Raw genomic sequence first — 72,089 nt, forward strand, 5'->3', positions numbered from 1 at the left:
TCTCTTTTAACATGTGAAATAAGGAAATATGAAGTAATTCTCGTGGACGAAAACAAGTCGAAACTCAAGGAAGAACATGAGACAACAAAAGATGGAATTTAGGTGAATACCTACACTAGGTGCCACAAGAGTTATGTTCAGTGCTGCAAACACAATGAAAATAATAACGCTATTCACTAGCACTATTCACTTGAATAATAGCGTTGAGTAGCGAAATAATGATGTTGAGTGTCATTTTTTGTGAGAGAATCAACGCTAAATGATGTTGATATGACATTGAGCGGTGGCGTCGTTGAGATGCCAAAATATGTTATTTAAACATTCTTCTTGTGCGGTTTTGCAAAATTCTCTTCCCCCCACACTTTATTCTTCAGCTAGAACCATTGAGAAAGGCTCTTGGAGGCTATTTGAGGTGCTATGAAACTCTTCCTTCTCCTCGTTAGGCTTCAATATTCATCAATGGTGATTTTGACCCTTTTGGGGTTGAGGAGGAAGATGAGTCACAAATTGAAGGTGTTGATGTAAATGGGAGGTGCAATTGGAGCATGGAACAACTACGAAAAACCTAGGGAGAGAGCTGCATCTTCACTATGGTTTCCAATTCCTTCCATAATTCTCTAATTTTGTAGAACCCTAAGTTCTCCATTATGGAAGGTTATCCTATTTAATGGGATTAAATGTGATAAATTGAATTCTTAGGTAAATTTGTGTTGTTAATATATACATGCATTTCCAATTCAAGTTAGTATTTGATTTCCATGCTTAATGCTTGTCTTAGCTTGATCATCTATAACTTGAATTGTGATTTTTTGTCGAGACAAAATTAGAATGTCTAGCAACCCAAGTTTTGAAGCTTATCAAATAACACTCATGAAATATTTCATATAATGTTTAAGTAAAGAAAATATTTTTCAAATATATCATCCAATAGACAATACATGTATCTAACATTGTTAGACAAACAACGTTTGAATGTCTAAAAGGTCGACTCATCACAAAAAGCGTATTACTGAGAGAAGCATCTCTTTGTGACTCAAACAACATTTTTATCTAAGCAGAAGTCTTATGAAATATATTTTCTAAGAAAGATGCCAAAATATATTTTGAGAAACATATGTAAACAACTAATCAATATAATATCTAAAATACTACTTAGATTGATGTTAAATGATGGGAAACCTCTAACAAGAAGTATCCTAACATCTACATTTTAAAAGTTGTTTAAAACAATAACGTCTAAAGAAGAAATAACTTATAACGTATGAAGCTAAACTTATGTATAACATTTCTAGACCAAGCTATCTAAATAAATTAGAAAACAATAAACTATGTATGGTAACACTAATCTTTTGTTTTATCTAAAAGAAAGTTTCTTTTTTTGAAATCATCTAATAGACTATTTAAGCAAAACAAGTTAGTGTCTCATGAATATAAAAGTCTATCTCTTGTATAAAACTAAGGATAAAATAATTCTTTATTCAATACAAGTGTTATATCAAGCAAAGCTTCTAAAGATAACATCGTCTGATGAATGACAATTAAACATTATAGCCTTTGAAAATCCATCTTAGGTTTACACCATGCTATAAGTTTTACCATCAAACGATGCTTTAATTAAGTGATGTTGGCATACACAAGAATGCTCTGAACACATAATGTACTCTACAATCACCAACGAGTAAAATATTTAATATTATACGAAAAAGTGTTTCTATACTTGCAACCCTTCTGATTTAGCATGTTGTCGAGATCTCGAAATTATCCTTTAAATGCGTAGACGCTTGACTTGGTAAATGTGTATGAATGATAGTAATTTTTGATGTGTTATTCAGAATATATACTGTAGCGTTTTGTAAGAACTTCTTTTGAAGAATATGATCATTTAGCTTGGAAGATTCTTGATTTAGAAAATAAAGCGCAATTGCAGGTTTTTCTAAGAGGATCATTTAGACAAGAGAAGAGATAATTGCACAAGTGATTTTATACAGGATCGCTTCAATTGAGCTACGTTCAGTCTCCTTCGCAGAGGCTTCCACTATAATCTTCACATGATTACAAATGAGTATTAGCACCACTCTTGGTACTTAACAACTTTAGCCAAGATTTCCTTTGAGTATTCGCACAACTCCTAGTACTCAGTGTTAAGAGAAAATCGTTTATGCACCCAACGCTATCATATTTTGAAGTTTAATAAAATAACATTAAAACGTGATAATAATCTAAAATCAACTTAGGGTGAAAAACCTAAAACCAAAATCCTTAAACACAAAAAACCTACAAAAAGACTTCAAACTAGAATCCACAACATAGAAAAGTTTAGGAAAACACTTAGGATTTTAGGTAATAGAAAAACATCTAGGCCAAAACACCCAGATGCATTACTAAACGCTATTGTGCCTAAATCGTCTAAGAGAGTTGAAGTAAAATGCTTAATGCTCATCGTACCTGAAAAAGGTATTCAACATAACTCTTGGAAGAAAACAGTTGAGACAATGTCTTTCACAAAACACTTTAAAAGACTTTAAATACGAAGACATAAAAAAGAAAGTTTTAACAAGTTAAGCGCTATCTGTCTAAAAAGAGACAAAACCAAAAGAAGCGTTTACTTGACTAAACGATATCATAAGCTTAAACAATGCTTCGTCCAACGATGAAGTCTCTATACAATACTTCATATCTTTAGAAAAAGGCTTAATTTCAAAAAGCTACCTAATGGTGGGAAATCAAAAGGCACTTTGTTGCTCTGAGCAAGCATTAAATGACATTAAATGATCAATGTTCAAAAACAACAAAGGTGATAAGAAAAGACATATCTGCTGCATGAACAATTATTCTATTCCTTACAGATAAGTTATTCTACACACATCCATAGAGCTACAAATCAAATATCAAAAGTGAACGTTAGAGACAAAGGAGATATTTAAAGAATGTTCTTCTCTTGAAGCCATACCTAAAAGGAACATACAACCTACTTCAAGCAAAGTATTGAAAAAGCATGTCTGCTCTGACAAGTTGACTTACCTAACGGTGGTTGTACGAAGAAAAAAAAGAGAAACACACGAGTATCAAGGCTAAAAGTTTAGTCTAACGAAAAATATTAATGAAGTCTTTAAGTAGAAGGTTTTTCGAAAAGAAAATCAAGAGGATAACTTAAAAGGATAGTCAAGTGAGGAGCTTACAACGAAACATTCATCTTACAAGCATTCAAGAGAAAAGAAAGCAAATAGCTCAAGAAAAAGAATACATCTAGGTTGAAGAGAAGAGAAGAGAATAGAAAAAGAGAAAAGAAATTCTCTCATACTTCGTTGTTGTATTGCTTATTATTGTAAGAGAAAAGAGAGAAACACCTACGAGTATTTAGACTACTTTATATTGTAATCAAATCCTCTTTGTGAGAGATATAGTCTGAACTACTTGTAAGAAATCGTTGATTACAATTCTGAAGAGAATTAAAATACTTACAACTGAATTTAGTTTGAGTTGAAGAATCTTAGCAAGGTTGCTAAGTACCAGGAGTGGTTTGAATACTCAAAGGAAATCTCGGCTAGGGTTGTTGAGTACCAGAAGTGGTGGTAATACTCAAAGGAAACTCGACTAGGAGATAGTGGCCATGTTCCATGCTCTTAATGGAGATGATTTCCCTTAGATATTAGCCATGTGTCACTATAGGAATGGAGAGGATTCTCCCATGTTAGTAGCCACATGTCCTTCTCATAATGGAGAGGATTTTTGCCTTGATTTCCAAGTTAGCCAAGTTGAGATTTTTAGGTTTTGATTTTATAAGTTTGGAGACACCTTAAGGCCATAAATAGAGATGTCTCCCTCATGTAAATTAACGTTGAGATTAGTATTATTTTGCTGCCAATTTATTGTGTCATTTTAGTTATCTCCAAAGTCATGACTAGAGCATCCCATGTGGTCTCCTCTAACTACCTTCCTTGAGAGTTGACCAACCCTCTCTTAAGAGCACGGAACATCACCAATCCCCACCCTTCTAACATCGAAACCAAGAGCATCCCCACCTTACAATCCTATTACTTCTATACATTCATTTTCACAGTCTCATCTTCATGATTTGCATCATTATATCTTGAGGAGGAAACTATCAATATGTCTCCATCTTTGATAGGGGTTAGGGACTCATAAAAAAGTTTATGTTTTTTTTTTTACTTTCATAACATTTAAAATCCAAATTGAACAAAGGTTATCACCTTGGTTCATTTATACCACCGATAATAAAATTTACAATGAAATAAATATTTTTTAACTTGTTTCAATTTGAGGTGTTATGTATCAAAGAAGGATTTTGATCAAGTTAGAGAAAAGTTGTGAACAAAGAAACCAAACATATTGGGCTAAAGAAGATTGAGTTGAAAATGTTCAAAGGTACCCAAATTCTAAAGGAACTAAATACCCTAAACTTGTAGAGCTTAATCTTATTCCTGTTCAAATTAATCTGTGTTAAGTTTCACTTTTCTCTTCGCTAATTTTTCTTTACTTTATCAAAATCTATTATTTAATAGCAATATGCTAAATTGAAATAAACTCATGAATGTACATAATCATTATATTTTTTTTATTGATGATAAACTTTTTTACATCAGTTATGATAATATATGACTTAAATTAATGTGTTTGTGTTTATGTCTGACATACAATAGTGTTTAACATAAATTTGTATTGTATTACTACAAGTTGAACGTAAATTTATATTATATATTTTTCATGTAACATAAATCTACTTACGTCGTTAGACGTAATATTAATATACAAAGTTCAAAATAATTGATGTAAAATGCACGTGTGGTAATTTGTAAAAACCATTATTCTCAAACCATCATTATATTATTTGATTTAATATAGAAGTTGTTGCCATACTTCTTTAAATGCCGTTCCTTTATTGACCATCTTCATATAACGTTGGTAAACCTTGACAAAAAAAAGTATTAATGCAGTAAAGAATTTCATATATTATGAATGGTGAACATATTCCATTTTGTGATAAAAGAATTGGTGAAAGAACACATAGGCAATCTTAGTAATTCAAGAATTTTGTTGTCAATAAATATCTTTCTTTGATTAAAATCAAGACTGTGGAGACTAAAAGGTATTTTCTCTTAGTCCCCCAATTCAACACATTTTTGTCATTTGGGTTACGGATAAAAGTATCTAACGGAAAGACATCGCTTTATGGTCATCTATTTTTATCTTTTCAGCAAAAGGAAACATCTTGACTGCGTGGCTTAAACACGTGTCAACAACCCATTGATAGACATGAATAATGCCCGTAAAAGTAGTTGAAGTGAAAATGAGTCATTGATTGCCTAATGATGTTGGTGAGTTGGTAACTCAATATGCCTTCATGAAATGGAAAGCAAAGACGTAACTTTTGTGTACTTCTTTTCTCGTATTAAAGGATTAGATGGGTTATGTCTTCCGTGTTTCAATATTTCATACAGGCTTACTCTCTTTGATGTCAATTAAGTTACCATTTTTTTAAAGTGTTTTGAATATGTTCAAAGTTATTTAAAATTGCGTCAAATTTGTCACTTCCGTTAACTAGTAGTAAACGGAGTTAATGCATTGATAATGTGGCAGTAATTATTGGCAACGTGTGAATAGATTGTTGTGTGCATGGTGACGTGTATCTTAGTAATAGCAGGGACGATGTTGTAATAAAGATTGGGTAGGGCACTGATTTAGGGCACAGAAAAAACCAAAAAGGGTCTTCTCCATTACGGCACAAGTACAGTGGTAGATCTTGTTCTTCAAATTTGTCTTCTTCTACTCTGTTTTATCTTCTCAACATATTTCTCAGACCATTAAGGAAAATGAAGCATAAAATATGATGATTATCAACATCAGAATGTTTTTCCCTTACAGAATCACATATATGATTATGTCACAGGGGCACACTTGGGCCCTCATGTCTGGATCTGAGTAAAACATTTAGAAATTTATTAATCTTTTCCAAAACCCAACCCTCACTTTCCACTGCCACAAACTAGAAGACTGTCAATACAGGAAGAAAAATCATGTACTCTGATTATTCTATGCTTTTTTCTCACAAGGTCAGGTTTTCACAGTTTCAACAATATTTTCCTCTTCTGCAACACATCCACTGTGAGAATTCAGACACTTTCAATGTTAAACAACAGAAAACCTCCGATGCAGAAAAATATAGGTCGCATTCAATGAGGTTGGAACAGTTAAAAAGATGTCAGGAGCAAGAGGAGGAAGTTGGAAGAAAAGTGACAACCAAAAGGTTCATGCTCAAGGAACAAAGTTATTGGCTAATCATGTCACACCTACAATTTTACTTGCTCCACACCCTAGCTCTGATTCACATTTCTAAGACTTCACATTCCCAAAAGCCCAAACATCCTCAAAACACAAAACATAAACCCCAAAACAAGGTTTCAAAATGACCACTTGAACTGCATCTAGAGGACTTCGAAAGAAAAAAAACAAACGGAAATGTAATTCTAACGACCCAAATCATTAACCGACAATGAAAGCACCGACCCACAAGCATAACATCACACAAGCACCAACCACAGACCCCCACAACGGGATCTGAACAGAAAGTATTGAAATTGAGAAGAATTCACAGAAAGTTCTGTTTTGTTTAAGATAAAATTTCCAATTTTCGAACTCCCAATTCGCGCAGAATAGAAATGAATGCTTACCATGTGGCAGCCCTTCCCCACCCAAAAATTAGGGTTTCAGATTGGGGAACAGTGGCACGAGGTGATGACGGTGGTGAGGTCGCACTTGGGTTCGCGATCCTACAGGGAGAGGTTCGCTCTGCGGCAGTGGCGGCATGACAATTTAGGGTTTTGCTTGGTGTGGTGATTTCTGGTATGCAGGTTTGGTGATGGTGAAAATTGGTGGCGAAGCTCGCGGGTTTGATGGAGGTGCGAGATGGTGGTCGCGGCAGCTTGCGTGCCTCGTGATGGATGGTGCCTTGCGACGGCTTTGTAGGGCTAGTGGTGGTCTAATGAAGATGTTTCATGGTGGCGGCAGCGCATGATGTTAGCAGCGTTGTAGCTGTTGACGGCGGCGATTGTGGATGGTTCGACAGCTAAGGTTTGGTGCTTGATGGAAGTTAGGATTTCTGAAGATGGTGATGACGTGGCAGCCAAATTTATACTGTAAAATCCGATCTGTAAAATCCACCTCAACCTCTCATTGACACGTTACCAATTTGTACTGCCATATCATCAATTCATTAACACCGTTAGTGTTTTTTAACGGAAGGGATAATGTTAACACAAAATTTACTAAGTCAGAACCAAGTAGACACTTTTTTATAACCAAGGACCAAATTGACAAAATCGAGCACAACTGGAGACAAAAGAGGGTATTAAGGCTTTCATATACTTAAATACATTAAATTTAAATTACTCTTATTTTAATTTTTTAAATGTTTTTAGCATCTAATATAATTTAAATTTATTAACTTTCAATTTTTTTAATTGAACATTTCGGTTTCTATTATAACTTTCTTTAAATATTAAATATATCATATTGAAGTTAACTACACTTTCTATATACTTTTTATTTTTGTATTTAAATAACAAAATGTAAAACATTGATGCATTAGATCTACCTGATACAAGTATCTAATTTAGTCAAATAGACATAACTTTGTGTGTCTAAATAGATGCAAGTGCAGTTGTTGTATGTTTTGTTTGATAAATGTAAGTGTTTTGTTTATAAACTCTTCGTCTGATAAGATTTTGTTTGGATAGATACAACTTGATTTGTTAATTTACACCTACCATCATCCACTTTCTTCTTGCTTTTGCAACTTTCACGGGTCTTCCATGCCTTCTAGAGTTCCTTACATCTCCTTGAGTTGATCAAGATCCTACCATCCTCCTAAGATCCACATCAATTATAAATGATTACTTATGCTTGTAGGTAATATTCATTTCTTCATTCCTTCAAGAAGATCTTACAGCATGATGTTAACATCAAGATCCTTTGAAGAGCATCTTCAATACTCCACACAAACAACTTTTACCAAAATTGTCAAAAATGCACTTGTAGAGTCAGCAAGTCAATTGTATAGTAAGTAGTTAGTATAGGTACTAATGAGTGGATAAACAAGGGTTTATGTATGAGATGTTAATGACGACATCAAGGATCAATGGTCAAGGATAAAAGACTAAAGATCAAGGAGTGAGAATTAAGTAAGTTATTTTGATTAAGTTGTTATGTTAGAGAATTAGGAATCTTATTGTTATTAACATCGGATATGAGGTGGTTTATGGTTGATATACTCATTGTGTTTAAATATTATTATTATTATTATTATTGTTTTATCGGTAGCTTACTCCAAACGTGTTTGTGTTGTGAATAATATTATCGATTATGATCGTATAATTTGTTATACCTAAACAAATGATATTGAAGATGATGCTGAGACATGATAAATTCGAGAGATGACAGGGAACAAACTTGAGATTTTTAATGAAATCTATTTTTGTTAAATTTAAGACAATGTAATTAGAGTTATTTTAATTCATTCGTTATTTCCATTATTTGAATAATGTAACTAGACAAATCTTTTAAAACTCATATTCTTCGAATAAATTATACAATGTTTAAATGTTGAGGTTTTTGAAAAATACATTTTCGTGTTATAATAGAAAGTTGAAATTATTGTTTTTAAATAACCCATGACACCCTGAAAATTGGAGTGTTACACATTCCCTTCATTTTTGTTAATTAGTAAAAAGGTTCATACTACATACAAGAAACAAAAGCTGAAAGAAGAATTCTATTGATAAATTGGAAGTAGTTTTTCATAAGAGAAATTAAAAAATGGTTACAAAGCAAGCCTAGAATTTAGGAGTAGAAGGCTTTGGATCAGAGGATGAAGCTTCAGGATATTTTTTGATTTCTATAATAGTTGCTTCGACAGTTATTCAAAATTATTGTATATTATTTTATTAGTAAATAGTGAAACCCTTGAATCATCTGATGGATTTATTAACTCTATATACATAATAATAGTTTACAAAATATAATATAAATACTTGTGTTTTTGTTATGATTTGTTTTTGTTCATTGAACAAATATTAGTCCAATAAATATATATTGACAGTAAAGATAATGGTATAGTCTAATAATTATTTATGAACATAATCTAATGAGGTTTTTAGCCTAGCTAGCCTTTCCTATGTCCAATGCTTTCCTATGTCCAATGCTTATCTAAAAATATATTCTAATCATCTTTAGCTATCAAACATTACTATGTTAGACTTATCTCTCTTGTCTCATTATAAGTTTGGTTATCATTAAAACATTCTTCATGTTTCATACGTATTCCTCTCATTTTTGTTAATTAGTAAAAAGGTTCATACTAAACACAGGAAACAAAAGTTAAAAGAAGAATTATAATTTATATTGATAAATTGGAAGTAGTTTTACATGAGAGAAATTAAAAAATTGGTAAGGCTTTGGATGAAAACTTGAGGATATTTTGTTATCTCTAGTTGCTTCCACAGTTATTGAGAATTTTTGTATAAATTATTTTATTAGTAAGTAAAAATCCAAAGCTGTAAAATCCGTGAATCATGGATTTATTAACTCTCTATATATAATAGTCCATAAAATATGATATAAATAATTGACAACTCTAACTGATACACTTCATTCTTCTGCATTTATTATTTTAGAGACCCACTCAATTAGTTTAAAGTAATTAAAAGGAGACAACATATGGGAAGGAAGGACATACCTCAGCTACAGAACAATGAGATTATTCAGGGAAAAAAAAATTAGGACAAAATTTCAACTGAAGTTGCCTATGGAAACATAAAAGAGAATTTGAGATTATTTTAATGAAAAATAATGTGGACTTGAATGCAAAATAAGCAAAGCCTTTGATTTTTATTTATGTGCTGTACTGGTTGGTTTATGATAAATATCTACTGTTAACGGAATTTCTGTGCCTATCAAACGCCTTCAACTTTTATCATAACTAGAGAAGTGCGGATAAAGCGGTAGATAGGAACATTAAGATTCATGGGTCTTCACATGCCATTGGAATTGGGATGTGCAGTTTATAATGGGAAGGTCGGAGGTTTATTTTAGGTGAATGATGTGCTAAAACCGGAAAGTTCTTATATTATTTTCAATCATTTTTTCAACTTAGTCTTGTAATAAGTTGATTAAATACACAATTTAATAATATAATAATATAATACTATATACTTTTAAGTAAAAATAAATAAAAATTATCAATTTTTCATTTGTTTAAAATTTGTCTGCAGAAAATTTCTCTATAACTATCCTTAAGGGAATAAACTAATAAAAATAGTTTCTTCAAAATTTAAAATTAATTTAATTATAATTAAATTCAATTAAAACAAATTAATATATTTTTTACACGTTAATATCTGAATTAGTTTTAATTCATGCAAAAAGTAATTCTATTTTATTCTGCGGATATATATATATATATATATATATATATATATATATATATATATATATATATGAATAGAATAATTTTTATATAAAATATACTTAAATAATTAAATGTTATCCGAAGAATTTTAGATTGGAGACATTACTGTGAATTATAGTGATGATTTTTTCTTTTTTCAGTTTTGGGTCTTTTTCCGTTGTAGGAGACAGAACATTGAAGTCTTGTGATCTGCACTGTTTTGTGGTGCATCAACTTTGGACGTGCTAACCAAGTGGTTTCTGACACCTATAAATGAAGATAAGTAACTCCATGTGCTAACATCTAACCAAGGATGGGGCCTCATTCATTGGAACCTAAACTCAACATCTCTCCTTAATTTTTCTAATATAAAATAGGTTCAAATTTTCCATACTTTATAATTTTAGCCTTTATTAAAATTTAATGGTACATTCAGTTTTTTTTTTCATATTTTTTAAATTAGTTTCCTTTATTGTTATTTAAGAATGTTTGTTGTATCTTTTATCTTAAACTTAACAATATTTAATATAAAGAATTAAGAATCAAGATATTCATCTGATTAAATTTTTGTATTCTTCTAATCAAATATTCAATCATTGTTTTTTGTATTAAAGTATTTATTTTGACAGTATAAGATGTTTGGATTTTTAAACTACAATAACTAAAAAAATAAGTTTAAATTTGAAAGACAAGAATAACCTGATTTTTATAGACTAAAAATATATTTAATATTTAAAACGTTATATATAATTTGTTAAATTTGCCTGTCAAATAACTTCTTTTGCATCTCATTAAATTATCCAATTATTCATAAATTTACTTGTACATACATAAAAACTTGTGAATTAAACGGCTATAATGATAAATCACTTTCAAAATCTGGTTATGAATAAAACTTGTAACTTTTTCGCACAATAACTTCACTTTAAAATTAAAAATAAAAGCAACCCTACATATTGAATGGAAAATTTAACCTAACCCAACCATTATGCAACTACTAAGGTACACATTTATTTTAAGAGGCATGTATTTGAATCAGACAATGACTTATATATGGCACAATTAAGAAAAAGTATAAGGTTGGACCTATGTTTTTAAAACCATGATAGATAATTTATTTTTAACGTAATGTCTTTTCAGCTATCATGATATATTTGTCTTAAATATTCATTGTTTACATATAATTTTTCAGTTCATCGATTAGCTTCGAAATTTATTGCTATGGTCAGGGCATGCCTTATATTATCAACCAAATTTAAAATGAAAGCCTGGTTCTCCCCTTGCTTCTCCAGATGTACTTTCTACTTGCACCCCGCACTCCCTCTTTACAAATTTCAAACTCTTCACGTTTGTTTTAAGAAATTAACCATAGCCACCACCACTCTTACTTCCTACACCTCCCTCTTTAGCACCCTTGAAACTAGAACCTCTCTTGTATACATCATTCATAAGTTTATTTGTCACTCTGACCATTCAACTTTCTAACATTCATTAGCAGCTAAGTGATCCAACTTTAGTTGAAGATTTTTAACCATTTGTATTTCTTCGCTCGATAGTCTTAAAGAGAGATTGATATAAATAATTAAGAATGTTTTGTACGCTGGTAATAATAAGGAATAATTTGTGTACTAATTATATTCAGTTTGATTAATGCAACTTCTTAAAAAGTTGTTAAGAAAAAAAATAGGTGTAGACTATAAATTTAAGTGAATAAGTATAAATTTGTTTTATTACTTAATCTTTGCTTGTTCAATGGACAATCTAGTCTTTTATTTATGAGAAAGAGTTGATGAGTTTATTTAACCCTCCTTTAGAGTTAATTATTCAATAATTAGTATTAGAACTAATTTTTTGGATTAGTTCCTAAATGGATAAAATGCATTTTCTTGCAACACAACTCATGAAGTTGTCCTTAATATAAGAGATATTGTTCCTTTCACTATATTAGTTGTACAATAAGGATTTGAAACATGTTTACAAATCACTACAAGAAAATCACATATTAATGCACACAATCAGTCAATAATAGCAAAAATTTATTAGTAATTCAAGCTTGAAATTCATCATTAAAGTGATCATTAATAAATTTTATCGACTGATCGCAAAATCATTTGGTAATTATTGACAACCACAAGTTCATTGGTAAATATTCGTTGCTAATTCTTGATAGATAGTAGTCGTTGGTAAAACCAGTAGATAAACATCGTGATTGGATAATCTTCTTCCTCCACCTCTTCCTTTTATTTTTTTTCTTTCTTTATCTTCTTCTTCTTCCTCCTCCCTAATGGCTCATTCTCCAAGCTAGGTTGCACCAAACATAAAAATAAGCTCAAGGTGGGTGTGAAAGCTATATGGAAATGGTGAAGTGGTGCGCATATGGTGAAGGTATGATATAGTCTTTGGTTGCTCTCCAAAAATGTTGGGTCAACTCAAGAGGAAGGGTGGCTAGAGAAAACCTGAAAGGGATGCTCTAGCCTTGACTTTGGAGACAAGTAGAATGACACAATATTTTGGAAGCATTTCATTACTAATCTCAAGGTGATTTTTACATGGGGAGGGCACCTTTATTTATAACCAAAGAAACCCTAGAGGTGTGTCACAAAAGAGAAGAAAGAGAAACTTGGAGACCACTCTACCCATGGGCCTATGAGGATTATGCTTTTAGAAAGATTTTCCATGTGGCAATATCTCTTTTTCCACATAAGAAAAAGCATGAGAAGCAATCTTGCGCACCAAGCTGTTGTTAGGTTTCCTATAACATTGTCTCAAAGAATATTTATTTATTTATCTTACACACCCAACGTTTAAACATAGTTCACCTTTGTATACTCTTATTACAAACCATTAGATGTTGCTTTGCAAAAATATTTTGAAAACACTATTCAACCCCCCTTCCCCCCTCTAGTGTTTTTCTGTGTACTTCATAACTTAGTTATAGTTGCACTGACACACCTCAAAATATCCAAACAATATTTATGCAACTAAAAAATTATGTTTATCATGTTTTTGCATCTCATGCTCAATAAACCCAATTATAAAAAATCTTAATTAAAATATTCTTTAAAAGTAAAAAAATCAATTAAGAATCCAAGATTAAAGGCTAAATTATGACATAAATATGCACTCATCAAATATCAAAGATGATTGATTAGATATAAAGAAATATTCTCTAATTGAATATTGCAAATGTTGTCAAATATACGTTCACACAACAAGAATAGAACGCATGACCACTAACCCATAACAAAGAACTCTAACCAATTGTGTGACACTTCACTTCTATATAACTTATATTTTCTTATTTAAATTAATGACATCCACATTCATACCACCTTTCTAGATATTTTATATTTCCTATGTCTTACAACATACACTTAAATTATTCTTTGATTTCTCTTGTATTTGATTTTTCCATTTTATAGCTTGAATAAATTACAAATTCTTAAGACAAAATCATTTATACGTCTATATGCTCTCATGTTTTGAAATTTAACCAAATAACATTAAACAAAATAAGAATATGAAAATACGTTAGGATGAAACATGAGACTTAGGCTCAAGGATCCCCAAAATAGAAAAACCTTAGAAAATTCTTTAGGATTGTAGAAAACATAAAAACACCTATATCAAAACACCCAGACGCAATGTTAAACGACTGTTAAGTCAAAAGCGTCTAAAAGAGTTTAAGCTAAACGTGTAAGCTTACTATATCCAAAGGAGTATTCAGTTGAACTCTCAGGAAAACGAAAAAGTGTCAAAACAATATCTTTGACAAAAACATTTTAAAAGCCTAAACTTAAAACACCAAGGAAAACATAACATGTTAAACGCCATTGCTCTAAAAAAGGCAAAATGACAAAAAGTGTAAATGATACCATGAGCTAAACTATTACTTTGTCCAATGATTAAGTTCCTATTCAAAGCTTTGTATCTTTAGAAGAATAGCTTAATTATTAAACACTACTTCAACGGTAGGAAATGAAAAGCACTTTGTTGTTCTGAGCAAGCATTAAATGACATTAAATGCTCAACGTTTAAAACAAAAAAAATGATAAGAGATAAGACACATATGTTGCATGTACAATCTACTATATTCTTTGCTGATAACCTACTTTGCACGCATCCACAAGCCTCAATTAAAACGCCACTTTGCTGCTGGTTTTTTTTTTTCTTAAGTAATTAGTTTGTTTAAATAATGGCCCAATCCTTTGTAAATTTGGCTGACCAAATTATATTTTTGGTTAATCAATTAATGGGCTTTATTTTGGTTTTATTTTCTGTTGTAATAAGGCTCAATATGTCACTTAGTCATCAATCTTTGAAGAGCGTTGCTCTCTCCACCACCACAGCCTGCTTCCTCCACCTCCCCAAATTCTTTTAATTCTAATTCTACCCTTAGATTAAAACTTTTTTACTTTTATATATTTTAATTTATTTAAAACCCTACTTCTCCTTATTTACTCACTACGCAGCTGCACCCCCCAATCTCACGGATCTCTCTTCCCCATCTCCGTTTCACTTCCTCTCCATTGTTCTTCACGAGCTGCACTCCCATTTTCGTTCCTTATTTTTCTTTTTCCTTTATTTTTTTCTTCCTCATTTTCCTTTTGGTTTCATTACTCAGTATTCACTGTATCATCACCATCAACAGATAAAAATGGCACCAATACAGTCAGCAGAGATACTCCTGGAAACTAGCCCCAGTCCACATATGTTGATTCTTGTGAGTGAAATTCATCAATCACTCCAAAAGCATCTTATTTTAAAAAACTATTATTCATCACGGAAATGCCTTGCTGGTCCACGTACACACTTTAAAAACACTGTCATGCAAAATTTTGAGTTTGTCAAATATCAGACACAAAACTTTGTTTGTAGCATAAGAGAAACAAATATGAATTCATGAACTTCGAAGGTCGGAAAGGATTAAAAGAACCATAGTCAAAATGATAATACAAGTTAGTGTGGCACAATTGAAGCTGCTATCAACTAGAAAATGGGGCAAATGATTTTTGGAGTACAAGAAATAAGTACAAGTCTTAATCTTGCAGGTGTTTTCTTCCAAGGTTGTAAAAAGAATTGAAACAGACAAAAAATTGGCTTCACGAGGTTCCATAATGTTGGAGCTTAATTTATGTCATGGCCAAACTACGTAGGTAAACTAATTAGCGTGAAGAATAAAATTAATAGCAGAAGCACATGGGTGAGGGGTTGTGATAAGAGGTCGTGGTCCCGTGACTAGTGTCTGGTGCACTCTTTCCATAATAAATTTGCCTTCGAGGAATGGATGCTGAGATCCGTTAACGGATGCTGAGATCCGTTAACGGATGCTGAGATCCGTTTAAGGGTTAATATTTTAAATCTTACTAGAGGGCAAAACAGGAATGAGGAGGTGTCAGGAGCAGTCTGTGGTGGTGTAGGGAGCAACACTCATCTTTGAAAGACCAAAAGGATGTAAAGTTGAATGTTTTTGGGTGGCTTTTGGTTACCATAAATTGTAGTTACACTCAGCCACTAACTCTTTTGTAATTATGGTGGCTAAAACTTTTAATAAGCTTAACCATTTTCATCAAATTATAGAAGTGAAGTTTTTATGTAGAATATTAGATTTTTAACTCTTTTATCTTAGTAAAAATGATTTTCCTAAGTTCTTGAGTGATTCAAGAACCTTTTGTTGTATCAAAGGATTTTCCCATCCTTTGTATATTGCCTCCCTTGGAAAGGGTGATTATTTTCTCCACCTTTCATCATTTTACTAGGTTTATGTTATAGCCATAACTTTCATTCTACGTGTCCAAATTAAGTGTTTCTTGAGCCAAAATAGAAGTTCGAAACGTGAATTTTTACCTCGTTTTGGAAACACCCCAATTGAAGTTCTATAGCTCAAGTTACCAACGTTTGTAAAATACTATCAACCTTTTCACCAATTTTTCCAAATTTTCCTCAAGGTTCTAACCTTAAAAATCCTAAATCAGTCCATGTGATAATGAGGTTCAAATCACCTTCATACTCAGATCTTTGTACTTTTGGTTGTGTTTATTTTATGCACCTTCCTACTCATGAACGCCACAAACTAACTAACCAATTTGTTAAGTGTGTGTTTTTAGACTATGCTCTTAATAAAAAATGTTATGTTTGTTATGATTCTTAATCTCGTCGCATTAGAGTTTTCAGGAATGTGGTTTTCTTTGAAAATTAGTATTTCTTTCCATCATATGTTACATGTTTAACTTCATCTTTATCTCTTATGCCACAACTTTTAGATTCTTCACAAACTATGGAATGGTTCAAGCTTTGTTTGGTATGAAAGACATCATCATCACCTTCCTGATACCTTTCATGATTTTGCTCCAACACTTGATCCTATCACTACTCTTGCACTAGATCCTATCACATTTGTTATACCTCTTCGTCAATCCACTCGATCATCAAAACTCCATAATTGGTATGGTTATTTTACACTTGTCTCTTTATCAACTACCTTGTCTTACATTTCTATTCCTTCTAGTTATACATAGGCTATGGAAAATGAATGTTGGAAAAAGGCAATGTGTAAGATCCTTGAAAATATTTGTAAGTTAAAATGTAAGATCCATAAAAAAAAAATATATTTATAATTGTAAATTTTAACATTTTATTAGTAATAATAATTTTAATGGATAGAAAAATGTAAATTTTTGGATATAAAGTTATAGTAATTCTAGAGGGAGAGCTTCAAATTTTTGATAACTTATTTAGGATTTTTTTTAAGAAAAGTGAATAGTGAATAGTAAATAGTAAATAGTAAATAGTGAATAGTGAATAGTGAATAGTTAAAAAAAATATATATTAAAATAAATTGTGGAAGAGAACACTCCACGTAGAATTAATCATTCAGAGATAAGAATGATGAATAAAAAATATTTTTTGAATAGTAAAAATGAATAGTAAAAGTGAATAGTAAAAATGAATAGTAAAAAATGAATAGTAAAATTTTTTGGCTATAAATAGCCAAGGGGGGGAGGCTGAAAATTTGCACCAAAATTCTAGAGAAATTGTGAGAGAAGAGAGTTGGAGGAAATTATAGTTAAAGAGGGGAAATTCTGGAAGTTTCCGGAGAACGGTTTGAGAAGAAGAAACTAAGTCTGGAATAGAGGTAAGGGAAGCTAACTTTGAGTATTTCTTTTTATATTATCTTGAGTCTTGAATATGCTATAATTTTTCTTTTGTCTGATTTTAAATCTTGAATATGGAGTATTTTGTTTCTGTATGATTTTGAATTTTAAATAAGAGTATGTTTTGTGTTAATATCCAAGTGTGATAGTTGTAAAATATGATGTTGATTATGTTATGCCAATTGTATGTTATTAGTGGTTTATTTTTGTATTTTGGAAGGATTAGAAATTGTCTAACCGGCTCTGCCAGATTCAATTTCTTGTTTCCCCAAACATTTTATTGTTTTCCTTATTTATTTTTATTGTTTTTTTGGAAGGATTAGAAATTGTCTAACCGGCTCTGCCAGATTCAATTTCTTGATTCCCCAAACTTTTTATTTCCTTCAGTATTTATTTTATTACATTTTTGGAAGGATTAGAAGTTGTCTAACCGGCTCTGCCAGATTCAACTTCTTGTTTCCCCAAACTATTTATTTCTTTGCTTATTTATTTTATTGCATTTTTGGAAGGATTAGAAGTTGTCTAACCGGCTCTGCCAGATTCAACTTCTTATTTCCCCAGACATGTATTGTTCTTGTTATTTAATTATATTGTATTGATGGATGGATTAGAAGTTGTCTAACCGGCTCTGCCAGATTCAACTTCTTGTTTTCCCATGAATTTTTATATTAAGATTATTTTTATGATTGTCAAATATTGTATTCTTCTATGACCATTTATAGTAATGTTTTATTATTGTTAATTGTTTATAATTATCTTGTATGAATTCTATTATGGATGTTTATTGTGATGAATTTATTGAATGAGTTTGTTGGCTGAAATTAATCTTGTTGGAAGGTTTGGAATAAGGGTTCTGTAATAGCTTGTATATGGGTATTAAATATATAAACAGTGTTTGAGGTTGTTGTGAGAGGAAGTAAAATTAGGCATTTTAAGATTTAGAGCATAAGAAAACAAGGCAGATAAATTAAATAAATAAATTGTTAATTATTGAAGGCCTCCCTTTGTTGGTAGGATAGAGGAACCTTAAAAACCTGAGTTGGCACATCCCTGATCATAGAGCAGCCCTGGCCTGGTCCAGTCAGTTGTGACTAGTCATATGTGCTGGCGTCGAAGGTGAGTTTGATGCGTTCAGACATCTGGGTCCTCTCCGGTGACCAATTGGGGTAAAGAAAAATCTCTACTAGGATGAAAATAAAATAAAACAAGTTGATTGTAGATGCATAATATTATCATGGTAAAAATTTCATGTATATTTTATTTATCATTACATTGAGCCCAGACTTTAATATGTAGTTCCTAAGATATGTTGATATATTTTGGTTGATCCATGATCTTTGTTTGGTGAAAATATGTTGAGTTATACTCGGTATGGTCAAAATGAGTTTATAATATGAAGTATGATATCTGGCACTATGTTTAATTTATTGACACCGAAATAGGTTATTGTCAAATTATGATTAGAGAATGAACATGATTGAGTTATGCGGAGAAGATGTTATGAATTGTTGATTTGATGAAATGTTGGAGTGGATAAGAGGGTATGAAATGTTGATTTGATGAAATGTTGGAGTAGATATAAGAAATCATTGCTTATGAAATGATGTTTCCTAAGGGAAGTAGTATGTTCGGTTTATACCATGGGAGCTTGATATGAGCAAAGTAACACCTGAGGTTTATGAAAGCAGGCAGCAAGTGGTCTGACCATAAGGCTTTGACATAAATATGTGGTTCATAAGTTTTATAGAAGCAGGCAGAGAGAGGTCTGACCATAAGGCTTCAGAGAGTAATACATAGTATACAGGTGAGGCTTAAGGAAGCAGGCAGAGAGCGGTCTGACCATAAGGCTTCGTGAGTAAGCATGGTAAAATTGTAAGGTTTATGAAATTGAGGAAGTTGATTTTGATAATGATGAATTAATGACATCGGGGTAATGATATTTTAGTAATTGTAGAAATACATGTTTGAACTATTCTTATTACAAGTTTAATGATTGATATGATATGGTTGGCTTACCCTTATTTGTTTATTCTATGATCATATAACTCATGTTATATGTGATTAGATAATGTTGCAGATGCGGTTGAAAAAGCTTAGAGATGAGAGAGATGCGGGGAAAAACTTTCAGGGATTTTTGTAAAAAGAATAAATTTGTATTGGGAAGATTATGTTGTGTAAAACTTATAAGTTGAAATTTCAATGATGAAGACTATATTGTTTAAAGTTTGTAAGTTTGGTATTGTACTTTGGAGTAATTGAAATAAAGTTTGATTGTTTAAATGAGATATCAAATTAATTTAGTCTCTACTATCAGTAATACCCTTTAAAATATTTGGGTGTTACACAATGCAATAAGAACTACAAGCACTTCAAGAAAATAATACTTGGTACATTGTGTGTTGTCCTTCCACGATCAAGCCTATTGGAAGTAAATGGGTTTTCTCTATCATGTTTCACTTTGGTGGGTCTTTAGATCGCTATAAAGCTCGATAAATAGCTTTGGTAATAGACAAAAGTATGGAATTGATTATGAGGAGACATTTGCTCATGTTGCCAAGATGACTATATATTCAAAACAATCATTGCTATTGTTTCTTCTCAGTCTTAGCCATTTCACCAAATGGTGCGAAGAATGTTTTTCTTCATTGTGATCTCAAAGAGAAAATCTACTTGAAACTTTCCTCTGGCATGATTCCTTCTTTTACTAATGTTTGCAAGCTATGAGATTCTTTGTATGCGGTTAAACAAGCTCATCAGGCTTGGTTTGGGAAGTTTTGTACTACAATACTTAAGTTCTCATTCACTCAAAGTCAATATGATTATTCTCTCTTCTTTCATAAGTCTTCCACCAATATAGTTCTCCTTTTGGTTTATGTGGATGATCACATCATTATAGGAACTAATCATGGGCTAATTATAAAGTTGCATATTGAGCTACATGCAACATTTTACAAGATCTTGGACAACTCATATTTTTTAGAATTGGAGGTACATCACCAATCCAATGGCCTTTTTTTAAACCAACAGAAGTACATTCAATGTTTGCTCAAATTGACAGGTTTAGATGGAACTACTTCAATTGATACTCTTATGGAAGTAAAGGCCAAGTACATGAAAAATGAAGGAGATTTTTTCTCAGATCCCACTTTCTATAGGTGTTTGGTAGGAAGCCTTGTCTACCTAACCACTAGTAGACCTGACATTTTTTATGTTGTTCACCAAGTCATCCAATTTATGTATTCTTCTTATTATCTTCATTTTTCTTATATTTGTTGCATTATCCAGTATTTTATAGGATCACCTACATATGAGTTATTTTTTTTCCAAAGGCTCATCTTTATAACTTATTGCTTATAGTGATGTTGATTAGGCAGGATGTCCAGATACTCATAAGTATACTACAGGTTTATGTATGTTTGTTGATGATGCCTTAATTTCTTGAAAATGTAAGAAGCAAGATCATGTTTCTAAATCTTCTACTAAGGTTGAGTATCGTTCATTGTCATTTTCTTGTGTTGAAGTTGTGTGAAGTAGTTTTTTGGAGCAACTTGGTTTTTCATAACCTAAATCTACTCCTCTTAATGATGATAATACAAGTGTTATTCAGATTGCTACAAATCCCGCGTTTCATAATGTAACAAGCATATTGAACTGGGTTGTATTATATCTGATAAGCATACAATAACAATTTCATTTTTCTCCCTCACATCTCCACTAATCTTCAAGTTAGTTGATATATTTACCAAAGCTATAACTTGACAGTTGCATCATCAGTTCCTTGTTGACAAATTATTGTTGGTTAACTTATTAGTATCAATTTAAGGAGGGATGTTAATGTGTATAAATGTATTTTATTATGTCTTTAGTAGATTAATTTATATTTTTTATAAATAGTTATTAAAAATTGTCGACAATTACTCTTTATAAATAGGAAATCTCCTATAATATCTCCTTTTATTTATTGCATATCTCTTGAAATCTATCATATTAATATAAATATATGTTATGTCGCCTACGTAAGAAAGGAAGGCTGCAAAATACAAGCAAGTTTTTCTAAAAAGACTATGTCATATTATAATATGTTTTTCTTCTGCCTTGATAGTTTGACAATGATGTCACCTATAAAATTCATGTTAGTGATTGGTGTATGTGCGTTATGAACTATATGTTTAGTGAAATATATGATTTTACTAATAATATATATTCATCCATTTTCTTTAGCTTATCCTTTATGTTTTGTTTTTGTGGTTTCTGCTATGACAGTATATATAATGAGAGCAGATAATATTGTAGGTGAATATATACAACAATAAACTTAATGTTATATTAGTTATAGGAAAATGTGTAACATGTATTTAGAATTTTATACTCCTCTAAACAAAATCTTATGATGTTAATTATATTTAATATTATTTTGTAAAAATCCAATTATAGAGAATATAAATATCTTTATATGCATATGAATTTTTTATAACTGTAAGATAGTATAGTAGACTATATGCTATCAGACCATACATCATATTTCTTAGTTAGACAATTTACTGAATAATGTTCAATAAATATTTAACTAAAAGGGTAACATGAATGATATGACACACCAAAGTGGAGTGTTACATTCTTTATATAAATAAAAAGTTATATTATCATAAAATTATATATATATATATATATATATATATTTATTTATTTAATTGTAAATTTGATCTACCGACGGTGTATCATCGAATTATCAATAGGAATTGTTACTGCATTATTTACCATAACTGTTGTTAAAACTTCCTGTTATATCTTATTATTAATATCTTACATGAAAAATTAATTGATATGCTCACAATTTTAACACTATCAAAGTTGTTTAGTTTTAGGAATTAGACAAGCAAATGCACAATTAAATTTTATAGTTAACTAAAATTATATACATTTGTAAAATTACAGTAGAAAAAATGGATTTTAACCTTGTACTTTTCACGAGACATACTTTTAAAACATCCATCATCTCTTAAAATTATAAATGCATTATGAGATTTTTTAGGACTGCAATACTTATTAAATCAAATATACACTTGTTAACCTTTATAAAATTGTAAGCCTTTTCATGATAGGTTGAGTATACCTAAATATTCTTTAACATTTTTCAATATATCCTTTCTCTTATTAAATTACAGCATCTTGTAATACGATTTATTTAGACTATACAATACCATTCTATTTTATTTAAAATCATCATATCTTTCAGACAGAAAGGCTGACCATGCCATAGAATCTAATTTGTAATTATATGAATTGGTTCAAAGACTAGGGCAGAGTGATTCAATGACCAGTAAAATTTACACGAAACTGAATAAATGAATCCGGTTACTTCGTTTCCATTCTCTATCCATATCCCTCCTCTATCATACAAATTCTTATTCTCGTGAATAAGAGTTTTATGTTACAAATCAAAATTGTGGTGGACTTGAAAAGATCACATCTAGTTTCACTTAAATTTCTCATTCTAAATTAGAAAGAGCAGCTCATCTCCCAGCAAGAATAGTATAACAAGTTGCACACATCCCTTCCCTCTCCACAACCTGTACAAAAAGTCCCAATGTTGACTAAATGAATAACTAATATGCACACGAGAGCAACTGCACTTTTGACCTAGCTGCATCATCGCATAAAGCATGCAGCCAATCAATGCTAGCTGCTGGCGGGCAAGTAACAATCAAGAGATTTGGAATCATTTTCAGCCCATGCTGCAGTTCCTCCTGCAGAGTGGCAAAGGAGCTGTTCGTTGCGCACATATAATGATCACGGCATTCAGTAGGGAATGACATACGGAAGAGCAAAAGCATCTGCCTGCTCTATATGCAGAGCTTCTGCCCATACCTGTGGTGTATCCCCAACATCTGAACATTTTATCATGGATTTTCTTTCAGGAAGATTGCCGCCAAATAACCACTCCTCATCAAAATCAGTCCAATGATCCACCTTAGGTATTGAATATACCTGGTCTAGGTACATGGTATCTGGATGGGGTGGCTTTAAATGGGCTTCAGTTAACAAATCAGTCGACACAATAGCAGTGTGAGTCTTCTTGGAAGAAGCTGAAAATGGCTTAGCCTCAATGATGCCATTTATCTTGCATTCTTTGTTTTCTACCTTAACACAGTTGTCTTCCCGTGGCCTATATGAAGAATCTGGAGTGGAAATTTGATAAAGTTCCAGCATCCTTCCATTATCAGTGAAAGAGTGAGAGGAAGACAGTTTTGGAAACTTACTGGGAAAACTGTCATCAACTGTAAAAAAATTAAACTTGTCAGTCAACCGCAGATAATGTGCAATATTGATCAATATGAATGAATGAAAAAATATCAATATAAACATGACATTAGTGAAAACCCACCGTGGACGTAATATCTCATTTTAGCTCATTGGGCCAGAAATATACTACTCCAAATCCAATAAGTGAAACATCTTATTCAAATTTTAAATATTACTTTATAGAATCTGAGTAAATGACAATAAGACTCATCAAGTAACACTCACCACGTGGAACTCCATTTGACTCAATGTACTTTCGTTTTTTGAGATTTTCCCCTCTAACAGGGACCTCAAGGCTGTTCCTAGAGAGCTGTGCAAAATCGTTAAGTCCAATTTTGTTGCTTTCTTTTGATTTATTTTGGTCTGCTGTTTTATGTTCGTTATGCTCCCTAGCTTTCTCGTCCTTTTTCTTCTCTTTATCCCTGTCTTTGTTCTTCCCATGCCCTTTCTTCTCCTTCTCTTTATCTTTCCTTTTATCTCTTCTTTTATCATTTTTTTTATCCTTAACCTTTTCATTTCCTTCATCTTTCCTTTCCTTAACCTTTCCTTCTTTTGTCTTTCGCCTGGCCATTTCTTTATCTTCATCTTTCTTTTCCTTAACCCTTTCGTTTCCTTCAACTGTTGCTTCCAAATTCTTTTCAAAAGGCTTTCCCAAATGTTTGGGTATTCCATCAACTCTAGGATGAAAATTTCCAGCATGATTTGGAACAGGTGTATTTCCAATAGGTCGGACCTCTGGTTGAATTTCCCTCCCATCAATCATTTTAACATCAAGACCCTTATCCACAAGTTTTTCATTACCAACATAATAGGTCCCACCAGCTTTAGCCACCAACTTAAAAGTTCCTTCATCTTTTCTACTATTGTTTGTATTAGTAGATTTATGAACAAATTGATTGTCAGCTCCTCCATTATCGTCCCTAATCCTCCGGTTCAACTCCAGGAGGAACTTTGAAGTCTGGTTCTCCTCAGCCAAATGAATTTTCTCTCCTGCCTTCTCCCCATTGCTACCAGTACACTGTTTGGTGAGTCTGTTCTCAAACATGATGTCCTTCTTATCATCTAGCTTAATTGCATTTTGATGGAGATTACCATTGAGGACCTCAGCTTGTCTTGGAAAGCCTTTGTCATCTGCAGTACTGATTTTACTTTTATCTCTGTCTTTGTTCCTATCCTTGTCCTTATCTTTCTTCTTCTCTCTGTGTTTTTCCTTTTTGTCCTTCTTTTCCTTATGCTTTCCATCTCTTCCTTCTCTGTCCCTCTTTTCCTTAGTTTCCCTCTTCTCTTTGTCTTTCTTATCTTTCTTATGTTTCCTCTCCTTCTGCTTTTCCTGCAAGTAACATTGTGGAAGAAATATTAGCAATTGTCAAATAAGGGAAAAATCATAATGGCTTCACAATATCTACACCCAAAAGCAACCAAAGAGAAGAAAGAGAAACTATCACAAATAAAACAGTTAAATAAATTTTATTCTTGTCTTCGAGACCATCTTAAATCTCAAAGGCAGAAACTACAACAATTACAAGATCAAAGTCCATTCAGTACGCAATATCTACCTACAAAGTGTTTTGTATATTGGAAAAGTTTTCAGCCAACTATAATCAAACTGAGGGAAAACAATAATTCCATCGAAGTCAAAAGTAAAACTATAATAATAATTAATGCCAAGTAATTAATCAGTTCAAAGATTATATTTTTACACCAAGGAGAAACACTTCCAATGCTAGATGCTAATGCTGGCGATTGTGTTCTGTATTTTCTTTCTTCTTTGCTTTTGGCACAGATTACAAATATGTTATACCGTGACAAATTTGAAGAATGTTCTGTTTTTATCACTAATACCGAACTAAAGAGATCAGAATAGCAACTGATATCTTATTATGAAGGATGACAGGCAAATACAATATACATGTACAGATGAACCAGCAAACTTTTCTTCTACTATGTTCTTCCCTTCAGTTGCCCTACAGTATTAGACCTACCTTTTGCATCATTGTAATTATGAGTCTTCCTTTTCATTGGTGTTTACGTTATACACAATCCACAATCTATTTGAAAATAATTACAAGCTTACTACTACAAGAGCCTAGATGAAAATATTCAAACATAATGATTTAAACTAAGAACGATGCTTACAAAATCAATGTAGCACACAGAATGTTTAAAACTTAATTGAAATGACCTTTGTGTATGCAATAACACAATCAATATGAAAAGAAAAACCTAGCACATTATTCAATTCCACACACACACACACATACGTATATATATTAGAACTCAATTAGGAAAAGGAAAATGATTATGATTGTTTAACTTTTATTTCAACATCCATACAAATGTGTCCTGCTGTGTATAAATACAACTTTGAAAGGAATTATGTATCCAATTGAAGGAAACCAAAATGGTAAAGCAATTATTATCAAATAATTCTCAGTTGATCACAGTACTAAAGAAAAATATTTTTCTAGATGTTTTCTTGTTTCTGTATAAATAATCCAAAGCCAATACTTATTTAAGGGAAACAAATGTCATTCAGTGTCTAAAATCATTTTTAAAAATATCCTTTGACATTAAAAAACAGAATCCAAATACACAGTTCACCACAGGTATTCAAAACCCAAAACTTCTACACAGATGAAACCCCAATTCAAATTATGTAGTTCAAGTCAGTTCCTATCATGCAATACCTTAAAGGTTTAATCATAGTTAAAACAACTATTAAAAAATGGTAACAGACTTGGTCAATGGAGTACATTTACAGCGTAGCATACCCCCTTCAATGAATCACCCAATGCAAATAACCTAGCTGATCAGCAAAAGTTCAACCTCCATACTGAAACTCCCTCTGTCAGACTGTTCTAGGCTCCACTACTTTATTTTTGTTGAAAACTTATTTTTTCAAAATGTAGCATAAAAAAAGAGAATATGGGACCATACACCCCTACCAATGTTGTCTCACAAAGAAAGTCATCCCTTAAGAAATTTAAAGTGTAAATCAATTATTCTTAACATTTTCCAGAGATGTATTAGGCCTAGGTGGATGATTAATGATGTTTACTCATTCTCAACAAAAGGAGTCATAACTCGATTACTGATGAAAATTATTCAATACTAATCACAAGGTGGTGTTTCGAAGAACCCATACTCCCAAGAAACGAGAAAAAAATCCATAACATATTCATATATATTATGTATGAGAGACTGATTGCACTACTATGTATCTACCTTAACAGGCATACCAAATATTTTATAGATACCTCTTGAAATAAATGACAACTAAACACTTCTAACATGAAAGGCCAAAAACAGGCAGTGCAATGACAAGAACTAAAATTAAGTGATTAACACTTTTAATAATCATAATATTGTTCCCTCTTCACCAGTAATTACCTAATCTCTCAACTCAATGCTCTTGGAACTTGTATATTAAACTACATTTGACAACATTCCAAAAAGTCCAAATTTTGAACACAATACAGAAAACCTAACATGAAACCTGTATTTAAATATCTATGAAGATAAACTCTTGTACATCACATGAACCAACTTGCATCAGCAAAGAGTGCATAACCCTATTATTAATTGCAGACCAAAACATAGACAGTGATGTAAGCCTCCAATCAGCTTCAATTGTACTCATCCTAACAACCATGGCTTATTTATAGTTCGAAAAGGACCAACTTAAATGTTTATAGCAACCATTTTTACAACAAGCTCCAAAAAAACTGAACTTATATCACTATTAAGGAAAAAAGAAGAAGATAGAAGTTAATGACTGCATAATTCATTTGAACATGTTATACAGAAAAATTTTAATGCTCCATCAAGAAAAATAAAATTTATTTAACAACATTATAAAGCCAGTCCATTAGTCACACTATATGTACAATGTGAATGTAGTAAAGTATATTAACCTTTGTCAACAAGCCTACTTCATCTGTTATAGTCTTCTTTAAATATCCTGGTGGCGGAAATGGAAAACAGCGCGACATTGCAAAAAAGCACAGATAGGCCTAGCGTAAAATTCTTCTAGACAGAGTACTTGAATTAGTTTCCAATAGCTGCCCAGTTCCAGAAAGGGGGCAAACCAGAACCAGCAACAATACTCCTGTCCATGCACCATGTCACTGCGTTCATCTCCAGAATGCACAGCAGGTAAGCAAATGACTCAACCAATCAGTATACAATTACGTTACTAGTTTCAGTCTAACTATATCAATTCAAAAAGGCTGCTTTAAAAACGTAAAAGACCACTGAAATCAGATACGCTAAGTTCTTTATAAGCAAATAAAGAATCTATCAGTATCAGCTTCTTCTGCGCGTCAATCCCAAAGCCAAAATTGTCTCCCAGCAAAGTCAAAAAAGAGAGAAAACATAAAAAATGAAGACTCAGATGGCTTTGCACTGGTTCTCCAATCTTGATCAACAATTCCCAGTTAATAATAGACAATCTTCTTCCATGCTCAAAGAATTAATGTTAAAGACCATCTTAAGCAATCTCCAAGGGCAAATGCTCAACAAAAATAGCTTTAAATCCAGAATATGAACCCCTCGAAAGACCAGAGCTCTTGCCCATTTCACGAAGACCCACGCCACAGAATTAAGGTCTTCTTTTCGATGACACACCTTCTGATCAAAACAACCGCAAGTTGCGATCTGATAAAACCCTAAAAGAATATAAAGAAGTTCAGTACATATACTGCATAAATATGTACGAGTAAAGAAAACCCTAATTCCAATTCCAAAAACATCTATTTATTAAACATAAAGCGGCAAATTGAAGGAAAGAAGAAGAAGAATCAAAAAACTTTTTAAACCCAGCCACTAATGGATATATAGATCAAAAAGTGAAAAAAGAAAGCTGTGATCGAAAGGGTTCGAAGGAAGTGAAACAGCGATTAAGGAGGTGAAAATTGTTGCCTAATATTACCTAGTAAGCAACAAAGGCACCATTGTCGGAGGAAAGGATCTCTCTTTCTTTCACTCAAGTAAAAAGAAGAAAGAGAGAACAAGATCTCAATATACAAAAAACTATCTAAACGTATTCGAGGGAAGTACTTTTTGTTTGTGTTATTGCTATGGTATGCTAAAGGCGGTTTTTGTTCTCTAGATTTGTGGATTTTGTTTCTCTTTTGTTTACCCACTGATTCTTTTTTCTTCTGTTGTGTTCTCTCTGCTCTATTTGCGTCTTATGCTTGGGTTCTGCTGTGTCTTCCGCTGTCCCTAATATTTATATCTCATCAATCAATTATTATTATTGATTGTTAGTGATATTCATAATTTCTTTTTTTTTTCTCACTCTCTTCCTTCTTCTGCTCGTTCTATTCCTAGTGGCTAATGTGCTATTTTTGCGTTCGGAAGTTACACGCGAGGAGGAAAAATAATTGAAAAAACCCAAACACTTAGACCAGAACAAACAAACAACAAGGGCAACATTGGAATGACGAGCAAAAGCATATTTCCAATCACACCGCATGTATGTACGAGTGTATTTAACGTGTCCAAGGAAGTGCATTTCTCATTTATTTGATAACTTTTACCATTTTCCTTCTAAATTGGTCGAGATTTAATTTCTAAAAATTAAAAATTCTGATTTAGTAACTAAAACAAATGGTTGCCAAACATTACTACAATTTAATGTCAAATTCATTATCAAATAACGTCATTGAATTCTAAGTTGGTCCTTAAATGTTTTTGTAAGATAAATTATAAAGTATATGAAATATACATTTACTTTTACATTAAAAAAATATATACGTTTGTCGGTTTCTTCTTTGAAATAAATTTTGAGTCTTCCTCGTCTTCTAGTTGTTAAATTTTCTATTTCACTATTTTAAAGTTAGATTTCTATTCTTTTTTTTATTAGTTTGATTAATCACATTAACAAAAAAAATTTTAAAATAAAAATTTTAGACTAAACTAGTAGGAAAAAAATTAGAGAGACCACAACAATAAAATGAGAATGTGTATTTTATTTTTAAAATATATAAATTTTCGTGTTTGTTATTAATAAAAGCTTTCTTTGAAAGCTGAACATAGTTATAGTTACAAATAGTAGATTTAAATATCATTTTGTCTTTATTTTTTTTAATTTATTTAATTTAGTTTTAATATTTTTCTTAATTTAGTTTTAATTTTTGTCAATTTTGTTCTATTTAATTATTTATGTTAAATTCTCTAAATAATTAACTAAAAGTTAATAGTGTCAATCTTGCATGTGTTTTTTATTTTTTTAATTTAAAAAAAATTACTTGTTAAACCACATAGTTAAAATCGATCACAGATGTTATTACTTTATATTTAATTTGATTCCTTTGTTATTTTTGTTCAATTTAATTTTGATTTTTTTAAATAAAATAATTTTATTTCTCTCCGAATGGACACTAAATTTAATTTTTGTATAAATTTTATATTGATATTTTTATAAAAATTCACATTTTTTTTTAAATAATTTTTGTTTAAAGTAATAATTAGTTTAAAATTAAATAAAAAAAATTTAAGAATAAGACTAATACCACCATTTTACGTAAAGTAGTGGTGTTACTCTCCACTTTTTGACTTCTTAGAAAATTTAACAATCACATGTGATTTTTAACTTTTTAAATTTTAAACTAATGGTAACCACTTTTAAATTTTTCATACTAATTTTAAACCAATTCTAACCCTAAATTAAAAATATTTAATAAAAATATGAATTTTAATAAAAAAAAAATACCAGTATAATATTTTTATAAAAATTAAATTTGGTTATAAAAAAACAAAAATTGTTTCATTTAAAAAAATTAAAACTAAAACAAACATAATATAGAGACCAAATGAAATATAAAAACATTCACCATGACATATTCTCTCATCTTAACAAAACTGCTTTGACATGTGAATTTTTTGAAATTAAAATTAAAATTAAAAACTTTTAAAATTTAAAAGACAAATTAAAAAAATTAGAAATAAAATGAAACTAAAAAAACACGATCTATTAATTATTTAGATGGTGTTAAAAAAATAAAAAAAATTAAACAAAATTAACGAATATTATGACCAAATAAAAAAAATTAAAAAAAAATTAAAAAAACTCAACGAAAATAAGAATCAAACTAATATTTAAGCCTAAATATATAACAGAGTACTTCTATGGATATATGTGGCAAAACAATAACATTTTGTATTGGATTAAAGAAATATAGTATGGTTTTAGGTGATGACTATTTTAAATATTCATTGACTTTCTTTTTTTTGCCCATTGGGGTGAGTCCTTTAATGTGTTTGAAGTATTATGCAAAGGACTATAAATAATATGGTGTTTGTATCTCAAGCATTAGAAGTGACGATGATATTGAGTTTGAAAATTGATATTTTCGAACGTTTTATGGAACAAATAATATATGTGAAAACAAGAAAAGGAGGATTGAAGTTTGTTTTTGAACTTTTTTGGCAAATTTTGGATGTATCATCTAATTATCGATGTATTAACCATGATTTTGTATTTATCAAGAAATTAGTTAATGTTATTTTCCTTTGATAAAACTAATTAGGTTTAACTTTAATACTTGGTTAATTTACTTGTTTAAAAGAGATTTTTTTGAATGTGTATGTATCCCTCTATATTAATGTAAATGAAAATAACATGAAAGTTAAAAAGATAGAGCTAAAAGATAGACCATAATTAACTCATTATAAATATAGGACAATACAATAAATACATTAAGATAGAATAAAATAGACTTTACTTTTATAAAAGTAGTTTTTAGTTCTTACAGTTTTTTAGTGTTCTCTAGGTTTTCTGAAATGCACAGTTCATGTCTCTTTTCTTAGTTTTTCAATTCATTTCTTTTCTAATGTCTCTACTTTATAGCTTTGATTCTATTAATTCCAACAATTTACATTTCAGTATTGCTTTTACAATCTTGATTTCCATTTCCGCAATTCATTTACACGTTATTTACTATTTTAAAGTTGAATTTACAATTTCAATGCAATTCTACCGATTATTTTTAGTTCATTCACATTTTACACAATTACATTTTAGTTTAGCACTTCTTTTAATAATTTCCAGTTGTCACGTTGTTTTTCGTATTAGTTCTTTCTTTACAATTTCATCACAATACTTTCTTTAGTTTTCAATTTTAATTCAATGTTCATCGGTCTATTTTACTAGAATAACAAATCTGAAATCATAATTATGTTTTCTTCTTGAAATTCTTAATATTCCTCGTCTCTTCATTAAGAATTGTTAGTTTTGAATGTTCCTGGAAATTCATTCAACATAGGTCGTTGGCAAGGCCCAAAAAGAGAATATTTTCTTCGATTTGTAAGAATATAATTATAAATAGAAAATGTTTATAGGTTAACTCTTTTTCTATGGGTAAATAATAGGTTTAATTGTACCTCTATTTTTTGGACCTTCATTTCTATAGTAGGGACTTTTTTCCTATACCTCAGTTTTCTTCATACACTTCCAAAATGTAACTACAAAAATAATTTTTGGAAAAATATATATTGAATAAAAAAAATTAGGTAAGCAATAATTATTTTTTTTACTAAAATACATTGTACATTTTATATTTACCGAAAGCATACATACACTTTCAAATCATATTTGCACGTGTTTTCTTCTTCTCTCGTCTCTCTAGTGCGGTGATGTACTTTATATTTGTTCTTAGTTTCATCAGTTTTCTTGTATAGTTGGTTTTTCTTCATCTTCTTCATTTATTTTGTTCATCTTTCACACATAAGTGTTTCCGTTGGTTAAGTTCAGTCTGAAATTTTATATTTATTTCCTTTGAAGTTTATATTTATTTTTATTATATTTTGCATTATCGGATTTCAAAATCTTATTTAGAAAACTTATCGAATTTCAAAATTTTATTTAAGAACTCACCGAATTTTGAAAATTATCGGATTTTGAAATCCGATTTAGGAACTTATATATTATGTATAAGCTATGCTTAGTTTTATCAATTGGTTTTTCAGTGGTTAATCAATTTCAAAAACATGGGAAAATGATTTGGTTTAGTTTAAATAGTTGTGTCCTATTTTCCATCCTTTTAATATCATTCTCATTATTTTGTGTGTTATCATTTATTGCATGTGCCACTCCAAATGGATTTATCATGCTCATGTTAGTTTTGATCGGTATCACCCTTAGATTCTATCAAGTTATAGTCTCTCCCTTAATTTTGACACTCAGACTCTCAAACCAAACCAAACCAACCCCTTAAACCATACTAATTGTTTAGTAAAATATATTTCAACAATAATTAACATTAATAAATATTACAAACACCAATATTACATAGTCACCCAAAATTCGAAAAAGACATAAGTAATAAAAAACAACAACATGAATCTTACCTGGAATGCGCCACCACCAATGACAGAAGCAATAAAAGCGAGAGGAAGGAGGGAATGCGCCACCAACAACGACCAAAGCACAACCAACGATAAGTCACTAGTAATGGGAGCAACAAACTGTGACGAATACGAACGACGATAAAACCTTCGACGACTACAATCAACGACAACAAGAGTGACAACGAAACCTTCAATGACGGTAGGTGAAACTGGTCGGTTTGCGAGTAGTGACAATGAGAGGTGAAGTAAAAGTCTGAAAAGTCTAAGAAGAAGAACATTAAATATTCTATATTAGTTATAGTGACGAATTGATATAAAAAAACTTTTTCAACATTACAAAAAAGTCACTACATCATTTTCTATGCCGGTTATAGGTCTAATTGGTATAAAAATGTTTATTTTATTTTCATTTTACCATTATGAAAACTTTCTATATCAGTTGGAGCTAGAACATGTATAAAAAATCTTAAAATATTTATAATTATATCATTGCATCACTTTTTGTACTGGATGAATTATAATCCATATAAAAAGTTGCTATAAAATGTTTTTTGCACTAATGTAAAAACACATTAGTAATTAATGTTAAATATCAATTTAAACTTTAATTCCCAAGTATATTTTTTTTTATTTACAGTAGAGACTAGATACTAATAATTTTTTTTTACAAAATAATATATAAGTTAGTCGGTGACTGTAAGAACATGAAAATATGAATTAGAAAGTAATAGGGTATTAAGTTAGTGAAACCAGAAAACTTGTTCCTTTAAAAGCACATTTCAGACACATTCTAGTTCATTAACCCAAACCTCATTCTCTTTTAAAAAAACTCAGTTCTTCCTTTTCCTCTGCCTTCTCTCTAACCTCCACACTCACTGACTCAATGCATGTCCGTTTAGGTGGTGCCCAAGCGTCCACAGCGTAGAGGGCTTTATTTTGAACCGATTACTTCTTTCATTCGGACCGGTAAGTAGTTCTCCCTTTTCCTCCTATGTTTTGGAACCTAGGGCATGCTATTCTACTGATTTCATGTAGCTAGAAACATTTTCCTTCAATTTCTTGTCAAAACTTAGCTCTAAAGAGCTGTTCTATCACCCATTGGGTGGTTTGTAGGGTTTGGTTGAGTTCTTGCCAAGTCAGGCACTGTTGAATCAAGTTGTGAGCTTAGTTGTGAAACCCTAAGGTAAGGGGAGCTAGAAATACTTCTTTATAATTAGTTGCATGTATGTGTATATACTGAGTTATATCACTACAAGAATGATTGAAATTACCGACGGTCATAATTCGTCGGTAATGTATAAAATCCGTCGGTAATTGGCATTTACCGACGGCTTACCGACGGCCAAAATACCGTCGGTAAAAACGTTGTCGGTAAACTTTACCGACGGATTTTTGGCCGTCGGTAATTACCGAAGGCTTTTGGCCGTCGGTAAATCCTTCGGTAATTACCGAAGGCTTTTGGCCGTCGGTAAATCCGTCGGTAAATGTCGCGACCTGGTTCATCTTCTTCCTCTTCCTTCATCGCTGTGTAAATTTTTTTTTCCATTTCCACGAACTCCACCACCAAAACAGCATCACGCGAGTAACAAACTAGTTTCCAAAGTATCAAACAACCAATTTATTTTCAATAGTTAAAATTATAGTGAATCATGGAGAGTTTTTCTGCAATTCTCAGATTTGTAATGTTTCTAATCGTTTCAATGTGGTGGAAAGAACGGTGGTAGAGGGCAGCGGTGGTGGAGAGAACGGTGGTACAGGACAGCGGTGGTGGAGGGAAGCGGTGGTGGAGGGCAGCGGCGGGAGGGCAGCGGCGAGAGGGCAGCGGCGGGAGGGCAGTGACGGTGGAGAGCAACGATGATGGAGAGCAGCGGTGGAAAGCAGCGGTGGTGGAGAGCAGCGGTGGGGGAGGGCAACGGTGGTGGAGGCAGCGGCAGTGGATGGCAGTGCCGGTGGAGAGCAGGTGGAGATTTCTTTACGAAATGAGAGGAGAAATACTTGGTTTACCTGGTTTACCCACATATATTGGCACTGGATGCGAACTGGTTTTGAAAAATTCTGATTTTTTACCGACGGCCAAAAGCCTTCGGTAAATCCGTCGGTAATGTCATCCACGAAATAATGGAAAAATCCCGCTCTTTTTACCGACGGCCAAAAGCCTTCGGTAAATCCGTCGGTAATGTCATCCACGAAGCTCTTTTTACCGACGGCCAAAAACCTTCGGTAAATCCGTCGGTAATACGCATGTCACTTACCGACGGCCAAAAGCCTTCGGTAATTCCGTCGGAAATTAAGATATATCGACGGATATTGATCCGTCGGTAAAAATCCGTCGGTAATATTAATATTTTTTGTAGTGTATATTATTTCTGCTGCTTGGTTTGCATGTTAAGTTTTGAGTAGATGGAATGATATGTATTGCATGTGCTGAAGTGTTGAATCTGTGAATCTGTAAGGTGATGTTAATAAACTGTATTGGATGCGTTTGACTGCTGGAATGGTTCATGTTAGCAGTATTTCGAGTAGAAGGTTGTTGTAACCTGGTTTTGGCATAAGCATAGTGAAATATTAGTGTTTTGAAACTGTTGAAAGGAAGTGAGATAGTGATTTTGAGCTTTGGATGTCCAGAGTGTATTTGGGCTATTGGGGCAGTTTCAGCAAGTGTATTGTGACTTGTTTGAGTCACTAAAGTGGTCCAAATAGGTGCAAAGTGTTAAAATTGGGTATGGGATCCTCAAGTGGTGCTAATTGATGTTGAGGAGTAAAAGTTGAGTTGTAATCACCTTAAAATTGTATTATGAGGGTTTAGGAACATCTAGACAAGTTTAATTATGTGTAAAATATGAATTAGGGGTGTTAGAAATTGGAGAAAAGGCCTAGAAATGGTAAGGAGGTGTATGAGTGCATAATTCTGCATAATTTGCGTTCTGTAGATGATGTAGAGTCGCTATGCGAATTGTCTCGCATAGCGAGTCCCTGTAGAGGGTGCTCTCTGTTTGAGTCATTCGTTGTGCGATCTGGTGCGTTGTGCGAATGATTGGAGGGTGCTGCTCTTTGTCTTAAGATTCGCCTTGCAAATCCTGTCGCTGTGCGACTAGTAGTTGCCTGGGAAAATGCTAATTTAATTCGAATAGCGAATTTGGGGCGCTATGCGAGGGTTTAGTGATATGATCATAAATGGGGCAACAATGAAGAGTTTCAAAGTGACAAAAACACAAAAAGAGTAGAATAGGTTTCAAAGGCTTGTATTTGCCTCTTTGATTTCTTTTCATTAGTTCTAGTATAATAAACGCTTATAAACCCTTCTTTTCCTTTAAGCACAAGCAATGTGGGACTCTCATGGCTTGGTCTTAAAATAAAAGAAGAGGAAGAAAGGCGTCTTAGATGGAAGTGCAAGGTAGCATAACTTTTCTTCTTTGTTTTGAACTTTAGGAGAACTAGTTGGCTTATAAACCCTTTAAGATGAAGGGAATTAAGCAATGTGGGACTCAAAGCACCTTAGGAGCTGCTGGCCAGCCTTGAGACTAGAAGTCCCACATCTCTTAATTCCACTCTCCAAACTCACTCCAAGGGCTATATAAGAAGGCTTGGGGTCTCCTTTTGGATTAACTTCGAAATTGAATGAATTATTTGAGTTGAATTGCAAATTTTCATTCCTCTTGAGATAGTTTTCTATCTCTAGTCCATTTTGGGCAGACCTTATCTTACGCAAAGCGAGTGGCGGTCCTTCTTCGACACTCATCTTGGAGTCCTCTCTCAAGTGGCGTGTCTACGAGTCATAAGTTTCCTCCTCCTTTCTTTTTTTCGCTTTTATTTTCCATTCATTCTTTTAAATGTCATTAGTATACTTCTCTTTAGTCATGCACTTCCATATCATTTAGGGTCTGATAATGTGTACCAAAATTTTCAGTTTAGCATAGCGCACAGACTTGGTGTGCTGTGCGAATGGAGTTTAGCATAGCGCACAGGCTTGGTGCGCTGAGCGAATGTGAGTGAGTAAAACCCACTGTTTTTGTTATTCGCACATCAAGTTTGGTGCGTTGAGCGACTTGCCCAGAACCTGTTTTTATTCTTTTTATTCCTGTTTTATGATAACCTTGAACTAAGTTTTGATTATTAGAATTGTGTAAAAGTATTTAAGATATTGTATGATCAGTGAGGTTATATGTTTGGATTCAATGTGATAATATTATGGTATTTGGTTGTTCATGTCTTGAGTTAAGTTTCAAAGTGACAGTATGGTTGATGGACGTAATTCCATGGATCTCAAAGGGAGGTCACATGGTGGTGCCTTATCTTATTGAACGTAATTCCATGGATCTCAAAGGGAGGTTACATGGTGGTGCCTTATGTTATTGGACGTAATTCCATGGATCTCAAAGGGAGGTTACATGGTGGTGCCCTATATTATTGGACGTAATTCCATGATCTTCAAGGAGAAGATTCATGGTGGTGCCCTTAGTGTTTAGAATGATTTGCATGGTAGCTCAGTCTTGGGGGTTATCCTGAAACTACAATGGTCAATCATTCTCAAGTAGAGAGGATTGAATCATGTCGTGAGTAGTAGCAGGAGATCCTAGTCTTGGGTGCTTCCAGTATAGCCCAAGGTGAGTGATAACGGACTAACCTCGTGAGTGTGATAGGGTGAAACCCATTGGCAATGGCTTTGCAAAGCAGTAGAGGCCACTACAAGTGCATGACCTGCCATAGCTCGGCAATCATTCTAAGTCCGGACGAGTCAAGTGTAAAGTGTAACAAGTTAGGTTGGTGTAGTCTAGTATATCTGTATTTAATTGCATAATGTGTGTGATTGTTATAACATGATTTTTGAATATTTAGCTCACCCTTGCTTTTGTGTTGTGTTTTGCTTGGGTATGCTTTTCTTTTGCAATGATCATCCACTTAGGTGTGAGCAGAGGTGGATGAGGTGCCTCTGGAGCAGGCTTTGGAGGGAGATGATGTTGTTGCTTAGTCTAGTTAGGGCTCTTAGTTGTTCCTTATCATTTTGAAATACTCTACCGTGTTTAAGTTTTAAATTATGGCTTATTTTGGATGACTGTAAACTTAACAACTTATTTGCAAATCTACTCTAACTGTTCTCTTATGTGGACCTACTACATTATATTTCTATATAATTTGGGACGTTACAGTAACTAATTATTTTAGTATCTAAAATTGATTGTCATTAAAAATTATTCTCATTTAATGGTCTTATAGTAAAACAATAATACCATAAATTTGGGGTGTTAGATAACAAGGTGAAGTATAACGTGTGATTTTCTTTAGATCAAAACAATATACTACAATTCTTTGTTATGCTATCTCTACTACATAACAGAATTCATAGATGTACTTTTCGAAAACTAGAATAGAGTTTACTATTTTTATTTCCTTATCCTTGAACCTACATTTTCCCATCCATTTTCAATTAGTTGATTTGTATATTTTACACCAATAAATATTATTTTACAGACAGTGGCTAGTACGTAGCATATAGGTCAGAGAGAACCACTATTTTAAGTTTTTGAAAGTTTACTTTTCCTTTTTCGCGAAATGTAGCTTAATTACTCAAGGATATAAAGATCATACCCTTACACATATTGACACGTGATTTAACTTTTCTAACCTTTTCTTCAATACTAAAAAAATGTGTGATCGTGTTACTAATATTTGGTAAAATAGCATGTAATACTAAAAAATACCATTAAAATGTCTTTTTTTTTTTACAAATTTTTCTTATTTTATCTTTCAAATATTTGTTAATTCTTTTAATTTTTTTTATCCCAGACATGATTTTATTATTTTATTTTCATCATCTATTCAAAGTACTGGAATTCGTTACTTTTCCTTTTCTTATTTAAAATCAACTTTTTTATTTTAAATATTTACTAAATTAGATATTTACAATGACAAAAAATGACTATTATTATTATTATTATTTAAATTTCAATGTTGCTTTTGATTAGTTTGAGCCAATTTTCACGATTAAGGAAAGATTTACTTGATTTTGTCGAGATGTCTATGAGGTTGAATATAAGGTTTTCAAGAACCAAGTTTTTGTCTAATGTGGAAACTTTGAATTTAAAAAAAATAAAAAAACCACTTATAAAATACTCTCTAATATATACTTAAATAAGGAAGAAAGGAAGGATCTGTATTAAAATAATAGTAAAGAAGAATTATAAGTATTAAAGTTGATTTTGACACTATTTCTAATTTATTTTAAATATCTTATATCTAATTAAAAATGTTATTTACTTTATTTTAAACGAATGAAAGTATTATAGGATATTATATAAGAGTAATGATAATGTCGTATAAGATTAATATTAAATATATGGTAAGAAAAATAATATAACAACTAAAAGTAAAATAAATATAATTAGAATAGTTCATTTAGAAATAAAATGTTATAAGAATTTAAAATTTAAAATTAATTAAAAAATAATATTAAAGAAATCTGCAAAATACATTTCATCAATAAAATATATATTGTATAAAAATATATCGTATAAGCATATTTAATTCTATCTTCTTTTACTAAACACATAACTTATTAAGTTAGCCTTAACAGATTTTACTACCATTAGTTTTTCACCTATTTTTTTCTTTTACTATTGTGGTAAAATAGATCAAGTAAGGCGACATTGGTGGAAAATGTTACATAGAGAATAAATAATAGGAATAATCCCTTAACTACCTTAAAGGATAAATCAATTATTGCCAGCATTTTACATAGAATGACAAACTTAATCGTGCATGGATTATGGCTTCTTTTTGCTGCTGAATTTTTGAATCAAGATTGGCGTGCAATGACGAGGTTTAATCATTAGGATAAGAAGGTGAATACCTCCAACTGAATAGATCCTCCTCATCTATGTACGACATGTTCCATAATTGAATGCATGTAGTCACCCTGTAACTTGCCCCTGTTTATGAACCTCCGGCCCCACTTTAAAGAAAATGCTGTAAATCTAAGAACTAAAACATAAAAAAATGGTACAACTAGTTGCAATGTCCTTTGTTTAGAATAGTTGCAAAGCTAAAGCAAAATTTTTCCCTTCTCTATCATACATATTTTCGTAAATAAGAGTTCTAAGTTACAAATCAAAATTGTGGTGGAGTTGAAAAGATCACATCTAGTTTCACTTAAATATTCTGATACTGGATTAGAAAGAGCAGCTCAGCTCAAATAGAATAACAAGTTGCACAACCTTGTACCCATCCCCCCTCTCTCTCCACAACCTATACAAAGTCTCACTGTCGGCTAAATAAATTACTGAGATGCACAAGATAGGAACTGCGCTTCCAACTATGTTTGCAGCAATGCACTGAACATGAAACAACTAGCAACAGATTTTCTCATCCTCCAATCAGTCAAAAATCAAGACAAATCAGTCAGGCTCTAGTCACCATCCAAGCAGTTTAAGATCAAAGCAATCAATCAGTCACTCAATACTTGCTGCCTGTATGCAAGTAACAAAAGAATGAATGAAGAAATTTGGTATCTTCAGCCCATGCCCCAGTTCCTCCTGCTCCGACAGTCATTGGAGGGTTGCACATGTAATTATTGTGACAATTAAATAATCAATCAGTATGGAATGACATATGGAAGAGCAAAAACATCTGCTGACTCTATGCGCAGAGCTTCGGCCCATACCTGTGGTGTATCCCCAACCTCTGAAGATTGCACCACAGATTTTCTTTCGGGTGAAACATTGCTGTCAAATAGCCATTCTTGATCATCAAAATCAGACCAATGATCCACCTTAGGTACGGAATATACCTGGCTTAGGTACTTGGAGTCTGGATGGGATGGCTTTGCAGAAGCTTCAGTTACAAAGTCAACTGGCACAATATCAGTGCGAGTCTTGTTTGAAGAAGCTGAAAATGACTGAGTTTCAAAAATCTCATTTTTCATGCCTTCTTTGTTTTCTACCTTAACACCGGTGGCCACTTGTGGTCTATCCGAAGTATTTGGTACGGAAATTTGCCAGGGTTCCAATGGCCTTCCATTTTTAGTGAATGGTTGAGAGGAAGACAATTTTGGAAACTTATTGGGCAAACTGTCATTAACTGTAAGAAATTTAAAAAAAAAATGTATATATAACATGTGAGTCAACCGAAAAATATTATGTACAATCTTAAACACAACAGGATCACTGGGTAGAAATGCGAATAAGACTAATCATAAGTAACACTCACCACGTGGAACTCCATTTGACTCCATGTCTTTTCGCTTTTTGAGATTTTCCCCACCAACAGGATCATCATGGCTGTTTCTAGAAAGCTGTGAGAAACAATTTGAATCTTTAAGTCCAATTTTGTTGCTTTCTTTTAATTTATTTTGCTCTGTTGTTTTAAGTTCACTAGACTCCTTGTCTTTCTCCTCATTTTTCTTCTCTTTATCCCTATCTTTGTTTTTCCCATGCCCTTTCTTCTCCTTCTCTTTATCTTTCCTTTTATCTCTTCTTTTATCATCTTTTTTTTTCTTAACCTTTTCCTTTCCTTCATCTTTCTTTTCCTTAATCTTTTCCTCTTCTGTCTTTTCTCTAGCTTCATCTTTCTTTTCCTTAACCTTTTCCTTACCTTCAACTGTTGCTTCCAAATTCTTTTCAAAATACTTCCCGAGAAGTTTGGGTATTCCATCAACTCTAGGATGAGCGTTTCCAGCATAATTCTGAGCTGGTGAATTTCCAATAGGTCGGACCTCAGCTTGTACTCCTCTTCCATCAATCTTCTTAACATCAAGGCCTTTATCCTTGGGTTTTTCACTACCATCAAGCCTGGTCCCACCTCCTTTGGCCACCAACCTATCAGTTGCCTCATTTTTTCCATGGTTTGCATTAGTAAAGTTATCAACCGATTGATTGGTAGCTCCTCCGTCATCATTCCTAATCCTCCGGTCCAACTCCAGCAGGAACTTTGATTCCAGGTTTGCAGCCAGAGCATTTTTTTCTGTTGCCTTCTCCCCATTGTTACCAGAATACTGTTTGGTGAGTCTGTTCTCAAACAAGATACCCTTCTTATCATCGTGCTTATTTTCCTCTTGATGGATATTACCAGCATTGACACCCTCAGATTGTCTTGGAAAACCTTTGTCATCTGTAGAACTGATTTTACTTTTATCTCTATCTTTGTTCTTATCCTTATTCTTATCTTTCTTTTTCTCTCTACGTTTTTCCTTTTTGTCCCTCTTTTCCTTATGCTTTCCATCTCTTCCTTCTTTCTCTCTCCTCTCCTTACTTTCCCTCTTCTCTTTGTCCTTCTTATCTTTCTTATGTTTTCTCTCTTTCTGCTTCTCCTGCAAGTAATATGGTGAGAAGAGATATTAAAACAATAATTAAATAAAGAAATGACAACAATGGCTTCACAACATTTTCAAAACCTTTGCATGCAAGAGCAGAGAAAGGAGAATATATCAAAAGCAAAACATGCAAAAGAAAATAAACGGTTCTTGCCTGTTGACAAGCATATAAATCCTAGGAAGAAACCATGACAATAACAACAAGATCAATGTCCATAAAATACACAATGTCTATCAACTAAATGTTCAAGATTTTAGGAGATCATTGTGATGCCTTCCTTATTAAGAAGTTTCAATGATTAGATTCCTTAAACCCCCATCAGAAGCACTTTCATTCTTAGATGCAAATGCTGATCCTTCTAATATATATTTTATTTCTCTTTTGGCTTTCGGCACATATTACAAGATATGTTATGACACTTTTAACGGATGTCTTGTAATCCATGCCTTGTATTAAAATAAAAAAAACAGATAAGTGCAGCTGACAGGTCTTATTATAATGGTAGATAAGAAACTCTGGCAAATAAATATATACATGTCTAGTTATATCCCATAGATGAACCACCAGAAAACTTAAATGCTATCAAGGATAACTGCTTGTTCATCCTCTAAGTCTCGAGAAGCAACCTATATTCAAAGTCTAACAAATGAGAACAAAGTCTATGCATAATCACAGGACTTTGTGGGTCCCACATCTTATTTAATAAATCTCTTTTTCATTTTCTACTCTTGAGCAAATATCAACCAATAGAAGAGAGTGTTACACAAACTATTAGAGAACATGTTCCTAATTCTTCTCATAAATTTGCCTAGGATTCTTTATTTTCTAAATTAGAATTTATCCAACAGTTTTATTATAATTGGTTATAAATGCCTTTTAGTTGTCTTATGCTACCTAGACCTTTTGAAGCACTATAGTATTGAGACATCGATTTCCTCATAGAACATATGAAATTCTAATCAAGAGCATGGCAGTAAGTATTACACAATATACAATTCGTATCGCATGATATGATACAGCACAACCCCCATGATGCCAATTGTTGGAAAACTTGTTTGTTCTCCCGAATTGGTGTTGCATTGTTCATATTGCACTTGGAATAGCTTGAATCACGATTCTAACAAGAATCGCAGCCTAAATCAATTGTGAAACCTAAGTCTTTTCACTCCAAAAATGGAAGGGGTTGCATGGCTCAGTGTGAAAAAAATCCAAATCTACTTCCTTTTATTGCATGAACTGAGTGGGTAGAGATGCATACCAATTCATGCTTTTCCTTACTCCAATTACCATGAATGATTTCTTTAGCAACAACAAAGGGCCTCTAATCAAAATGGGAACAAAGCCTAGTAGGTTTGATCTATGTAAAGCAAGAAAAACTTGTAATTCTCTAAATATTTGAAGCGTTTAGGAAAATGTTTGTACAAATAATGACACCTAAACCAGAATTCTATATCAAAATCCATAAATGTCCCCAAGATGTACAGAGATACCAGCTTGAAAAACTGTGCACAATATCTTACCTGGATTTTCCTCACCTTTCTTTCACGATAGGTTTAGCAGTAAAGTATATAGTAGGAGAAATAAACTGCAGGAGGTAGTTACAACCTCTGGTGGTTGTAACAGGTTCTAAACAGGACTATTATATATAGTCGAGGGGTATGCTGTTGGAAGGGGTCTTTTGTTAAGGAAAAGAGAGTTTAGGAGAGTTGGGTCCCCTCGGAAGACCTGGGTTATTGTACATTGTTGATTGTAAGGTTCTTACCATATTGGTAGAACTGTATTATTCCTAATAAAGCATATATAAGAACTGGTCTTGTATCTTCTGTAAACTAATTGGTTTAACAATTGGTATTCAGAGCTTCCTTCTTGACCCTGTGATAACTGTGTGATGGCATATGGTTAACACCAGAATAGAGTTCAAATTCGAAATTTTGGAACGCATTCGGTAGAACTGTATTATTCCTAATAAAGCAAATATAAGAACTGGTCTTGTATCTTCTGTAAACTAATTGGTTAATTGGTATTTAGAACTTCCTTCTTGACCTTGTGGTAGCTGTGTGACCGCGTATGGTTAACACCAGAATGGAGTCCAAATTAGAAATTTTGGAACGCATGATTCAAGATAGATGGGATAGGCTAAAAGTGGAAAATGAGCAAATGGAACATTTTCAAAGAATGGAGAATTTGATTAGTGTATTATCGGGAGTGGTGGAAAATATCGTCTGCAATTCAATAGCTAGGTCTAATAATAATGACTTTTCGCCCAAAAGACAGTTGAAAAAGATCAAGATGGGAAAGCAAATGATGGTTCAAGGTGGTGCAAATTAGATATTCCAATCTGTGCAGGGGAAGATGCTTTTGGCTGGACTAATAGATTGGACAGATATTTCCATTTGCAATAAGTATCTGACGTGGAAAGAATGCAAGCAATGATGGCGACTTTGGATGGAAAAGCTTTAAACTGGTTCCAATGGTGGGAATCTTGCAATCTATATCCCACATGAGAATCTTTCAGGATAGTAGTGGTGCAACGTTTCCAGCCATATAAAGTAGACAGGAAATGTAGAAGATTATGATGAATAACTTGAGCAATATGCAGGATTGTTAAAAGGAATGGATCAATATTATGTCATTGGGATATTCTTGAATGGGTTAAAGGAAGAGAGCAACGCTGAAGTCAAGCTGTATAAACCCTCAAATTTGGCTGACCTGATGATGACAGCCCAAATGGTTGAAGATAAAATTAAAGTTTTATCCAAAGGAAAGGGTTCAGTAAAGAATAAGGTTGTGACAACATCCAAATTCAATTGGATGACTAGGAGTTTTGCAAGAGGGAAATTCTCAAATGGCTTCTACGAAAAAAGGAAAAGATGTACGAAGAATAAACAATTCAGTGGGGGAGAAACCAAGGTTCACAGCGAAATCGAGGATCAACCTTTAGATGGTTGACTGATGAAGAAATGTAGGACAAAATCAAGAAAGGGTTATGTTTTAGATGTAACAGAAGAAGAGGCAGACATATATTGAGATTAAGGTGGAAGATGGGAAAACAATGGAGCTATCTATGTTTACCTTGGCTGGTATGACCACCAAGAAATCATGGAAGGTTTGGGGATGCATTAGTGAGGAACAAGTTATTGTGATGATAGACTGCAGGGCTTCCATTAATTTTCTCTCCAAAGATTTGTTGGAAAGATGTGGGCTGACATATGTAGACACTCCTAAGTATATGGAAGAGGTGGGGGATGGAAGGAAATTGAAATTTCAAGGGAAATGCTCAGATTTGGTGTTGGAGATTCAAGGCTTGAAGATTCGTGAAGAATTCTTCATCTTTGAAATTGGAAGAGCTTATGTGGTTTTGGGGTTAGAGTGGTTGGTGAGTTTGGGTGAGGTGAAGGCAGATTTTAGCAAATCACGACTTACTATTGGTGGAAATGGAAATCAAGTCAAAGTGGTCAGTGATCCTACCTTGTCTAGCACTGCCACTTCCTTCAAGAAGTTGATTACCAACTAGCAACAAAGTGATAAGGGCTACTTGGTGGAAATACTTAACGGAGATACAATAGGAGGGACGGGACAGCTGGAGTACTGCTCTGAGTGGATCAATTGTTAAATTCTTACAAGGAGTTTTTCTAAGTTTAGAAGGGCTACCTCCAAAAGGGTAGCAAGATCATGCCATTCACATGTTAGAAGGGGCTTCAATTCCTAATCTGAGGCCTTACAAATACTCCCACCAACAAAAGAATGAAAATAAGAAACTGATCAGTTAAAGGCTGGAATTATTTGTCCGAATCCTGGTGAGGAAGGATGGATGGTGGAGGTTTTGCATGGATTATAGGGCTCTCAACAAATTGACTATCCCATATAAATTTCCAATTCCAATGATTGAGGAGCTATTAGACGAGTTAGCTGGAGCAACCATATTTTCTAAACTGGACCTTAAATTTGGTTACCATTAGATTAGAAAGAAGGAAGGGCACATTGAGAAAACGGCTTTTCAAACTCACAAAGGGCACTATGAGTTCCTTGTCATGCCTTTTGGGCTGACAAGTGCTCTTGCGACATTCCAATCTCTCATGAATGAGGTTCTTAGGCCTTTTCTTAGAAGATTTGTGCTGGTGGTTTTGGATTACATATTGATATACAGACCTTCCCTATATGAGTATCTTTAGCATTTGTCATAAGTTTTAAAATTGCTGAATGATCATCAATTGAAGGTCAACAAAAAGAAGTGTAGCTTTGGCCAAAGTAACATTGAGTACTTGGGGCATGTGATTTCAGGTGCAGGGGTGTCTGCTGACCCTAAGAAGGTAGAAGCAATGCAGAATTGCAGCTAGTGAATTAGAAGTCTTACTCAGATGGCAACCAATTCCAGAAAAGTTGCTAGATACATGCAAAAATGCAGCTAGTGAATTGGAAGTCTTACTCAGATGGCAACAAGTTCCTGGGATGGAGAATAGCTGGAAATCTGCAGATGCTATCAACACAGAATTTCCAGACTTTCACCTTGAGGACAAGATGAATCTTCAAGGGCGGGGTATCGATAGGTTTAGTGGTAAAGTATATACTAGGAGAAATAAACAATAGAAGATAGTTATACCACTGGTGGTTCTAATAGGTTCTAAACAGGACTATTATATATAGTTGACGGGTATGTTGTTGGAGGGGAGTCTTTTGTTGTTTTGAAGGAAAAGGGAGTTTAGGAGAGTTGGTCCTCTCAGAAGACCTGGGTTATTGTCCATTGTTAATTTAAGGTTCTTCCCATAGTGGTAGAACTGTATTGTTCCTAATAAAGAAAATACAAGAACTGGTCTTGTATCTTCTGTAAGCTAGTTGGTCTATCATTTCACAACCTTCGTCTACGTCAGGGAGGTCATTTGAGGTTTCAATAACAAATGGAAGGATTTATGAAAATAATTCTCAGTTAATTTGCAGTAACTAAAGAAAAGTATTATTCTAAATTTAACTTGTCTACAGCACAAATAATCTAAAGTCAATATTCATTCAAGGAATATAAATCCCTATTCAGTATCTAAAATTATTTTAAAGATTATTTTAAAAGAAAAACAACCTAAAACAGTTTTCTAGAGGTACACCAAATCGAAAACTTGTGTACAGATGGAACTCCACCTAAACTATAAGTTGCAATATCCAATTCAAATTATGTAGTTCAAGTCAGTTCCTATCATGAAATAACTTAAACCGTTAGGAGCAACAGTAACTGATCCTGTTGTTCCCAGGGTAGGTATTACAGATTGACATGCCAGTTGTAACTACCACACAATAACGAAGACTTAGAAGCAAATGATACTGATCCCTGTAGCTACTTTAAGTGTAGCTATGACAGTTGAAACTAAAAGTCAGGTGCAACTGTGAAAACCTGGAAATACAGGAAAAAATAACAATATATAGAATCATACCTATCGTACAATACCTTATAAGATTAATCATACCTAAAACAACTATCAATCAAAAGTACAAGGTAAACAGTCTTGATCCAGAAAAGTAAGTTCCCTGCATAAGTTACTCCCTCAAATTAATCATCCAATGCAATAAATCTAGCTGATCTACAAAGCTTCAGCTTCCATACTCAAACATCATCCTGAAAAAATTGTTGTTCTTTACTCTTTCCTCTTTCACCTCAATTTTCAAATCCCTGCTTATGGGAAAGCTCAACTACCTATGAGAGACGCTACTACCAACTAAATCCAATAAAAAGTAGAAACAAAGGGTCTCAGAAAGAAACAAATAAAAAGAGAATTAAGGCCACTAGCCATCATCTCACCAGATAACATTGGGTAGGTGGAAGTCCAGTCCAGCAAGGAAAACAAAGGCATGAGGGAAAGGGAACAGAAGTTAAAACATGGACCAAAGATGCAGAGTCATTGCCCATAGCAAGGCCCAGAGTCACTGCAGAACTCACGGGATGCCAATTTTCTCAGAAGAAAAGCATGGCATACAAGGGGAAGGGGGCTCACATACACAATCATGGGCACCCACTGTTTTTCTAGAGCAACACTTCATGAAACTAGCAATGAAAAAAGAGTACAGAAGAAGAAACTTGCAAGTACTAGCTTCTTCACTGAAAATAACTACAATCCTGAATGCTAATATATAAACAAGATGAATAATCAATCATCTCATGATATGGTCAAAACATACACCATACCAATCAAAAAGGAAAACTAGACTAACAATTTTGCAAGTCAACAACTAACAAGAAGAATGATATGTTAACATTTAAAATAAGGGAGAAAATTGATCAGGATCAGTGTCAGTCAAATTGAGAATTCAAAGCAGATAATTGACAAAAACATTAACCACCATTCCTTTCTAACATAAAAATCAAGCTGAAGTTACTGTCATCCATAACAAGTACGATGATTTCACAAGAAAATCATAGTTTTTCCTAAATTTAAATATTTTTTAATGTAATCAAGACAAACAAAGCATGAACTCAAGGGTCACATAAATTGATGTAACTAAAAGAATATATGCAAGAACAATATACCACTCCAATCTTGATCACATCATTGTAGCAACCTCTTGGCTTCACCACAAAGTAAATTTGGCCACTTTTAGATGTTTGAGGAAAAAAATGTAGCGCAATTTCACCAATATTATGTGATTACAAAACAAAATTTTCGGTTATAGACTTATGACAGATAATCTGTCACCATTCAATAAAGGGTTCATGAATGATTATTAGATCAACTAAAATCACACGGAACAAAAAAAGGACAATAAAAGGTCTGAAAATATAATATTTTCAAGGTCATTGATCAAGGATATTCAAAGATGTTGGTTTCAAAAAATCAGCAAGTATTACAAAGTACATTAGAGGAATCTTCAAAAGACAAATATATATGAAGAATCTCTACCAATACTATTTCTTCTGCTTCAATACCTAAAGGGTCAAATAACAGCAATGTTTTATACAACAAATCAAGCAAAACAAATCCAAAGCCTCAATATTCCTAGCCTCAAACAAAAGCTTTACGACTTAGAATAAACAAATATATAAAATTGTCAAGGATATGAATTAGAAGAATGACAACAATATGAATTGGGTGAAGTCTGTCACTTTATCTGAGATGGACCTTTCCTCTTCAAGCAAAGCATATGCAATTTAATTAATGAATGTTAAATTATATTTACCTTTTTTAACAAATCCACTCCATCTGTTCTAGCCTTCTTTATATATCCTGGTGGAGGAAATGGAAAACAGCGCGACATTGCATAAAAGCCTAATGTAAAATTCTACGTGTGAGACTGTTAGAATCCAGTAACACTGTTCCAGGAAGGGAACAAACCAGCAACTATGCCCATGCACCATGTCACCACATTCATTTCAAGTTTTAAAATTCCTCCATGAACCTTCAACAAAACATTCACTTAAAGCCACCAAACCAGCTAAATATTTGCTTCAATTGCTTGAAACCAAACAAATGGTCTGAAATTCAATACTCTACTCTTGTGAGCCACCATACCACCAAAGACAACAGAAAACACCAAAAATGAAGAACAAATGACTTTGTACTTGATCACTCATTCACAATTACTAATAATAGACAATGCTCAAAAAAAACATTGTTAACATCTTTAATAGTCTGTTCCAAAATACAAATGTTTCTCAAAGAGTCCCCAAATGCAAATGCTGAACTGTGCAATATGAACTCCCAAGGAGATGAAAGTCCCTGTCCATTTCAAGCAACCCGTGAAGTCCAGTTGTCTTTCAATCACGTCTCAATGAAAACCCTAATCACTCGAGAAGTTTAGAGCCTCAGTTACGATCCAATGAAACCCTAAAAAATATACCCACATGCCCGAGAAACTACTTCACCCAATAAAACCTAATCCAAATCCCAAAAACTTGTATTGATTTGAAAACAAAATCAGAGGAATGAGAGGAAATACAGAGAATCAAACACTTTGAAATGATGGGTATGGATCAAGAAGGAAGAAACTCCGATTCGAAGTGTTAACAGCCAAAAAAACTGAAATTGATAAAGGAGAGTCTAAGTGAAAAACTTGTTAGATTCTGGGTTCTCCTTGTTTACCAAAGGGTTCTTTCCTTCTTGTTCTCTGATTTATGGGTTGTATTTGTTTGTGTTTCTGTGCTCGAGTTGGATTCTATGTTTCTGTGCTTTAGTTGTATTCCATATTTATTCCTTATTCACGGCTAGTGATATTGGTTATTTGTTTTATTTTTTATTCTTTTAATACTAGTCATAAGACTCAAATAATCATATTTTTATAATAAAAATTTTAGTTATAATTTAAAAAGTTATACTCTAGATATATGTTTTTTTTACTCTACAACGTTGTAGTAATTTTTAATCTTTATTATTAATTCAATATTAAGAAAATATATTAATTAAGATAATAAATATTTTTTAAATCAAGATAATTACATTATTTTAAGAAAACAATGAAATTAAATAATAATTACATATAATTCATTTTAATAAGTTTGAACAATAATTTCGATATTAAACATATATATGTTTTTACTTCTTTTACTATAATAAAAATTCATTTAATTATAAAATACTTTTTAGTTATTAAAATAGAAAATATTAATAAAGTGTAAAATAACTTTTATAAAAATAATTATAAAAATAAATAAATTTTATTATGGAAATTGTTTTTTATTATAAATAATTATTTGAATTAAAAATAGTTAGCCGAATAAAATTATATAAAAAATTATTTAAAAAATAATTGCATTTTATAATTATAGATAAAAGAAATTATTAGTTAAAAAATATTTAATAAATTGTACAGTGTATATTAGTTTTAAATTGTGTATTTTTGAACTGTGCAAGAAAAATGAAAAGTACAATAGTACTGATTACTTTCTTATATTACTTATAACTCTCTAACCTTATAGTGAATAATTCTAACATGGAAATATATTTTTGGTGCTTATTATTTTTTTTTGTAAACAACATTATCATTTGTTACATATTGAAAAATAAACCATATTGCTATAATATAATATTATAATATTAAAAAGTAATCTAAAAAAATAAATTATAAGGGTATAAGTTAATTGTAAAATATTTATGTTAAATTAAATTATAATTTATTCAATTTTTGCAAAATTTTATTTCATATATTTGATTCTTTTTTCAATTTGTATCTAGTATTTTTTTTTTTCTATTTTTCTTTGTGTTTTTGTTATCCTTAATTATATTGTTCAAGAAAAAAAATTATAATAATTATATAGAGATGAAACTCAATTTGTGTCACTGTATAGTCGTGCATATATAATTAATGTGTTTTTTTGTGAACATTTATGTAATGTTTTTGTGATGATAAATTACTTTCTTTGGGTAAAATGTAAGAAATTTTTTAACATGAAAATAAGTTCTGAAGTTAAATAATTATAATATTTTAGAAGTTAAATATTAAATATTTATTGTATTTATGTTAAAATTTTATTAATAATATATTAATTTGAAATTGTTTTCTAATATTATTATAAGATTTCAATTTTAACATAGTGTTATAAAATTTTGATAAAACAAAACATATTTATTACAAACATATAGATATAATATTAATGTAATTATCTAAAAGGAAATAACCATAATAATAAATATATCTAAAACAACTAAACATAACCATTAGAAAATCAAGAAGAAACTATCTAGCATCATGGTCCTCTGCTAAAGATGTTACAACACCTATTTCTTCTGCTTATACCAATAAAGTAATCATCTCAAAAGAACAAAATAGCACACAAAAGACAACAAGGTAAGATAGAGTTCAAAAGAAAACATCATCAGATTATTTAATCATATCAAATACTAGATCACCATTTATAAAGTACTAAAAACTCACAAAAGCATACATACACTTGATTCTAGACTTAATTATCTGGATACATGCTTTGACATTAGGTCTCACTATAGGTATACACTCGTAGTAGTATTTATACTCTCAAAAGTCATAAACACAAGGATTGTCACCCTACTATTCACGTGGTTAATTAATCTTTCATGTCTAAGACCAATAGTCCACGATACCTCCTGTCATTTGTCTCCTTCGCTCCATTAATCTTTTAAAAAATTGAATGGCTGGTAGTATATCATGATACCTCTTTTTTGAGCTCTCATATGTCAAACATACACTAACATCACCAAGACATAGAATTTCTCCTTGAAATTCTTAAGATTTTGAGTCAGTGGTTGTGCTTAAAGTGTGAAGTTAGTTGAAAAGGGGGGCATAATATTTTATGGTTTTGAGTTGTTTGAAATAGGCCAATGAAGGACAAACGTGAAAAATCCCAATTGTGGAAGAGTTTATAGATGTGTTCCGGAGAAGGTGTTAGGACTACCACCTTGAAAAGAGGTAGAGATCACTATTAATTTAGTGCGTTGAGCAAGACCAATGTCAATAGCTCCTTATAGAATGGTTCTTATCAAGTTTGTGAAGTTGAAGAAGCAAGTAGAGGAATTGTTAGAGAGGTAGTGGTTTAGACTCAATGTGTCACCGTGAGAAATTGATGAAAACCCATTTTAGTTTTAGCAAATATGGTGCTGATGATGAAAAAAAATCATGGAAGATTCTCACTATAATTTACGATATCCAAGAGGTTATCTAGATGTAAAGGTGCACTTTCAAGGATTCTAGAGAAGAAGAAAGGTGCATTTAAATGAAACTAAAAGAAAAAACACAATGGAAGTGAAAAGTCAAATGAAAATAGCACTAAACAAAAAGAGAAGAAAGATGGAACATAAGATGGAAGACTAGAAGGGGGATGAGGTTGTAATGTTGGCACGCCACTTGAGGGGGCACAAGGCTTACCATACTTAATATAAGAGGTTGATGGTGTCACTTGAGCTCTAGGCTCAAGATGAGACTAATAAAAAGCTTACACTATTAAGAGAGCAGTCACAAAGGTGGTCAAATATGATGTATAACACTTAAAATATTCAATCGTTTTACAAGTGTAGCAGAGCCTTTTTTTATAAGTGATGGAAGGGATCTCTTTGTAAAAACATAAAATAGGGGAAATAAGCAAATAAATAAGAAAGATTCTAGAAAATGGGTCATTTAAAAAAAGAGACACCTTGGGTAGGGCGTGACCTAGCTTACCCTCCAAGGATCTCATGAGGCACCTTTGACCTTCTAGAATGAAGGTCAACTCCAAGTTCCTCCATGCTTCCAAAAAGGCACTCAAGGTATCTATGGGCTCAAGCCCAAGCCTCTCCTCCACTACAAGTAGTGTTATCCTTCTCCAAGATGATCCTAGTTTATCCTACAAAATAAACAACCAAACAAAAGACAAGTTAACTCAAGTCAAGTTAACAAGGTCAACTAAACTCAAGTCAACAAAAGAAAGTCAATATAAAAACTAAACCCAATAAAAGAAAAAAGGTGAAGAAACTTCCCTTCTAATCATGTTCATCTTCCTTAAGCATGTGCCTCCATCCTTAGTAGGGGTTAGCGGCTCATCATCCTTCCCTTCTTGGAGAGAATTTGACCACAAATTTTTAAAGCCCTTCTAGATTGATTTTAACTTCATTTGAGGAAGTAATTTCTCTTTCCTCCTATGAGGTCTTTCCCAACCTTTACTCTAGAAGCAACCCCTAGCTTTAAGAAAACTATCTTTCCTCTCTTTGTGATTATGGCTTTGTCTCTCCTTTTTGGTTTGGAGAGGGAAGGTAAAATAAGAAGGAGAGTGGCCAACTTGCTTTGAGACTCTCTTTTTATGGACAAGTAATACTTTGGTGAAAGCTTGTTTTTTTTCTTTCTTTTCTTCTTTTTATTTATTTATTTTTTTCATTTTAGTTTGGTACTCATTAACCTCTTGAGGTGATAGAGGTGCTAAAGTGATTTTCTTCCCATGAAAGTAAAAAGAAAACTTGTTCGTATGGACATCATGGAGGGTGAGTTTATCAAATTGTCATGGCCTACCAAGTAATAAACGTGTGACTTCCTTGGGACAACATCACCAAGTAGTTCATCCATGTAGCTTCCTATGGAGAAGTTAATTAAGATATGTTTATTAACATCAATTTCTCTCTCCTTATTTATCCAAGTAAGCTTGTAGGGCTTGACATGAGGAAAGGTTTTGAAGGCAAGCTTTTCTACCATCCTTGTGATATCAATATTTGCAGTACTTTCTCCGTCAATGATTAATGAACAAACCTTGTTGTTAATGAGACATCTAGAATGAAAAATATTTTCTCTTTGAATTGGCTCTAGTTCCTTGGAAACTTGTGAAGTACCTGAAAAACACTAGAAGGGGGGTTGAATAGTGTTATTTGAAAAAAAATATCACAACCGGTATGATATAACACCTTCATCGAGATTGAAAGATTTTACGTAGATTGTTTAAAAACTCGACTTTGAAATTGATTTAAGCAATGAGTTCTTTTCAAATGTTATTCAATGGTTAAGAGATATTCGCTGCAGTGTTTGAATAACACTTCCTTTTTAATAAAAGTCATTTAGTATAGGAAGCTTATATATTAGTAATGAAAGTGCAACTACGAGTTTTGTAAGAGAAGCTTTGAGAGAGAATAAAACATTAAACGCACAAATATTTTTATACTAGTTCACTCCAACTGAGCTACATCTAGTCTCCTCTATTCTTAGAGGGATCCGCTATAATCTTCAACAAGATTACAACTAAGTATTCTGACCACTTTTGGTATCCCTAGACAATCCTAGTATCCCTTGATACGTTGCCTATTTGAGTTTCACCCACTCTTGGTTATGCAATATTCTTCATCATTCACCACTCCTAGTATCCCCAGATACTCTTGGTATCAACCTGATACACTGTCTAGTTGAGTTTCACTCACTCTTGGTATCCCTAAACAATCCTGGTATCCCCTGATACATTGTCTATCAATCCTTAACTTGTCTGAGTTAATCAACAAGTGTTTGAATTCTCTTCAGAATGTGCAATCAATCTGATTGCTTACAAGTCATTACACGATTACTCTCACAAAGAGGATATATGTTCAATAAACCTCAGTCTGTACACTCGTTAGGTGTTTTTCTCTCTTTTCTCTCCACTTACAAATATTAAGCTTATATTACAACGAAGCTTGATAGTGTTTCTAGACTTAGGGTGTGTTCACATGAATGGATTTCACTGTTCAGTTAGATTTGCGAGCGAAGATTTAAACTGATTTGCGTGTTCGTTTTAAAAGATATGCGCAGATTGATTTAAGATGATTTGTGGGATGAGTAACTTTTTCATCACCCGCTAATGTATCGAGATTTGGAGGGATTGTGTTTAAAAAGTCATATTTATCCTTGAGTTATCTTATAATACCACATCCAAATATATTAACATGCAAATAACATTCGATTCTAATGTCAAAATAACTGATTCCAAAGTTCTTGAACATGAAGAAGATGAAGAGGAATGGTTGAAGACGAAGAAGAATAGAAACGTATTCGATTACATAACATTTATATTCGATTACATAGCATTTATATTCGGTTTCGTTATACAAACAAATACAAAGGGACCTGTATTCGCTTTCCTATGTTTGTATTCGGTTCCCTAGAGTAAAAATATGGTGTATCCGGTTCCATTTTTTCCTGTATTCTATTCCCTCGCAGTTCTAGACTGGTATGTATTCGATTCTGTGGAATAATTTTGTACTTACCAGAGGGAGGTTAAGCATCTGCGCGATGACTAGAGGGAGTGGGATTGTGATGTTGTTATTGTAGAGGTCGAGGACCTCGAGTCTCTGGAGGTACGAGAGCTTCGGGGGAAAGGTTTGGTTAAAGCCATTGTTGGAGAGGTTGAGGAAGTGGAGGGCAGAGAGGGAGGAGAGAGGCGAAAGGATGGGGCCGGAGAACTTATTATCGGTGAGGGAGAGACTGGAGAGGAATGGGAGGTGAGCTACGTCGGCGGAGAGACCCCAGGGAGGTGGAGACCACGATGTGGAGAGCGGAGTAAGAAGAAGCGGAGGGCGGGGTGTCGGTGTCGCCATAGCCGCGGAGGTCGGGGGCGATTGCTCGGTAACCCACGGCGGAGAGCGACAGAAGTTGGTGGCGCCACGAGTACCATAGTTCTGGGAAGCTATGGAGGAACAGAACCACTGGGCCTGACCCAATTGATGCCACGTGCATATTTATTCTATTGGTACTCACCATTCACTGCTCTCCATTTCTTTCTCTTTACTCTATCTTTCTCAATTTTTCTACTTCAAATGGTGTTGCAGGGAATTTAGGTAAGTGGAGACTGAGAAGAGAATTTTTCTTTTCCTTTTCGAAATGATTTTGCGTGTAATGATGTAATCCAAGGCGATACAATTCTACCTTTCCAATCTGATTCCAATATTCTCCGTGGCTCTCAAAGTCAAGAAATCATGCCTTTACTCACTGATCCAGATAAGTGTAATTTTAACATTATTTTTTTATATTAATTTGTGAGTGTAATTCTTATAAATCTATGAAAATACGTTTTAAAATTAATTTATCATTTACTAAATAATTGATAATTTAGCTTATGAGTAATGATATCATGATAAGCTTTTACATTTATTTGACACGAGCACAAGGATATAATGGTCATAAAAATATAAATTTTTGTATTTTTTTTAAGAAAGAAGAGAGTAAAAAATAAAAATGAATAATGTCAAAAGAATGTAAAAAATTTAGGTATCTCAAAGAATCATTACTCTTATATTTTAAAAATAATTATTTCAGTACATTTTAAAAATTATTTTTTATTTTTTTTCTCCTTATAAACATTTTTACAATTAAATATAATATTAACAATTATCATTTTATATTACTTTAATAACTAGGGGCATTTTGGTAATCTTCAATTTCTACCAACTAAACAAATTTTTTTATGTCACATCAATCAAATCCTACACTAATTCTTATAAACTTTACTTTCAAATCCACTTCCATTTATCTCCAAATCCATCCAAATAAACAACCTCTAATTCATCCTCAAATCCATCCACTCACTCTCCCTCAAATCCTCTCCCCCAAGTGAAGTAAGCCTTAAGCTTTTTCTTTTAAGATATTCTCTTTTTATTCTTGAATTGTTATGTGCTTTTCTCTCGACGATATTTCTTTTCTCTTTGTATGATATTCTTCTCGTCAGTTATTCTCTTGATTCTTTCTTTGAATCATCTTCTATTTGAAGACTTCTCAAAAGATATTCGTTAGATTGAGCTTTTGCCTTGAATATTGTGTCTTCTTAGTCTTGTCTTGTGAAGTAGTCGTTGGTTAAAGTTAACTTGTCATAGCAGACTTGCTTTTTTAGTACTTTGATAGAATTAGGTTGTACTATTTTTCTGACACAACTTCTAATAGAGAGAACATTTCGTGAATGTCTTCTTTGTTTTTAACGTCCACTTCTGATATGCATTGGATACGTGGATGCATGTAGTAGGCTATTTGCAAAAAGTAGAATAGATATGCATGCAACAAATATGTATTTTCTCTTATCATTTTTGTTGTTTTTGAACGTTGATCATTTAATAACATTTAATGCTTGTTCAAAACAATAAAGTGATTTTTATATTTTCATTTAAGCCCTTTTTACTAAGATGCCAAGCATTAATGAGACTTCATCGTTGGACGAAGTGAATGATTTAGCTAATGATATCATTTAGTCCATTGTAAACGCTTTAAGATTTTGCTTCCTTCAGCTAATGGGTTTAGCGAGTTGTCTTTCACAAGCTTTTGCAATATTAATTAAGACTTTCAAATGACTTACCAAAAACATTTTCTCGACACTTTTATCTATTTGAGAGTTTTGACTAATCACCGTTTGGTAGAGTATAGCTTATGCATTTAGCAAGGCTCTCATTGACGCTTTTAACTTTAGGTAATCGTTTAGAGTTACGTCTAGGTTAAGCCCAAGTGTTTTTCTACAACTTTCCTAGGTTACTAGATTTTCAAACTATTTAACTTATCACCTATGTTTCACTTATTCCGATATTCTACTTAATAACCTATTTTATGATTATTTCATTTAATGTTGTTTTGTTAAACTTCAAAACATGAGAGCGTTTAGACATTTTAATCTTATAGACGATTTTATCTTAACAATCTTCCCCTTTTTTATGTTTAACAAATACACATCTAAATGATATGATTTTTCTCAATTCAGTACAGAGGTGCATTTATAAAACATTTAAGGTTCTTAGTTGTTTAATTATCTTGCGAGTTTATTAATATTTTGTCTTGTGCATGTGGGTTAGTGTTCTAAACCGTTGAAACTAATATGAGCAAAGTAATCAAAGCATAATAACACATCAAAGTATAAAATAAATAAAAGATTGATATTTAAACACATAAACATATTACATTTACATTAATGTGTACAATATTATGCATGAACCTCTAAGAATATGGAAATTCCCCTTAATTCTGTGCTATCCTATTTTATCCTATCGTCTGGTGTACTCCCCTTGAATACATTCTCCTAGATACTGACTAGTGTACTCCCCTTAAGTACATGCTCTTCTAGATGGTGACTATGTTATATGTTGATTGTGCATATATCTCCCTCCTTATTTGATAAACAATAAAAAAGATTTGATAAACAATCAAAAAGAGTGATTCTAAGTAGTGTGAAAGGGGTTGACAAGAGAGTTACTATGAATTCTAAGTGATTCTAAGGGGTTGACTAGATAGTTACTTTGAATGTTGTGTCTATTAGTGTGTTAAAATATACAGATGCAAGTGTCACATGATGCATGTTATTAAGCACAGATAGAGATAAAGATCAATATATGTATAAACAAGATATCTTTAATCAAGCATTAAAAAGTATTTTTGCACACTGTACGTTAAACAGTATAAATCTGATATTTACTACTCAGGAACAGAGGGTTTGGAATCGGTTGATGAGGACTTGGTAGCAAGAGTGTCTCAACCATTTAATGATACTGGGAACAACACCTGTACAATAAATCACCAGATTGCATGTTGCTAATGGGACTACTTGGAGTCCTTGGTGTATCAAAGTGTAACAGCTGCACTTTTCCCAATTTGCACGGCTTTAACAACACCTTCAGCTCGAAGATTCCACTGATTTAGACACCACTGACTACTTAATTTGACCAGCCTTTTTACATGGACAAGCTGTGGAACGACTAGCTTATTAGAGCCAATCACCGCAAAAAGCTAGGAAATGGACCAATCTTCTACTATTTCCAATTCAATCTATGAGCCCTTACTTGAATATGAATTTCAATTTACATCTTTTTGCTCCAAATTCACTACATCGAATGAACATGAATGTGTTGCTATAATTGGTTAGTTGGTTGCTGCCACTCATAAACCAAAAAAATTGTAGTTGTATTAATTGCTTGATGATGCCTTCACAATAAAGCACTCAATCAACCAATTTGGCAGGACATAATTTGGCCAATTGTAATGTCCTATGCAAAAAAAATTTAATTCAGTTGAAGGTTTCCACTTTGCACTGCTTTGCATCGCTTCAAGCTAGAAATTCAGGTGCTCCAAAAATAGGTTACTGCACTAATTGACTAGCACCTAATAGAACCAGAGATGTATTGTTGTGCCGCTTTGTTTGAGTGTAGCAATACCCTTTGATGAAACCAACCAGTTGAACTAACTGTGTGGCTTCCAAAGAATGACTATGTGCGATCAATTTACCATAAAGGCACCAACCAATTTAGTGTTATATATCTTGGACAAATTCTAGCTTCCTGAGTAGTAGAAAAGGATAGATGCACTTTTCGAATCTCCACTGATTCAAACAGCCACACCTTTATCTTGGAGTTACTACCAGCTTGCACACTGCTAGCTTGAGGACGAGACCAGTTACTGCAGCTGCCAACCCTACTCTCACTGCTTCTCGTTGCAGCTGATTCAACACAGACTAGTTCAAGTGTAGCACCAAATCAGAACATTCTCTCAACGCCATTGAGTCCAGTCAGCAGCCAAATTTGCTTAACCAAAATTGCACCAGAATTTTCACCACAGAAGTGTTCAAGGCACCACAACACAACAAACATACAAGTCAGAAAAGCAGAATAAAAGAAACATTCTCAAAATGTATCACTCGACCAATATAAGTGATGAGAGCCTGATCAGGTACAAAGGAATAACACACAAGAGAAGGGCTTAGCATGGTGCATGAATGCCCAACCACAAAGACCTGGGCCTAGTGCAACCCAAGTCAAGGGCTTCTTTCGTCCAATTCGCCCGCCCGGTTGCCAATACAACACCCAGCGGGCCCGTCTTGTCCCATGCTTCTAGAAGACCTACGTTTCCTTTGATAAGTAGCTTGTAATTAAGAGTGCTAATGCTTGCTTATTTTAGTTGTTTTAACTTTTAGGTGAGTTTACCCTTAAACTATATAAACAGGGGCTGCATTCTTTGTAAAGACAACTTTGCATTTTGAGAATAGAAACTTTTTGCATTGTTGTGTGAGAAAAAGGAGTGCCACTCTCACCCAGGGTCTTATTGTGAGTGTTGAGCTCAACACTCCTCCTTCATTCATCCTGACGTTATCTTCAAGTGTGTGGTGTCTTCGTTCGTTTCATCTCAATTCTCCATTCTCTTTTTCGTTCCAGCTCATAGTCATCCATCCCAAACTTCGTTCACTGTTTCAACACTTGGGTTCATGCTTAATCGGTCAAATTCTTCCCCAATTGCTTATTTCCCCCTTAATTTTTCGTATGCCAATCTGTACACGAGCTAGGTTTCGATGAAATTATGCTTATCTGAATTTGAGTTTTTCAGGTATTGGTTCATAGTAGTGTATAGTACGTTCAGCCTTTCAGGATTGACCTATGTGCTTAAATTCAACCGGCAAATGGTCCTGTGTTCTTGAATCTCTGTTCGTGTTTTCTGTACGTTTGCTAATGTCCATTCTCTTCTCATGTTAATTGTTTTGTATTCGTGATGATTTTGTATTCGGTTTTTTTACCTGTATGCATAAGTGCTTTTTGGCATTCTGTATGTTAATTTCATTCGGTCAATTCACCTGTGTGTTTCCATGTGTTCGATTATTGCATAATTTTTAGGCCTCCTACAAAATTCACAACTCCCAAATATTGTAATCTGTTTTCAGCATGTAGCGTGCGTTGTTGATTTGGGTTCAGTTGTGCAAGTGAAATATGTGCAGTCCAAATGATTGTTGAATTGCGCCATATGTTAGTAGCGTTCTAAGATAGGAGTAGATCCGGATTGCTTGAATTTAAATTAAATGTTCTAAATAGGAAACTGTGAAGTAGGAAGTTAAATATTGTCTGATCATTCACAGCACAAGTGTTCATGGTTAAAGCTAAATAGAATTATTAGAGAGTGGATCTTAAGTATGGTGAAAAGTGTTGGCAAAACTAATAAAAACACAGAGAAGCTACATATTTCTACATTTCCAACAACAACATACCAATGAGTAATAAACAGTAACCGTGAACCCAAACTTAAGATATAAATAATCGATTTATGATTAAGGCCAGGCAGATTGTGTTGATATCCGGTAGACCTCTTTCCTTTCTACCTAACAATCTTTTATTTGGTCATCAACGTTGTTAGATATATTAGGTTTTGTATTAATTAGGATAACATATTTTATATGTTAATTATTTTATTTTTACATATTTATTTATATTTAGGTTTAGCCCATATTATCATTATTTTAAATATATTATCTTAGGTATATATTTTTACACAAGAAGATTAATCCTATATATAAATTTTGTAATATAGGAAAACTCTAGAAAGAGGATTTGAATAGAGTTTTAATTTTTTTCGTATATCAAGTGTTTAATTTTTTTTTCAGGAGTTAGGCAGTCTCTAATAATTATTAAACACTTAAATATTTAAAACAACGTTTAGGAAAAATCTTTGAAAACTAAAAATGTAGGCTTATTTGTATACTAGTTCATTCTAAACTGAGTTATGTTTAGTTTTTTTTAAGCAATCTTAAGGAGTTTCACTAATCACAAAGTATTACAATGAGTTTAACCAATCCTAGTATTAAACTAACCTAACTGGTTAGAAGAAGTATAACCACTCTTGGTATGAATTAGTCTAACTGACTAGACAGTTTAACTCTAGTGAATTAAACTTACAAGTATTTTACTTCACTTTTGAAAGAAAACAACAAAGTGTTTTACAAATTATAAGAACAAGATATGCAACTCTCGTAGAGATTTCAAAAACTTATAAAAACTTTTTTTTCAAAGAACAGGCGTTAGACGATGTAAGCTTTAGAAAATAGCAGCAAGAGTGTGCACATATAATTCTTGATATCTTCTTCATGCATGTCCTCTTTATACAGACTTCTTTGAAAAAGATCCATTACTCAGAGCTTTTGACTTTCACATAAAGATGTAGCCTTTTGTACTAGGTCAAAATCTATGTTGAGGCAATTGTGTTGTGTACGAAAGAAACATGCAGAAAGAATGAAGAAATCATTCCTAGAATATCTTCATTTCTCTAAATGTTCTTCTGGTTATGATGTAAGCTTTTGAATAAAGGTATTGTACTAATATGATCTACATAGAAAAAAAAGGCACAACACAATAGAAAAAAGAGTAGTACAATATAGGATATTTTAATATATAGTGTTTAGCACTTTGCGTTTAGGTCAGTTCACGTTATTTAACGTTATTTCATTTAGAGACTTTGTTAAACTTTAAAACTAGGTTTGGTTAGACGATCTTGTCTTAACACACAAGGTTTAGGCGATCTTGTCTTAACAATCTTCCTTTTTTTATGTTTAACAAATACTTATCCTAATTAACACAAAATAGGTAAAAGAGATTTTACTATCAAAGATTATGCTAGATGTGATAGATTTGTTCCAAGTATATACAAATTCATTCAATTCTATCAAGCTAGTCGTTTAACTATCTTTTTCTAAAGGAATTTGGTTCTTGTAATAGTTTCTTACTTCATGAAAATCTCATGTTTTGCATACGAGATTTATCTAAATGATGAATCTTGCCATTTTATGGTCATTATTATTTTTCTCTTATAACAGGCAATGAGTTTTTATTTTATTTTCCTTTCTTTTATTTCTTAAGAGATGAAACATAATATTTTGGTAAATGAGTAATTAAGAGAAACAATAAGAATGAGCTTAGTACTAAAGAAGATAATTGTGAAGAAAAAAATATAAATAAATATCTTAACTTGTTTTATTGTACATTTCTTCATTTTATTTTATTAATTTTCTCTTTTTTTACAAGTCAATAGACATATTAGTTATAAACACTTATAACTACTGCATGAACTTTACAAGCAATGTGAAGTTATTTTCTCCAATGTGAATATTAGGTTTTGATTAGGTGTTATTTAAGTTTTGTTTAGGTTATGTTTAGACTTAAAAGATTAAGTTAGACTTTGTTTAGACTACAAATTTTAAGTTAGACATTTGTTTATTTTGATTTTAAAACTTTATATTATGTACTTGAATTGAATTGCACAATTTGAAATATATATTTTATTATGAAAATTTTATTATATTTCAAATTTTGGTTTCATGATTGAAGAAGTAAAATTTTAAAAAAAGTAATAAATTTAATTCACTCATTTTTATTTATAAATATACAAAGGTTTAAGTCTATTGGATAATAACAAACTTAACATTTAAGTATGTTAGTCAACAACAAATTTAAAATTTAAGTCTGTCGAATCTAAGTCTATAGTAAAACAGACTTAAAAAGCCTAAAATAACAGACTTAAAAAGCCTATTTTGTATTTATTTCCAAAGTGTTTGTCTTCCTCCTCCTTAATATTGGTCCTTCGAAAGATATGAATGAGGGTTATGCTTGTAGAAGACACTTAGAGGCTGAACTCTCACGTTAGTACTATTAAATATGTAATTAATGTGAACATAGAAGGATACCTCGACTATTATGCTATTTATAATATAATTTATTATGTTTATAGACCCTTACTAGAATAAGCTTGTCCTAGTGGCTTATTTACCTTTTTTGAATCAGTGTTTGATCATATTCTACTATGTTACAAAGTAGTCGGTAAATCATTAATTTTGGCAGATCGACAGGTAATAAGTGAGACCGCCTAGTGGTAGTCGGGTTGGTCATGTTTAGGTGCAAACACTTATGACGTATTCAGTTATATTTTACACTATATCATCTTAGGATGAGATCAATATTGATCTGACTGAATGATGCTTAGTCGTATAATATATATATATATATATATATATATATATATATATAATATTTATTTATTTATTTATTTTTATTTTTTTTACTGTGTTTGTTTAAATCTTAGGCGGTAAAGAAAACTTGAACAAATAGTCAATTTCATGAATGAACCATTATTTAAGAAAAGATGAAGTCTCGTGGTAAATTATTGGCACAGTGGTATATGTATGAACCCACACGTTTCTAACAATAGAACGACCAAGACATCATTTAAAAAGGAAGAATTGATTAAAAAATAAGACCAGCCGAACAAGGTCTTTCTTTAAAGAGGACCTAAAGTCTATATAAGTTCATTAGAGAAGTGATTACATGTGGAGTATACAAAGGAGTTAGGAAAAAAAACGTTGAATTGAAGAAAAAGAAGTAGTAGCAGATGGATAGCATAGGAAGAAAATGGAGAGATCTTAGTGGGAGAAATAATTGGCAAGGTCTGCTAGACCCTCTAGACATTGACCTTCGCCATTACATCTTACACTATGGACAACTTGCTCAAGCTACATATGATGCTTTCAACTCAGAAAAGTTATCTGAGTACGCTGGAAACTGTCGATATTCCAAGAGGGATTTCTTTTCCAAAGTTGGTTTGGAACATGGGAATCCTTTCAAGTATGATGTGACTGAGTTCCTATATGCAACTTCCAAAGCTAGTGGTTCGACAGAGTTTATCTTAAACTGTTTGTCGATGGATGAATGGATCGTGGAATCAAATTGGATAGGGTATGTTGCTGTTGCCACTGATAAAGGCAAAGCAGCACTAGGAAGGAGGGATATCGTGGTTGCTTTGAGGGGAATAGTTCAGGCTTCCGAATGGGTTCAAAATTTACAATTCCCTTCGGACCCTGCCACACTCATATTCCCTAATGCTCATCGTGCTGAAGTACACGGTGGTTTTTACTCCCTTTACACCTCAAACAACCCCGGTTCGCGTAGAACTAAGACCAGTATTCGAGATCAGGTTCTCTGTATCTATCTATCTATAGATTTATCTTATTGTTAACAATAAATATAAATGCAGATTAATTTTTTTCCTATTTTACTGTTCATTGATAGCCCTTAAGAGTTAATTATTAACGGATAAAATATACTTTAGTTCCTAAACTATTAAGCGATTTTAGTTTTAGTCTCTCTTTTAAACTTTGGTACACTTTGATCCTTATTCTTAAGGGAACTATAATTTTTTGTCCTCCAAAACTAACGCTATTAAAAATAGGCCGAACTGACTAACGTCTGGCCACGTGTGATGAAAAATGTTTCATTGCTAACGTTTGCCACATTGGTATTTTTCAATGCAAAGTCAGAACAGTGCTTTATTAGCTTAATTGGTAAAGTTTGCTTAAAAGTGTGGTCTGAAGGATGAAGAGCAAAGACAAGGTCATGATTTAAGTTGGAAAGAAGGGTGATGAGCAAAAGGTTGGATTTGGTCTTCTTAAGCATTAGTATACTTGGTCATGTAAGTTGATTTTTCTCTTTCTTGGGAATAGAGGGATGAATTTGTGATATAGGATTTTGTTGGGACTAAAGGGAACCAAGTTCATTTGCTTTCGAAATCACTGTTGAAGGGAAATGAAAAGCTGATAGTGGAAGAATTGGTTGCACGCGAAGGAGCATTGGTTCAGGATGTTCATCAACTTTTGTTTCGACCGCTTCCACCATAGCTTGAACTCTGCATCATATTTGAATTTTTTAACAAATCTCACTGCTTCAAAGTAAGATCGCCTGTTGGGATCAATTCCTTTTATAACGTGTATTTCTCCTCCCACATATTGTAGTTCGTTATTCTTCATGAACTTTCCCATGTGATGTAGAGAAACGTCAAAAACCATTGCTAAACCTACATTGTAACATAAAAAATTTACACCCAAATCAAAACAACAGTAAATCAAAACCAAAAGTACAAAATTACCTTCTTCGAATCGAGTTTCTTTGACACCGAATGCAACAACCACTGGACCCACAGCAAGCGCTCAAGCAAATTGATGGAACACAAACTTACTCATGAACCGTAATCGCGATTCTCGATTTACCTTGAAGATAAAAGATAATACCAACTCTAATTTTGATTCACGTCGAAAAATCTCAATTTAACTAAGTAAGAATCCTAATTTCCTTCATCTGAATTAATCACTTACCACATGTCATCACACATTGCAAACGTGAGCAAGGAAACATGTCATCACACGTAGTCAGACGTTAGCCAGCTTAGCCTAATTTTAATGTCGTTGATTTTGGAAAATGAAAAATTATAGATTCTTTAAAGACAAAGATCAAATTGTACCAAAGTTTGAAAAAGAGACTAAAATTAAAATCGCTTGATAGTTCGGGGACTAAAATCATATTTAACCCATTATTAACAATGAAATTAAAAATAATTGATCAGTAACTTGTTGCAGATATATTGGTTTATGAAGAAAAGATTCTGCTGAGAAATTTTTCCAACTTAGTTTAGTTAAAATTCTTCAGCATAGAAAGTGATTAAGAAAATAAATTTCATTAAAAATGATCAACTAGGAAATTAATTAATTTTTAGTAATATGGATAGATACTTCTTACCAATAATATTATACAAAGAAAAAAGGAACTATTAGAAAGACTGGGTCAAACTTATTTGGCTTTAAATTATCTGTTTTAAGAAAATGTATGATGATGAGAATTATGCAGGTCCTGAAGGAGGTTAGAAGACTTGTGGAGAAATACAAGAATGAAGAAATTAGCATAAGTGTGACAGGGCACAGCTTAGGTGCTGCACTAGCAACTTTAACTGCTGTGGACATAATTGGCCAAGGATTGAACAAACGGAAAGAGCAACCACAAAGAGTATGTCCCGTGACAGCATTTCTGTTCGCGACTCCTCGTGTTGGAAACTCTCTCTTCGGGAAGATCTTCAGCAAGTACAAGCATCTGCGAGCACTGCGCATTCGTAATAAGAAGGATCAAGTTCCTAAACTTCCCATTGGCCTCACCGTTGTGGGTGAAGAACTCGTGATCGACACTAGAAAATCCAAGTTCTTGAAGAATGGGGTGAGTGCGCATAACTTGGAGGCTTATTTGCATGGAGTTGCTGGAACGCAAGGGAAAAAGGGAGGGTTCAATTTGGAGGTGAATCGTGACATTGCACTCTTGAACAAGAACTTGGATGCATTGAAAAATGAATATCGTGTTCCTGTTGAATGGAGGGTGCACGAGAACAAGGGTATGGTTCAGCAATCAGATGGTACTTGGAAGCTTATAGATCACAACGAGGATGTTAGTCCATCGTTACGTGCTAGATTATAGGTTGCTTTATCACCACTATGTTATTAGGGTTCTGCTGCTCTTTCTTTGTGCTGTAATAACCTCCTTGTTAGTTCTTTTCATGTATGTCTTTTAATAAAGTGTGACTTAATTTGAAAGTTAATGAATCAAACGTGTTGTTCGTATTGTAAACCAACTATTTTTAATTTATTTAAGAAATTAGGTTTGATCCACGTTCACAAATATATTGATAATGAGTTTTTTTACCACAAGGATGGAAATGATTAGGGCTGGGCATAACATACTGAACTATACTATACTACAATTGACTATATTTTTAATAAACTAAAAAAAAACTGAACTACTTACACTACTGCACTAAAGGGATATAGTCTCGGTTATTTTCGGTTATAGACACCGGTTCGATAACCGAGACATATCCAGACGAGGTAAAAATGTTACCTCTTTTTGCTTCGGTTGTGACCCGAATCGAAAAACGATAGGATTTTGCCTCGATTTCTGCTGAACCAAGTCAATATCTTGGATTCTACTGCCTCGTTTGAGACCTGAACCGAGGCAGTATAGTGATTTTCGATTTTCCAATGTTCCAGGAAATTGCCTTCCATTAACCCATCACCTTCCATTAGATCACCTTCCATCACATTAACTTATTATCATTTTCTATGTTGCATCTTTCAATCTCAAACTCTGTGAAACCACAACCAGAAAAAGAAAGCAAAATCTCACAACCAGAGAGGAAAATATCCAGAGAGGCTAAAATCATATTCAGATTCTTTCATAAATATAACAGAATCATACAACACAAAAAAGAAAACACAAAAAAGAGAAAGATCCTTAAGCACGTGCTCTGCTCCTTCTTCACCTGCGTAAAATGGAGCCAACAACGGTGACTTTGTTGAGCAACGGCGGTCCGACGACTGGCCTCGGCTCCAACGTGAGGTTGTGAACGGCACTTCCCCAGACGCGAATTCGCAAAGAGGCATCAGATCTGTAGATCTGAGATTGGAACGAGAGTCGGTTGGGATGTTGGGGATCTCTGTTACGGGTGAGCCGGGCCTTCAGATCTGTAGATCTGAGATTTTTCCCCGCCAAAAGCCACCGCCAACAGCAACCGCCAACAGCCACCGCTTCACTCCAGAGACGGGGCCGCTTGCTCTTCACTCCAGAGATGGGGCCGCTTGCACAGGCGAGGTGGTGGTGGCTCCTTGTAGCGGCGAGGCAGCGGCGGGGTCGCTTGCTCTTCGCTCCAGAGACACAATGGCAGGTGAGGTGGAAGCTGCACTCGAGCCGTCGCCCAGGACGAGGTGGTGGTGGCTCCCGGTAGTGGCGAGGCAATGGCGGGGCAGCGACGGGGCAGCGGCAGCGACACTTACAACAGCAGAAGTGAGATTGGAACGAGAGAAAAGCGAGCTTGGAACGAGAGAAGCGAGATTGGAACGTGAGAGAAGCTTCTAGGGAACGAGAAAAATAAAAGAAAAGTGAGAGAGCTTATAGGGAACGAGAGAGAAGCGAGAAAAATAAAAGGAAGAAGAGAGAGCTACTAGGTTTTCTCGTGCTTCAGTCCAAGCCCAAGCCTTATATGCCTCGGTCCATCTGGTAACCGAGGCAGTAACTTTTTCACCTGAGGTATATACCTCGGTCTATTCTGTCAACCGAGTCAGTATGTCTTTTAGACACCAGTTATTTAATAACCGAAGCATATAATGATTTGAAAATTACAACTCTGCCACCGTGTTTGATACGTTTCGGTTTCATAAAAGCAGAGGCATCATGTACGAGTTAAAAATGCAATTTTTTACTAGTGTTAATATAATATTTAAACTATACTGTTTAAGAGTTCAGTTTTTAAAAACTGAACTTATATTAGTTAACTAATAACTAAACTGAAATTTGTAAGCATACTATCAGCTGCATAATTGTATTTCCCACTGTTGTTTGCTATGCGTTAAGTATTGAAAGGTTATGAACTTAAATAATTGTTTACAATATTAATAAAAATCAAGACAATACAATTTCAATTTAGATTTAAATTATAGGTAAATTCACCTAACAAATATAGTTGGTGGTTAAATTCAAATGTTAAAAGTTCATTGTGCTTCATAATAATTTTTTTTATAATCTTAATTATTCACCAATTAAGACAGTGAATAAATTGGACAAATAAAGTAGATATTCTTTTTTAAATACTATTTATTTTATTATTTTAAATATAAAACAATATCTTTAAATATATCATTTTATTATTTTAAATATAAAAGAACATCTTTAAATATACCTTTTTATTATTTTAAATATAAAATAAATAGTATTTTAAATAATTTTTTCTTCAATTCCACAATTTAAAGTTTGTAATCATATATATTTTATTTACGGCCTTTTGAAACTGATTATGCTTATGTTTGAATACCAGTATATTTATGTTTGAGTAGCAGTATATTTATGTTTGAATGCAAAGTTTAGTTTATATATATATTTTAGTTACCGCTTTTTAAACACAGTAGGCTTATGTTGGAATGGATAGTATAGTTTAGTTATTAGTTAACTGATATAAGTTCAGTTTTTTAAAATTGAACTATAAAACAATACATTTTGGATATTATTTTAATTAGTTTAGCTTTTTTTAGTTTATTATAGTACAGATAACTATAGTTTAGTACAATTTAGTTAATTTTGTCCAGTCCTAGAAATGATTATGAAGGTTTAACAAAACCCTTTTATAGATTATGTAGTGTATATGTGTTACAATTAATATTTCATATATATACGAATTTAACTAACAATTATATTAATTGAACTAAAATATTGTACTAATTTAACGGTTATGGTCCAAAAAAAATCACATAGAAGTGTAGATCATAGAATATATGTTTATCAAATGTTAAGGTAACTCGAGAACACTGGATCAAAGGCCTAAAATTAGTCAATTTTAATTAATTCACTAGTAATAAAAAGACTTTTCAAATCGTTTAATATATTTTAGTTTTAATAAAAATGAAATCTTTTTAAATGTAGTGATATTTTTGAAAACTTTTTTACCGTTATAGATTTCAGTTTTTGAAGCTTTTATTGATATATGTTTCGATTCTTTAAAGAATCGAGATCTAGAATTGTTGTAAATAATTTAAAAAATGTCACTGGTGTCATTTTTGAAAATATTTGCAAATAATTTCAATTATAAAATCACTTTTGAGATTAATAATGAAATTTTGTCAAAATTTTGAGTAATTCTTAACTTGTCTTCAAGTCATGGCTATAGCATCCCATGAGATCCCTTTAACTACCTTTCTTTAAAATTAGTTCAATCTCTCTAAGAGTATAATCAACTATCTTCATTTCACCATTTCAACCTTCAAAACTGAGAATAACCACCGCATGCCACTTCCATAACTTCATAACTTCATCTTCTTGTGTTAGTCTAACCTAACTTGAAAAGGAGACTATCAAACATATTATGCAAAAATGAGATATTAAATTTCAGCCTTCTCACCATAATATTTTAGGCCATTTTCATGCTTGTCGGAAACTTCAACATACACCCATATACTTAAACATTCTAAATGCACTCTTTACTTTAGGATTATAATTTTAGTTTTGGATTGTGTAATCACGAACGTTGCAAAATATATAATTTAGAATATTTGTATTTTGGATTGTATTACTTTGAAATACAAATTTGTATTATAAATTGTATGTAGAATTTGGAACACAAAATTTATCTTTTGGAACGTACATGTTAGAATATGAAATGAAAAAAATGCATTCTGGATTTCCAAAATAGAAAGCATTTTTTAATTCGTATTTTGCATGCATAATTTGGAATATATTTTGTATTTTGAAATGTATAGTCCAAAATATTGTGCAATCCAAAATGTATATCTTTTGAAATATACTTTTGTAATCTGAAGTGTACAATCCATAATATAAATGTTCAATTTAGAATACAAAATTTGTATTTTAAAATATACCATCCGAAATATAAATTTTATATTTCAAGATACAAAATAAAAAATATATTCTAAATTATACAATTAAAAAGAAATTATATTTCAAAATATATAATTTGAAAGACAAATTTTGTATCATAGATATCCATTCAAAA

The 72,089-nt window shown here is 32.6% G+C and overlaps 3 protein-coding genes across 4 annotated transcripts; 1 reads left to right on the forward strand and 2 right to left on the reverse strand.

Annotated features, from left to right (window-relative positions):
- Nucleotides 1-22,957: 22,957 nt before the first annotated feature.
- Nucleotides 22,958-29,181, reverse strand: LOC108322873 (uncharacterized). The gene is made up of 4 exons (XM_052871515.1): nt 28,850-29,181; nt 27,834-28,586; nt 24,145-25,249; nt 22,958-23,894 (listed from the first exon to the last, which is right to left on the reverse strand). Exons 2-4 carry the CDS (start codon nt 27,909-27,911, stop codon nt 23,416-23,418), a joined length of 1,662 nt encoding a protein of 553 aa, XP_052727475.1. The 5' UTR covers nt 27,912-28,586; nt 28,850-29,181; the 3' UTR covers nt 22,958-23,415.
- An 11,129-nt stretch (nt 29,182-40,310) lies between these two features.
- LOC108327889 (uncharacterized) lies at nt 40,311-50,727 on the reverse strand. Of its 2 annotated transcripts, none has more exons than XM_052871518.1 (3): nt 49,734-50,727; nt 41,473-42,571; nt 40,311-41,343 (listed from the first exon to the last, which is right to left on the reverse strand). In XM_052871518.1, the coding sequence occupies exons 1-3, from the start codon at nt 49,809-49,811 to the stop codon at nt 40,859-40,861; spliced, it is 1,662 nt and encodes a 553-aa protein (XP_052727478.1). In that variant the 5' UTR covers nt 49,812-50,727; the 3' UTR covers nt 40,311-40,858. The 2 variants fall into 2 exon arrangements, with proteins under 2 accessions (XP_052727478.1, XP_052727477.1); XM_052871517.1 differs by lacking the exon at nt 49,734-50,727 and adding an exon at nt 48,361-49,079.
- Nucleotides 50,728-65,111: 14,384 nt separating this feature from the next.
- On the forward strand, nt 65,112-68,032 carry LOC108340768 (phospholipase A1-IIgamma). Its single transcript, XM_017578339.2, has 2 exons — nt 65,112-65,693; nt 67,397-68,032. The coding sequence occupies exons 1-2, from the start codon at nt 65,112-65,114 to the stop codon at nt 68,009-68,011; spliced, it is 1,197 nt and encodes a 398-aa protein (XP_017433828.1). The 3' UTR covers nt 68,012-68,032.
- The last annotated feature ends 4,057 nt before the right edge of the window (nt 68,033-72,089 follow it).

This window comes from Vigna angularis, chromosome 1 (assembly GCF_016808095.1).
Source record: "Vigna angularis cultivar LongXiaoDou No.4 chromosome 1, ASM1680809v1, whole genome shotgun sequence".
Lineage (NCBI taxonomy): Eukaryota > Viridiplantae > Streptophyta > Magnoliopsida > Fabales > Fabaceae > Vigna > Vigna angularis.

Bases quoted from the DNA above. Each gene is read 5' to 3' on its own strand.
- LOC108322873 (XM_052871515.1), bottom strand. From the start codon at position 27,911: ATGTCGCGCTGTTTTCCATTTCCGCCACCAGGATATTTAAAGAAGACT. The intron at 25,250-27,833 runs GTTAATATACTT...TGTTACTTGCAG, and splicing joins AAGTAGGCTTGTTGACAAAG to GAAAAGCAGAAGGAGAGGAA. The intron at 23,895-24,144 runs GTGAGTGTTACT...ATTTTTTTACAG, and splicing joins GTCAAATGGAGTTCCACGTG to TTGATGACAGTTTTCCCAGT.
- LOC108327889 (XM_052871517.1), bottom strand. From the start codon at position 48,468: ATGGGCAATGACTCTGCATCTTTGGTCCATGTTTTAACTTCTGTTCCC. The intron at 42,572-48,360 runs GTGAGATGATGG...TATTACTTGCAG, and splicing joins CACCTACCCAATGTTATCTG to GAGAAGCAGAAAGAGAGAAA. The intron at 41,344-41,472 runs GTGAGTGTTACT...AATTTCTTACAG, and splicing joins GTCAAATGGAGTTCCACGTG to TTAATGACAGTTTGCCCAAT.
- LOC108340768 (XM_017578339.2), top strand. From the start codon at position 65,112: ATGGATAGCATAGGAAGAAAATGGAGAGATCTTAGTGGGAGAAATAAT. The intron at 65,694-67,396 runs GTTCTCTGTATC...AGAATTATGCAG, and splicing joins AGACCAGTATTCGAGATCAG to GTCCTGAAGGAGGTTAGAAG.